This window comes from Podarcis melisellensis, assembly GCF_964234715.1.
Source record: "Podarcis melisellensis genome assembly, chromosome: 17".
In the NCBI taxonomy this organism is placed as follows: domain Eukaryota; kingdom Metazoa; phylum Chordata; class Lepidosauria; order Squamata; family Lacertidae; genus Podarcis; species Podarcis melisellensis.
The window spans coordinates 29820416-29889527 of record NC_138534.1 but is presented as its reverse complement, the minus strand read 5'-3'; the positions used below and the strand labels follow the sequence as shown (position 1 = coordinate 29889527).

At 43.2% G+C, this 69112-nt stretch overlaps 2 protein-coding genes across 3 annotated transcripts; one reads left to right on the top strand and one right to left on the bottom strand.

The window, feature by feature from the left end:
- The first annotated feature begins 8578 nt into the window (after positions 1–8578).
- LOC309360200 (uncharacterized protein) lies at positions 8579–47903 on the top strand. 2 transcript variants are annotated; one of them, XM_081894847.1, is made up of 9 exons: positions 8579–8614; positions 10044–10311; positions 13036–13165; positions 22079–22194; positions 30141–30246; positions 41610–41753; positions 42671–42752; positions 45161–45331; positions 46775–47903. In XM_081894847.1, the coding sequence occupies exons 2-7, from the start codon at positions 10228–10230 to the stop codon at positions 42748–42750; spliced, it is 660 nt and encodes a 219-aa protein (XP_081750973.1). In that variant the 5' UTR covers positions 8579–8614; positions 10044–10227; the 3' UTR covers positions 42751–42752; positions 45161–45331; positions 46775–47903. The 2 variants fall into 2 exon arrangements, with proteins under 2 accessions (XP_081750973.1, XP_081750974.1); XM_081894848.1 differs by lacking the exon at positions 13036–13165 and having other exon boundaries at positions 42623–42752.
- A 2590-nt stretch (positions 47904–50493) lies between these two features.
- ENAM (enamelin) lies at positions 50494–65087 on the bottom strand. The gene is made up of 10 exons (XM_081893856.1): positions 64882–65087; positions 60991–61079; positions 60582–60652; positions 60436–60480; positions 58908–58949; positions 58050–58397; positions 56369–56410; positions 54832–54882; positions 54236–54277; positions 50494–53879 (listed from the first exon to the last, which is right to left on the bottom strand). Exons 3-10 carry the CDS (start codon positions 60633–60635, stop codon positions 51156–51158), a joined length of 3348 nt encoding a protein of 1115 aa, XP_081749982.1. The 5' UTR covers positions 60636–60652; positions 60991–61079; positions 64882–65087; the 3' UTR covers positions 50494–51155.
- Positions 65088–69112: the final 4025 nt, after the last annotated feature.

Genomic DNA, 69112 nt, shown 5'->3' with positions numbered 1-69112 from the left:
TTACTAGGTATACACACCCTGCAGAGTTCCTACCAGTAAATTCCAGGCCACTCAGCTTCATGTTTGGAGGGTAGATTTTGCTCTCTCACTGCAACTGAGTGTCCAAGAGAGCCAGTGTGGTGTAGAGGTTAAGAGCAGTAGACTTGTAATCTGGGGAACCGGGTTCGCTTCCCCGCTCCTCCACATGCAGCTGCTGGGTGACCTTGGGCTAGTCACACTTCTTTGAAATCTCTCAACCCTACTCACCTCACAGAGTGTTTGTTGTGGGGGAGGAAGGGAAAGGAGAATGTTAGCTGCTTTGAGATTCTTTCCGGTAGTGATAAAGCAGGATATCAAATCCAAACTCCTCCTCCTCCTCCTCCTCCTCCTCCTCCTCCTCCTCCTCCTCCTCCTCCTCCTCTTCTTCTTCTTCTTGCTGTGTTTCTGCAGCCAATCAAAAGCTGCACCTTGGTTTTTGAACTGTTTCAGGAGTCAAACGGATTCCTGGAATCGATTAAGTTCGACAACCAAGGTATGACAATACTGTGAACTGAAATAAACAGAAAAGCAAAGGTTTTGCCGGATATCTTGTCATAAAGATAGAAGTCTGCTTAGAATAACTTATGATCAAGTTTTGGAGCCTGTGGCCTTCTCCAGATGTTGTTGACTTCAGCTCCCATCAACTCCAGCCTGCATGGCCAATGGATGATGGGAGTTGTAGTCTTTAAATCAGGGGCTGGGAACCTGTGTCCCAATGGTCAGGGAGAATGGGAGGTGTAGTCTAACAAAATCTGGAGGGATACAGGTTTTCCAACCCTGCTTTAACCAAAAGATTTAAATCAATCTTTGGATCTTTCTCACAAAATATTTCCCTTCAAAATACATCACCGGCAAGAGTCCTGGATGAAATTGCTTGTGCCAGGTCTTCAAGCAGCTTGACATGAGCTGATAAAGTCTTTCAGAGCTTTGGTTTATGCACAAAAACATCATCTGTGAGCTATATAAGAACACCTTCCATTTGAGGGAGGGGAAAGGGGGGGGAGCAAAACAGAAGTGCAATCATGTGCAGCAAAACACAGACGTTTCATTAAAGAAAAGGCAGGCACATTATTACAATTTAGCTGTAATTTGTCATAGAGCTTAGAGAGCTAAGTTAATATTCTTAGCACAGAGCACATTTCTTTGTCACAGTAGTGTGGAGGGGTGCTGATGTTCCTCTTTTCTTGCAAGAAGAAAAATGTTTCAGAGCTGTTTTTCTATATGTTATCATGGTTGTGTCCTAACCTTCCTCCAAGGGACTCGTTTATCTGCCCAACAGTCCTAAAAGGTAGGATGTGGACTGGACCAGGACCACTGTTTCTAGACTGGAATTTGCACCTGAATCTTCTTCAGCACAAGGTCTGCTACATCACAATTGCCATCCCAAAGGTTCTCCTGCAAATCAAGTGATGACATTGTGCTTGGATCATTCAGCTTACAGAGAGGGAAAGGGAATTTAAGGCAAATTGCAGGGTCAGTTCTAAATGGTGTGAGGTCAGGGCTTCAGGAATCCCCCACACCACCCTAATGGAGCTATCATCCTTACTTTGCATGGAAAGCAGTGTGTGTGAGGGTTCTCAGTTTGCTCATAATATTTTTTTTCCACATGAAGAGGACCCACTGTGGATGCCTGGATCAAGGCCAATCAAAATTCTGGAGCCAGCACTGGCCAATGTGAAAGTGGCCCCAGATTTGTCCCTGCTTTTGATGACAAGCCTATAAGAAGTAAGCCTTGAGATATAAGATCTATATGTTATCAATAGGAAAAGGTTTATAATTCAATTCATGAAAAAGAAATGACGCAGTCTTCAGCATAAACGGAGGTAAAAGTTACAGCAGTATTCTCCGTCCAGCTTCTGCTGCTGGCCTTGTAGAGCGTCAACGAAATATATGAACAGATAAATCTGGGGAACATTGCAGCACTTTGTTTTCTCGTGGCAGGAGATGCAAAGCAAAGTAGCAAAAAGGCCAGGGTTGGGAGGGGGCGGGAAGATCATTTTATTGGCTTATAATTCAGCAAGGTTTTTTATAGTTCAAATCTAAGTGATACCAGAGAAAGAACAGAAGCATCTCTCTCTCTCTCTCTCTCTCTCTCTCTCTCTCTCTCTCTCTCTCTCTCTCTCTCATTCATATGTGTGTGTGTATCAACAGAGTATATATACTGTAAAATAATAATGATGTTAATAATACTAATTCTGCAGAGGCATGTCTAACCTTCTGAAGTTAAAATATAATATATATGTCAGCTTTCATTCTTAAAGTTTGCTAGAGGTAACACCAATAAGTGTTTTACTAACCAAATGGTAAATTGGCAAGGAGGTAGAACACTAGAACTGGTAAAGTATAAAAGCTCTATAATCAAATGCTGAATTCAGTACATACAAGGGAATTTAATTTTGAAATCTACAAAATCTAGATTTAATGATGATGTGAATAGTGGGACACATGTTAATATCTTGCCACCAAATATCTGAATTCTGAATTCTGAATTGTAAAGATTGTATGAATTCGACTTTTTGAGATATAAGAAATTGTGTGATGTATGCATCTATATCTCTAGACAGACAACACACACACACACACACACACACACACACACACACAATATTCAACACTCATAAAATACAAAAATAGGTTTTCAACAGCAACACACTAAATAAAACATCAGTAAAAACCAACAACGCTGTTGATGTCTTCATTGTTCATCTACAAATTGAGAGAGAGAGAGCGTGCGCACTAAATGAGGGCATTCCAGCTGTCCTGCTCATCTACTGTCAGAGTCCAGTGCTGAGTAGGACATCATGTCAGAGGCTACAGTGTCACTGGTTTCTGCCTCTGACCCTGATGGTGGTGACCAGGGGACTTCAGAACCTGAGGTGGGCAGAAACCTGCTGAACTGGATCCCATAACACCAGGGTCCATAGACTCATGGGTCTAAGAACCAGACTCATGGGTCTAAGAAAGTAGGTACCTCCCAAAAACCTCACTGGTCCAGTGACATAGGAAGTAGGCCATAGAATGAAGAAGCAGGTCATATTCAGGCTAGATGCATGGCCCTTTCTCTAGTTCTCCAACAAAGAGGATGGAGCATTAGAGTGTTAGAGCCTTGAAAGACATCTGTTCAACTTCAGCGAGTTGCTCATAAGAGCTGTCCTTGGTGCTACTATGTGCCTTGTCCCATGGGCTCCTCCTGGGGAGCAGCACAACATAGCCACAAAAAGGCCCTGTCTCATATACCCACTAACCTTGCTCCAGACAGAGGAGGAACACAGAACAGAGTCACCCCCAAAAATCTCAGTGGGTGGGGAAAATCATGCAGGAGCCAGCAGGCCTTTCAATTTTGGAACCAAACCAATAACAGCTCAATAGGTGATGACCATCACTTTGAATTGGGCTCAGAAACAAATTGGAAAGCAGTAGAGGTTGAATAATATTGGAATAATATATGCTATGAATAATGGGCCCTCAACAAGGCTCTGACAGCAGCATCCTACACCAACCTCAGTTCCTGAGCGTTCTTCAAATACAGTTTTCTGAATGGCAAGTTGTAATTCCTGAGATTTCCTTTTCAATTAAAAGATACTTGACCTGTCTGTCTAAGCATTGGGCCCCTCTAGAGGAGGAATCCAGTACCAAATCTGGTCTTATTTTTACAGTGTAAAATGTATGCAGTGTTAAGGGATTGTGCCAAAATTAATCAGACCTTTTGGGAATTGCTTTACCAGATTTTGGCTGTTTACTTCATCATCACCATAAGTTGCAATGATGTCATCCTTAAGCATATAGCACAAGGACACGAATGGGTTGCAAATATTTTGCAGTACCCTGTCCTGAGCATGCACAACTATAACATCCCACCAACCTCTCTGCCTCCCTTAGCTATTCCAAGTCAACCACCTTGGTCTCAAGGAAACAAACTTGTTCCTGGAGAGCCAGGAGTTCATTGCACCTTGGACATACCCACAGAGAGATAGCTGTACATGTGACAGACAGTGCAAAACAATGAAAAGCATTTATCCTACCCCCACTAGCATTCTACCTGCATAATTGTTTCTGTAGTTTAAGTTGCTTTATTGAGAGCTTGGTTTTGCTTTAGGTCAAGGGATAGTGGTGTGCCCCAGCTTTGCTGCCCTGCTGCTGAACTTGAACATCTGCTTAACTCTTCTTCACCCTTTGTCAGATGGAGCTAAGGCATTTCATCAGCTAGGACTCCCTATAGCTCATGGAGGAAGCTCCCCTTGCTAGGTTGCTCTAAATTTATTTGCCTGGCTAGTTCCTTGCTAGGTCAGGACGAGTGGGGGAATGAGCAATGGGTGCTGATTGAATGGGGAATAGTCAATGATTTTTGAGTCACCTGGCAGTTGACTCCAAGGGGGGATAGGACTTCTTTCCTTACTGAGAAGGGGTCCTGTTTAAAAACTTTTAATACGGCTTCTATTTTGTTTACTGGCAACAATATTCTAGCTCAAATAGAGTAGGCTGAGTAGACTAGCTGTGGCCATGTGGCATTCTTGGATCAGACAGATATCTTTTGTGACACACACACACACTCCAGTAACACCCTGAACTTCATAATTATGAGCATTCTACGGGACCATGAAAATAATGTAGTGTACTCATGCACAAATATTTTCAAAAAAGCTTTTGGTTTGCACATTGCTTGAGACCCAGAGCAATTTGCAGTCATCTCGGTGATCGCAGCACAACATCCTTGTCAGCAGTTTAACAAAAGGAAGACTTCATACGGTCAGCAACACAATGCCTGCAGTTCACAGCATTTCTTGTCTGTAATGTCTGCTAATTAATTTCTTCAGTTAATTGAAAAGATTGTCAACATAAAGCCAAGAGTTCGTGTGTGAGTTGAAGATTGGTGCCAAGATCTGCCTTAAATCAATTACAAAACTCTCCACAGTATTAGAATAAAAGGAAGAGCAGAAATCGCTGTCACATAGGGTTTTTTTTTTTAATAAGACTCTTTAAATGCTGCATTTTAAAGTGTACGCTTGAAAGGTACAATGCAAGCTTATGCATATTTACTTAGATATAAGCTCCATTGAGATCAAGGAGTTTGAAGTGTGCCACAAACCCTCATGTGCTTACAAGGTAGTTCTAGAACATCAAGGGAGGGTTCACCCCTCCTTGTAGTGAAATACAGTTCAATTACAATCTTAGAGGTCGGCCAACCTCCCACCCAGACACCACAATGACTGATGGGTTCTCATTGCCTATAACTAGCCAATTGGAATGTTTTATCATTAAGGTCCCATCTGGACTATATATTTAAGGCAGTATTATGCCAGTTTAAACAGTTATGGTGTCCATCAAATAATCCTGGGTGCTACAGTTGTTTGGAGACCATTATTTCCCCCAGAGAGCCACAGTTCCTAGAGTGGTTTAGCTGTCAACCCCTCTTTCCAGGGAACTCTTGAGAATTGCAGCTCTGTGGAGAGAATAGGGGTCTCAACACCATTAACAAACTACAATCTCCAGGATTCTTCAGGGGAATCTGTAACTGTTTAAAGTGGTATGATACCGCTTTAAATGTATAGTGCGGAAAGAGCCTGCTGGTAAGTTACGATCCTGTTACGATCTCTCCTACAAAGATGTTCTTTTTGAGCAATACCAAATAAATGGTATGTGTCACTGTTAATTGCTTTACACTTCCAACATACATTGCTTGATCCCCATAAATGTTGTCAAGTCACGAAGCTATTGATCTTTAATAAGGACTTTATTAACATTTCCTATCTTTAACATCTCCTAGGGTGTAAGTACCCATACTGCAGTGTTTAATAAAGACTGTAGCATCAGTTCTCATCAGCATCCATGCAGCCAGGGAAACTCAAGCCAGAGAAGAGAAGGCATGGATGCTGCAACACCAATGAGAATTTGTATTTGGGCTCAGACTAATTATGAAGGGAGTATACTTTTTGGCAATTTTGGGGCTCAGCTTCCAATTAGCCTGGAAGCTCCTTCCTGGTAAAATTTTGTACTTCAGACCCTCAAGTCCTGATCATTGACTGAATCACCAGTTGAATCTACACTTTAAAGAGAAAGGTGGGAATCTGCACTTCTTAAAAGTATGAGCATACGTAACTCATGCTGTTATAGAATAGCACACTTTAGTTTTTAAGAGGTTTCCCCTTCACAGCAACCAGCCTAGGAGTGCACCCCCATAATGTTTTGTCCTTGGCAATAGATTCAGACCCTGGACCAGTTTGTACTAAGTTTGCCAAAAAAATAAATTTAAAAAATGGGGGGGGGGGGTTTAAAAGGAAGACTTGCATTAATTCAAGTCGATGATTTGGAAACATACAGGCCACAGTTTTTGCTTGCTTGTTCTTTGCTGGCCGCCAGATATATTTTTAAATTATGGCTGCCATGGTGGCTTGAAAGGCTTCTTAACTGAAGCTCATGCTGCCGCAGTTACTGTGTGCTGCATCCTGCAAGTTGAAAGGAGAATGGAAAGCGTTGCTAGGTAGCTGCTTGGCATGCTTAGGTTTGTCCTTGGAATGGGTCTAGCCACTTGAAATTCAATCTGGAAGTAACTCTGAATGAAGAGCTGAGCAGCCCAAATGTTTTATGGAATCTCAACAAGCTGAATCCAGACTCCAGACTGGATCTCTGTTGCGTCCCTGGCAAGAGGTGCTAGACTTAAAGGCTGAAAACTCTGTGGCATATCAAAGACAACTGGTGGCTCCAGGATCAAAACAAAAAACTCACTGACCTCCTAGACAGTTAGATATTATATGAATACCCCTAACAATTCTCCAGCAAGTTAAGGTTTTGCCAGGTTTTTCACTGGCTACTGCTCTTCTGCCTTGGATGGAATTTTTTAATTGCAGGCATTCACAGGAGACGATGCTTATATCCTTGCTGTGTGGAAGGCACTGTCTTCTAGTCAAAAGAGAAAGCCAGACCACTTCTTTAGTTGGTAAGCATAGTCAGTGGTAGAGCAAGTCGTTTGGGTGCCTGGGGTGGCACGTGTGCCCTTCACCTGGGGGCGGGGCCAACCAGGGTAGGACACTCCATGGGGCCGCTGAGGAGTCTGCCTGCCTCCTTCCACTCAGCTGCCCTACAGTTGAGGGGGAGGCAGCGGGAGGACCATTTGGGGAAGCGCAGAGCCTGCAGGCACTCAAGCCACTGTGTCACTCCCAGGAGAGATGTGTGGCTCGGGCGCACTGCAGGCCCTGCGGTGAAGAAGAAGAAGAAGAAGAAGAAGAAGAAGAAGAAGAGGAGGAGGAGGAGTTTGGATTTGACACCCCGCTTTATCACTACCCTAAGGAGTCTCAAAGCGGCTAACAATCTCCTTTCCCTTCCTCCCCCATGACAAACACTCTGTGAGGTGAGTGGGGCTGAGAGGCTTCAGAGAAGTGTGACAGGCCCAAGGTCACCCAGCAGCTGCATGTGGAGGAGCGGGGAAGCAAACCCAGTTCACCAGATTACGAGTCTACCGCACTTAACCACTGCACCACACTGGCCACACTGGTGAGTGCCACTTGGCATTTTGTCACCCCCCTCAGTGGTGACACCTGGGGTGGACTGCCCCCACCTCACCCCCTTCCTTTGCCCCTGACCATAGTTAAATAGGGACTATGTCCAAAGCAGAGCTCCATTGGTACTGAGCCACTTCAGTTTCCTTTCCTCCTCCTCCATGCTGGAATCAAATCTGCTAAGGGTCCCACAACCCCTTTGAGCTGATTTTGAGGTATAGTGGAGCTGCCGGGGAGAGTTCCATTCTGCTACTGCAAGTCTCTTATGCTAGTGGAATAGGAGCATTGGAGACTGCCCTAGGGATGTTTGTATCCCTTTCTTACATCCCTGCCTTAAAAACATACTGTATTTTTTGCTCTATAAGACGCACCTGACCACAAGACGCACCTAGTTTTTGGAGGAGGAAAACAAGAAAAAAAATATTCTGAATCTCAGAAGCCAGAACAAAAAGAGGGATTGCTGTGCAGTGAAAGCAGTTCTGGCTTCTGGGATAGCTGCGCAGCCTGCATTCGCTCCATAAGACGCACACACATTTCCCCTTACTTTTTAGGAGGGAAAAAGTGAGTCTTATAGAGCAAAAAATACAGTAGTTACTTGACAGTAATTTGCATTGAAATCAACTATCTGCACAATCCTGTGCACACCTACTCTGAAGTAAGTCCCACTGCATCTCTAAGCAACTTTAGTAGTTGAGGGCTGCAGACAGACATCCTATATCAGAGGACAGGGTAAGGAATAATCTCAGCCGGAAGGTGATGTAGGAGGTTGGGCTTTTGGTACAACATTTTTATTCTACTTCACATTATATCCTGGAAATCTAGGGTTGGCCCAACAGAAAGCAATTTATATAAAGCTTAAACTGTGACAGGAAAGACTGACATTTGCTTATAATTTCCGTGGACAGTTCATATTTTGAAAACTCTCTCCATAATAAGGAGGAAGCAGAGCATGGGTGGTGTTTGCTCACATGTTCAATGAGCAAACTGAATTGTGTGTCCAAAGTAAACATTCTTTGATCAGTGCCGCTTTCATTTGCAGGAACACATTTTTAAGGGCAAAGGGACAGAGGTCTTCTTCAAAAGCAGCAGAAATTTGCTAAAATGTGAGTGTAGGATAGAATTAGGGGGGAAAGGGGATGGGGTGCTGAAATTTTAGTTATACTGATGTTATCTTGTCTGTTAACCACACTCTGGAAAGCTGTACAGTGGTACCTCGGGTTAAGAACTTAATTCATTCTGGAGGTCCGTTCTTAACCTGAAGGTGTTCTTAACCTGAGGTACCACTTTAGCTAATGGGGCCTCCCACTGCCACTGCACTGCTGCCGCGCGATGTCTGTTCTCATCCTGAAGCAAAGTTCTTAACCCGAGGTACTATTTCTGGGTTAGTGGAGTCACCTGAAGCATCTGTAATTGCTTTATGGTAGCATTTTCCAACCTGGTGCCGTCCAGATGTTTCAGGTTACAATTCTGGTTGGGGATGCTGAGAATTTTAGTCCAAAACTTCTGAAGGGCACCAGATTGCAGAAGGCATATTATGGGATAACAAGGATTTTGTGGCTAGATCTCAAGCTCTGTAGTTAATCACTAAAATAAAATGTCACCATGGTCCCAAGGATGATATTTTTCACCCTGAGATGTTGTACACTGCCACAGTGAGTGGCTGACTGAACTGCTCATAAGCTGGCAGGTTAAAAAGTGTCAGCCCAAAGTGTGAGAGTCTTCCAGATCTCAGTCCCAGAACTTGTTCCCAATGTCCTGTATAACATACGAAATCATCCTAAGGGAAAGTTCACCTGAGTATGCTCAGAGGCCATTTCTCGTGAGCCCTATGCATAGAAAGGCTTTCAGGTGAGATGATGTGCTTAATAGGTAGAGATGGGTGAATGTGTCAGGTTTGGCTCGTTCTTCAGTTCTTTACATTTTGGCATCAATTTGTGATATATTAAAAATGTCCTCTTAAAACTTGGTCAGCATTTTAAAGTGAACTTCTACTAATAGACACCCATGTGTGCAATTTTGCCTAAGACAAACAGGTTTGCAAAGCAATTTCCCTAATATATTGCTTTTTGTATGTCATTTTTTATGAATACGGTATATGCATTCATATACTCACTTTACTGTAGCAGATGGATTTTTCGTACACGTTGCTTGGCTTGAGAACTACATTGCAAAATTCACATAAGGGCAAATGTCAAAGGATGCTTGTATTTCAGTTTGCATATTACTTGGGAAAGTGTGATTTGGGTAGGTTCACCTTTCAAAGTCAACTGCATCAAATTTCTCCTCTATCCCTACTTAGAGAGAAATCTTGAGCTCTCAACAGCAAGTTATTTATTCAATTTACAAATTAAACGATGTAATCTATTTAATTTACAAATAATTTGGCTGCATTAATTGCTGCTCACAGGTTCCTCTTAGCAATAAATAAGGAGCAGAATTATTATTTTTAAAGCCTGGGTTGTTCCCTTAGGAAGCAACCACTTATTTTGTTTCCTTGTACAGTGAGGCATTCTCTCTCCTTGCTACATACAGACAACAAAGCCCTCCTCCAAGCTCAACTGAAGGCTCTGGTTGCTCTGGAAGAAAGAGGCGAAGGCCAGGCAACAGCGGGTTATGCTGTTGTGACTCTCCCCCCCTCCCCACCCCATCGCCACTTGCCATGAGTGGAGAGCTTCTGGGCAAAGACAAACCCTGAGAACTTCCATCCAATAACAAGATGAGGAGGCTTTCCCTGGATACAGTGCATTGTAGCAACCTGAAAAGGTGTGTTTGTGTATTGCAGAGAGAACAAACAAACGAGGTGAGTGCACTGCTGCTCTTTTCGTCCCCACTTCCCTGCTCAGTTGATCTTGAGACATTTTCTAAATTATGCTTGACCTTTCCTTTCAAGGTGTAATATTATATGCGAGGCAGAGCTGTCAGTGTGGGGAGTACTTGCTTCAGAACTGCAATCTCTCTCTCTCTCCCTCTTTGTTGGAGTTCTTTCAAACGGATTCATCAGACTTGTATGTGGGAAGAAGGGGGCAAGGAAGTCCTTTGTTTTGTTTCAGGAAAAGTGCCTGGGAGCAGCAAGACTCACATGTTCCTCAGCCATTTCTCTGTCTCTCACTTCAGGCAATAGCAACCCCAGGCATATCTGTAACTTCAACTGCTTAAACTAGTTTAAAGGAGGAGAGCCCCTTCTCTCTCTCTCTCTCTCTCTCTCTCTCTCTCTCTCTCTCTCTCTCTCTCTCTCCTTGCAAATCTGCTTTCCTGCAATAATTTAAAAGCAACAACTCTTCAGCCATTTCCCCAACAGCATTGCCAGAAGTGAGAAGCAGCTCTTGTTCCACTGAAGTGGGAAGAAAGAACGCCCCCCCCCCGTCCCATTTAGTTTCTGCAGGTGTTGCTTCTGCATAAGGAGGGAGACTAGGCAGTGGAACTATTTCAATGGGTCCAGGGCAGCAAGAGAGTGTGGGGCACTAAATTGGGGGTGGCAAATTTGTATCCCCTCTTCTCCAGTGGCTAGCAACCACTGCAATCACTACCAGTGTTTGAAGAGAGGCGCATGGGTGTATGTGTGGATGCAAGGCCAACTAAGACCTTGTTTTTGGATATTAACAGCAGCTGGGTATCAGGGTACGCAGTACCACTTCCAGGGTATGGCCTGCTGCAGGTAGTGGGGGTATCTGCAAAGTATTGACTCAGAGTATTTCTCTTTTGGGTTAGCCCTTCAGGGAGCCACAGGGCAAGAGCACTCCCTAAAACTTTTGTTTCTTTTTGCCACAAACTCAGCAAAGGTGTGTCTTGAGTTAATTCAGATTGTGAATTAACATGATGACCTCAAAGTCAAAAGCACTTTAGCTATAGTTTGTTACTAGTTTGGCTGGAGAAACACAGGTTCCCTACCTACACTCCAAGCATTGAGGCTGAGTATGGGGTGTATGTTTCTCATCCCATTCTATTCACATGCTTTTGTTTCAAAACAACAACAACATGTAAACTTGCTGGCTTGGAGACAGTGATTGGATTTTTTCAAATGAGTATGCACACCTCAGGCAAGGATGCTTCTCTCAATTTCCATATCTATCTTCTGTAACTCCAGGCTCAAAATCTGTTACTGGCACATTTATTTATTTATGGGGGTGGTGGTGGGATGGGGTTCTTTCCAAATGAATGTGATGGGAGATAACTTCTGAAATGTTAAAGATCCTTAAAGAGTTCCTTTAAAAAACTCTCTTGGATAACTATTGCCTTTGCATGGAGCTTGTTCCAATTTACCTATTTAGTAAATGATACTTTCTTCCTAGCATTAGAAAATAAGTAAGTAAGACTTGAAAGAGAACCCTACTGGATCAGAACAAAGGACCATTTTGTGCAGCATCCTTACCTTATTCTCATAGTGGCCGATCATAGGCCTATGGGGAAGTCTACCAGAACAATCCCCAGAAACTGGTATATAGAGTCCTATCTGTTCCTGTACTGGAGATGGAATACAGCAGGATTTCCCAAATGTGAGTTTCCAGCTGGTTTTGGACTACAACTCCCATCATCCCTAACTAGCAGGACCAGTGGTCAAGGATGATAGGAACTGTAGTCCAAAAACAGCTGGAGACCTGAGTTTGCCATACCCTGTATACAGTCATCATGGCTACTAGCAAACTGTAGCTTCAGATGCCCTATGTTTAATTCACATAATACGAATAGGTAGTGAAAAGATATATATCCAGTCCCCTAGTATGCAAGGCCCAAAAAGTCAATGGAATTTTTTTCCTGGCAAGCAGTAGAGTCCTACAGCCAAATTATTCTGTGAACCGCCCTGAGACCCCCGGGTGTAGGGCGGTGTATAAATTCAATAAATACAATATTTTTCATTCTATAAGATGCACCAGACCACAAGACGCACCTAGTTTTTGGAGGAGGAAAAGAAGAAGAAATTCTGAATCTCAGAAGCTAGAACAGCAAGAGGGATCGCTGCGCAGTGAAAGCAGAAATCCCTCTTGCTGTTCTAGCTTATGTGATAGCTGCGCAGCCTGCATTCGCTCCATAAGACGCACACATATTTCCCCTTACTTTTTAGGAGGGAAAAAGTGAGTCTTATAGAACAAAAAATACGGTAAATAAAATAAAAATAAAAATACCAAATCTTATATATTTTCTCGGAAGGAAATTCCACTGATTTCACTGCAACTTACTTCTAACCACATCTGTTTAGGATTCCAAACTTAGTTTTCCCCAAAGCTGGGAAGACTTGAAACAGGACTATGAAGGAGCCCATTCAAAATTAGCAGTTAACAATGCAGGAAAGAAAGGAGGGTGTTTGTATAGAACCTAGCCTAGTGTACTTACTGTAGGTAAAATATACATTCCTCACTCTGCCCACACCCACCACAGACCTTTTGTCCCTGAAGGTTTGCCCAGAAGGAAATGAAGCTATCACACTGAAAAAGTGTCCCTACTCTGCTCTAGAATAGAGTGAGGATTTCTAGTTCTCTGGTGTAGCAGAATCAAGTTCTTCTTACAGTAGTTTACTGCACTGCTTCAGATTGTAGGATTTGTTTGGACTATGGGAATCTATGCCAGTCACTTCCAAAAGAACGACGGTCAGATCCTTACAGCAATTACAGATCCATCTCAAGCCAACTGGATTGCGATCCATGCCGACACCTGCAAAAGTAAGAGCATCTCTCTCTCTCTCTCTTTTTTTTTTTAAAAAAAGCATTAGCCACTGCTGTGACTCACACCTTAATCTTCTCTCTTGGCCTTTGAAGGATAAAGTGCTATTTCTGTCCACACCAATAATTGCTGAACACATTCCTGTAATCCTTCTTACAGTACAGTATTTGCATGCTTAAAAATAATGTATCCCTTCATAGTGACTTCATACAGCGCCTTTTACCCATTAAGTAGCCAAAATAAGTTTAATTAATGGCATATTTATGGTGATATTATTAGCGGCATAGTTTCTCCATGTAATAGACTGCGCTGGTTTGAGCCATTTGCTCTCCCCTTTAAAATCTGTTAGTTCTGTGAAAGGAATGGATAGAGGCCCAAGTAGAAACTCCTCAGCACTTTGTCAGACTTAAGTTCCTAGGATTCCTTGAGGAAATAATGATGGTCAAAGGGGGAATGAACCCAGCATAGGTTTGCAATGGAAATGGGACCTTGGCTTTGGCTGGATGGTTACTCAAGGCAACTGTCCATTTCATCAGACCTTACACACCAATTAGACTATGTCTAAGGCACCTTCCTATGTTTTTGCACTTTTCACAAGGGAACAAACAAACAAACAAACAAACAATATTTATTACGGCCGTAGGCCCATACCGGTAAAAACAACACATAAATAACAGCTTGTGCACGTGGAAAAAAAAACAGCCGCTAAAACATCACTATAACAATAAAATACTATAAGATAGAATGGCATACTACGCCTTAGTTAGCATGTAGTGCTCCTTGCGTCGCTTTTGGGTAAGGACAGCGACCAGGAACCTAGCCACTTTCAGGGTCGTATGAGTATCCTTATCCTGCAAGATTTGGGCAAGGTGGAATTTTGGTGGGGTACCCTCTAGTTTCTGTATGATTGATCCCAACAAATTTGCCCGTGGCACGTTGAACAGGGGGCAAGTGAACATAATGTGCTGGAGCGACTCCGGCGTCTCCTTATCACATTCGCACATGGCGGGGGCTTGGCCCTTTGAGAATCTATGTCTCAGGACGTTGGAGGACAAGGGAACAATTTGAAACAGTTGCCCAGTCAGTCATGACTTATCTTTGCTGCCATGGCATGAGGGCAGAGGGCCTTCTTGGTAGTGGCGCCTACTCTGTGGAATGCCCTCCCATCAAATGTCAAAGAAATAAATAATTATCTGATGTTTAGAAGACATCTGAAGGCAGCCCTGTTTAGAGAAGCTTTTAATGACTGAGGTTTAAATGTATTTTTAATCTTTTGTTGGAAGCCGCCCAGAGTGGCTGGGGAAACCCAGCCAGATGGGTGGGGTATGTATGTATGTATGTATGTATGTATGTATGTATGTATAAATAAATATTATCTAGACCTAGTCACCATATTCCCCACCCCCCAGATAATATGTCTTCATTCTAGTGCCACTGGTTTGTGGTAGAAACTGATGCTGGCATGGAGATACGTGGAAGAATGACATGCCACCCAGATTCCATGTGTGATATCATTATAGTAAGGCTAGCACATGCTGTGTTAAGTCTGTTGTGAACACAAACTAACTAGATCAAAATCCAAAAAAGCAAAATCTTAATGATTTACTAAGAAAAAACAATGATTTTGAACTTTTGTTCACATGACTGCAGCTGCCACATTAATTACAAACCCAATTTTAATATAAAAGAGCAGATTTCGAAATGTCCCATGGAGAGAAGCAATTTATTTTTACATCCAGTAATAGGGTGTACACACACCCTACGTGTAAAGTAGAGCACTCTGCCTTGGGATAAGGTGTAGTTTCCATCGCCTGAAGCCTACAAAGTGATTTTGAACATGGTTCCAAAAAGAGCTGATGTTGCAAGACATTTGTCATTGGAATGAAGCAATTGCTATGCAAGATTGTGTGGTCAAGATTATGGAATGAGGCAGTGAATGCGGTTTGTGGTGGACATCCATTTAAGGCATCTAGCCGACTTTGCATTGTACACATTTTTCGTGTTAGCCATGTGGATTGGAGAATGTGCAAGTCCACAGAGCCTTCAAACAGTGATGATGCTAAAAACTGCAACGCTCAAGGTTTATTACACATGCTTTAATATTGCATTATATCAGTTCATTGTCTCAGGTCAGGGCTGAACCCTGTCTTTACCATCTGTCCACAGTGCTAGGGACAGATGAAGGAATAATAGATGAAAGCAACCCTGCACAGGTTCAGTATGGGTTTCATTTCTCATGGAGTAAGCACAGGAGCCCCCCTCCCACCCCACGCCTGTTGCCAAACACACTGGGGATTTGCATACAGGCTTCCAGCTGAGAGTGCTATTTCCAGATCCAGCATCTCTTGTTCTGGAAATTAAGCACTTATTAGGACCCACTCCTTCCAACTCATCAACATATCCATTTCCTCTGCATCCAATAAACAGTGAGGCAACAATGGACAAGTATGTACTAAATCCTCAACAGCTCTCTTGTGATGTGCTAAGTTACTGCACACATGGGAAGACCAGAGGGGGGGGGGTCTGGAAAGTGTAATAAAGTGTGAGAAACATTGCACAGCCACACGGAGAATTTATACACCTAGGTACTGTATCTGCTGATTCCTCCCTTGCTGGGCAGCTTAAAGTATCTGAGACATTTTCTGATTACAAAAGGTGCAACTTTTAATGGGAAGGTGGGACAGCGAGGGAAGTGGCAATGTGGCAACATAGTCATTATGAAATGACATTTCCATATGGTTGTCTCATCACACACTTGGTTTATTACATCTGATGCCATCTATCTTTGTTTTATTCATTTATACCATACTTTTTAAGAACAAATCTTTCCAACCCATAAATAGGTATTAGTTTTAGCTTCTGATACTTTTTTTAAACTTTCCAGCTTCTTACAAAACAAATAATCCCTCCACCCTGAAGCAATGGCTAGTGGTGGCTTTGAGTCCAGCTGCAATCAGTAGTTTTGCTGAAGCAGGAGGGCACTGAATGTACTCCTTTCCAGGCCTGACGTTTGCCCCATCAGCAAACCAATCACAATTATAAATCGTATGGAGGGAAAGAATTGCAAAACAAGACATTACACACTCTTTCTAGTGTCAGGCTTTGGTGAATCGGATCCCTCCCCTGGTGGCAGTAACTAAGCGGATCAAACAAAAGGAGTGTTCTTACCAGATATATTCTTTAATAATCACAGCGAGAGACAAAGGAATGCACATCTCTCTAAAAAATGGCGTCTCTCCCAATAAAGGTTTACCCCCCCCGTCCCCATTAATATATGTCACTCCTACATCAGGTAATCTGATTTTATTGCTGTTGCGCTTTCTGTTCTATCACTTTCCAAGTCCATCTAGTTTTGGGCGAAAGGGGGGGGGTCAGGAATGCTGTCCCAGGGGCGCAGGACCTGGGGCATAACATTATGTTTGAAGACTGGGAAAGGTTATGGAACACCGGAATGAAATTCACGGCATGTAGTGCCTTGAAAGAAAATATTATGAAAATGATATACCGGTGGTACATGACCCCAGTCAAGCTTGCAAAGATATATCACCTGTCTGATAACAAATGTTGGAAATGTAAGGAGGAGGAAGGGACATTCTTGCACCTCTGGTGGACCTGCCCGAAGGTGAAGGCCTTCTGGGAGATGATACATAATGAACTAAAAAAGGTGCTTAGATCTACCTTACCTAAGAAACCGGAGGCTTTCCTCTTGGGCATGGTGGACCAGAGAGTGATTAAGAAAGATAGAATTTTCTTTATGTATGCTACTACAGCAGCAAGGATACTGATCGCAAAGTACTGGAAGACACAAGATTTACCCACGCTGGAAGAATGGCAGACGCAGTTGATGGACTATATGGAACTGGCCGAAATGACTGGCAGAATCCGAGACTTGGGAGAAGAAACAACGGAGGAAGTCTGGGAAAAATTTAAGGACTATTTGAAAAAGCATTATAAGCTGTATGAATGTTAAAAAAATGCTCTTTTTATGAAATTATAACTTCAGCATTTGTAAATTATTGATATGGAAAATAAGGTATAAGAAGCTAGAGGTGGTGTAGTGAAACAACTTTATTGTGATGAAATTAAGACCTTTAGGACTTGGGCTACAACGTTTATGAGACTAGATAACACGATAAAATGAAAGATACATTATTGTTTTGAAACAAGTTAACAAATTGCTGATGTTTTGAATTTACAGAGAATGCAGGGTCCGGAAGATAGGGGGAAGTTCACTAGATTGATTGAAATTTGTATTTGGATGTTTGATTTTGTATTTTATAAAACTAATAAAAATTATGTTAAAAAAAAAAAAGGAATGCTGTCCCAGGACACTGAATCTAACCAGCTGTCTCTCTCTTGGCGCTTCCTCTTCTAGCTGTTCCTCACCCAGTATTTCCGAGCTTTTCCCCTCTGGGCTGTGCCCTTCTGCAAACCACTGTTCTAAATCAATACTGTCCTCCTGCCCTTGGGAAGCTTCAGAAAAGGGGGGTGGGGCTCAAACCATTCCTCCTCAGCCCAGTCCCTGACATCTAGTCATGAAGCAGTAACATTGCCTTTTGAAATCGTTCAACTTTGCAACCAATTTTTAGATTAACACTTGGCTCCTCTTCTTGAACTCTCCACAAAGATGAGAGGAGAATATTGGCCAGTTTTTAACATACAATCCTATACCTGTCTATGCTACTAAGTTAAGTGCAATCTTATACAGCTTCACTCAAAAGTACTGGTAATTGTGCATAGGACTGAAGCCCAAGGTTCAAAGCACTCTCAGCCAAAAAGTTTGTTCTGTTGCCTTGGGCAAACCACTACAGTCTCTTTCAGGCATTGTGTTGTTGTTGTTGTTGTTGTTTAGTCATGTCCGACTCTTCGTGACCCCATGGACCAGAGCACGCCAGATGCTCCTGTCTTCCACTGCCTCCCGCAGTTTGGTCAAACTCATGTTAGTAGCTTCAAGAACACTGTCCAACCATCTCGTCCTCTGTCATCCCCTTCTCCTTCACAGCATCAGCTCTTTCACAGCATCAGGGTCTTTCCTAGGGAGCCTTCTCTTCTCATGAGGTATTGAAGCCTCAGCTTTACGATGTGTCCTTCCAGTGAGCACTCCGGGCTGATTTCCTTAAGAATGGATAGGTCTGATCTTCTTGCAGTCCATGGGACTCTCAAGAGTCTCCTCCAGCACCATAATTCAAAAGCATCAATTCTTCTGCGATCAGCCTTCATTATGGTCCAGCTCTCACTTCCATACATTACTATTGGAGTGTGCTGGTCCAGGGGCGAGGTTACCGTGGGGCGAGGTCCAGGACCTGAGTCGAGGGTCGGCAGACAGTCCTCCACGGGTGAAGCGGGGTCCACAGTGAGGAGCCGGGCAAGGACAGGAACTCTGGAGGAACCGGACTGGGTGTTGGCTGAAAAAGCTCTTCAACGACGTTGCTTCCGCAACCTGGGACCGGGCTGACTGGCCTTTATATTCTCTGAGGCCAGGGGCAGTCCCAGCCCCCAGGAGACCTGCCTCTCCTGGCCTTAAGGTGAGCACTCCTCCTGGGAGAAACCAGTTCCCTCCGCCTCTCTGCCCTGAGCCTCTGCAGTTCAGGAGAGGCTGAAGGGTTACTGGGCCCAGGGGGAGACTCACCTGTAGGCACTGAGTCCTCAACCACCTCTGGAGCCAGAGTGGATTCACCTGGTGCCTGATCCTGAGGATCTGGCACAGGTGCAGGTGCTTCAGAATCAAGGCCCTGCCCCAGTTCAGCCGGCCCTGGAGGCGGGGACTGCTGTGCAGGCTGGGATTCCTCCGGTTCAGCCTCTGAATCAGATTCCCAGGCCATCACATGGGGAAACCATAGCTTTAATTATATGGACCTTTGTTGGCATTCAGGCATTGTACTCATATGTCAAAATAACATGTAAGTATTGATGAGCATGCTAAGATCTGTCTGCTGTTGCCACCACCCTCCCTAAGTTGGAGGATGAACTTCCAAAATGGAGAGGTTATGGTACTTGTGGAAGGTCCCTTCACAACTGGAACTGTCCGCAAATACCAGAAGGTCATAGAGTTGTAGAATTGAAAGGGATCTTGAGGTTCATTTAGTCCATCCCCATGCAACACAGGGATCTTTTGCCCAATGTGGAGGTTGATTGCACAATCCTGAGATTAAGAGTCTTATGCTCTACTGACTGAGGAAATTCATCTTCCAGCTGACACAGGACAACAGGAACGATGCTTGGCATACTTGGCCCCACTCTCCCAACTCACATGTTGCATTTACACATGAGTAGAATGCCCAATGCAGTATTTATTTATTTCATTCCACCTTTTGCCCATAGACCTTCATAGTGGCTCATGACATAAGCTAAAATAATTCACACTGTATGCTCAGTAATAATTAAAAATGAACCTTTTTTTAAAAAAAAATCTTGTGAACCACTTTGAACTGCAGATCTTTATTGATAATTTATTAATCAATATGAATTTATGACAATAGTAATGATACTGTTGCTTGATGTCTAGAAAAGCTCTACACTACCTTCGGAACTGAAAAAATTAGCAGTTTTATTGATGCTGAAATGCAACTAAAAATGTGTGACTTGAAAGCCAAAAACAAAACCCCAAAAGATGTCCCTTCTTTAGGACAAAGTGTAAACCAACCTGCTGCCTCCCAGATGTTGTTTGAATATAACTCCCAGCATCTCTGACCATTGGCCAAGTCGGCTGGTGCTGATGAGATTAGTAGCCCCAAACATATTGAGGTCTGGTGTAGACACACTTCTAATTCAATTTACTTGACTTTTTGTTACAAAAAACAAAGCAATTGTTCTTCAATCTGGAGAGAGGGGGTTGTTTAGCCTTGCTTAGATTCTTGTCTCTCCAGAAAGCCCTGCAAGCCGTCTTCTACCCAGGGTGAATATCACATCAGCATTTCTTGATGCACATCTCCAGACAGAATTTAGTAATAAAATGAGCGATAAGACTCCTGTAGCTGAGAAAGGGAAGACAACATCTGTCTTTCAAGCACATTCTTGTTGCACCAGAATTCTCTCAAGCAAATAACAGGTGAAGCTTCAGTGACTCAGAACCTCCTTTGAAAACTAGTGCTGGAGTGGGGAAAAAAAACCACTTTCTTTTTTTGCCGCTGAGTTGGAATCTGCCTTGACAAAAATGCCAGCACCCACCCAGCACTCGTGGGAAAATGTGGCATGATCTCTTAGCGTAATCAAATGAAACTTTAACACACGTCATGATTAAAGTCTGTAATTTTATTAGGACAAGTTACTTGATGTTTACTGTTGTAACAATTGTTTTCTCAAAATTTATCTTCTGTACCATCAAAATAAATAAAAACAGTATTTTTTTTTTAGAAAAGCCTATTTTTTCTTTCTCATACAATGCTATTTCAAAAACTTTGATGATAGTGGTGGTCTGGGGGGCATTTTGCTTTCCTCCTGGTTGTTTTTTGCAGTAGGGTGATGGTGGGAGCATCCAACTTGAATAAATAAGGGTCAAACTGGAGCTGGAACCATGTGGTTAGCAATGGCATGAATGGCTTTTGAAAAGTAAATTGGAGTGGCGGCGGGCACTACCTTGGCATGGGTGGTGCCTCAATCTTTTGCCCTCTCCCTTGTGGTCCCAAGGGCATCCCGATCCAAGCTTGGCCTTGAGAAGGCTTACTATGAAAGACTACAGTTGCAAGTAGATATACGTGTTCAGAAGAAGAGCAGTAAGCTGGAGCAACCACCCATAGTTTACCCATATCTGTGTGATTGTAATACATGGCCTAAAATCTGCTCTCGCTGGAGCTGCAGGAGCTTATCTCCAAAGGTGTCACTGGTTCCTTCCCTCCTGATAAAAATAGCAAGTGGGGTGGGGAATTTTCATGGACTATGGCAGGGGGAAGGGGTTAAATTTACCCTCCCCCACCCCTGTGTCCCCAGTGCTGACTGAGCTGCTATTTACATTCTTTAAAAATGTACACATTCACCACATTAAACATCTAGCCTGGCCTTAATCTAATATCACTCAATTCATTCAAGGGTTTTTTTAGTGCAGGAGTGGGAAACTCATATTGGCCTAAGGGCCACATTCCCACATGAGCAAACTTTCAGGGGCCATATGCTAGGGATAAGTGGCAAAAGTGAGTGGACCTCTAAGCTGGGAAGATGCACTGTCACAGTTAAGCACTTAAGAGAGGAGTTGAGCAGAACCTGTGATGGGTGTGGCTTGGGAAAAATTAATGGCCTTAGGAGAGCCTCAAAGGTCAGAAAGACCCAGGGACTCCTCTCCCTGCTTTTAGTGCAAATATGGTAAGCTTAGGTTTTTGAGATTTGAGGACATCCACCTCCCATACAGGGACGTGGGTGGCACTGTGGTCTAAACCACAGAGCCTAGGGCTTGCCGATCAGAAGGTCGGCGGTTCAAATCCCCGCAACGGGGTGAGCTCCCATTGCTCAGTCCCAGCTCCTGCCAACCTAACAGTTTGAAAGCACGTCAAAGTGCAAGTAGATAAATAGGTGCCACTCCGGCGGGAAGGTAAACGGCGTTTCTGTGCGCTGCTCTGGTTCGCCACAAGCGACTTAGTCATGCTGGCCACATGACCTGGAAGCTGTCTGCGGACAAATGCCGGCTCCCTCGGCCAGTAAAGTGAGATGAGCGCCGCAACTCCAGAGTCGTCCGTGACTGGACTTAATGGTCAGGGGTCCCTTTACCTTTACTTCCCATATATGGTAGTAGTTCTGGTTATTTTAGATTCAACAGGGTTCTGCAGCCAATCACAGCTACCTGAGCTATCAGCATACCTGTATAACACATATTTGGCATATCCACACAATGTTACACCTGACATGTAATTAAAAATAAATAAATTTCTGGGACGTACTCTTAAAAACGGTCAATATTTTATTTGCCTTCTTTCTCTGAACAGTGCCAGTGCCAGAGGTTCAAAGATGCTGGAGTAGGTTCCTTATGTTTCAGCCAGACCAGAAGGGGAACGTGCATCGAATGCGCCTCCTGCAAACCAACAGTCCTTTTGGCCAGAAGGTACAACCAGCAGCCGCTGGGTGAACTTTCCTGCTCTTTTGCTTAGATAGGGCCTGCCCAGCAATAAGCAAGGGGAGAAAGGAAAGTCGTCCAGACAATCATTAGGAATCTCACACACTTGATAGAGATGTCACTGCAAAAGAGGTACCCAGAAAACATACGTCACGGCTATAAATGCATCCTTTCTGAACAACATTGGCTTCAATTGGCTGCTCAGGTTTTTGGCTCCAGGCTTAACTGAGTAGCAACTGCAAATCTTTTTTTCTTGCATTCATTTTTCAGTTGTGGGTGTCCCTCTTCTAGAATGCTCTCCCAGGGGAGACATGCTTGGCAACCTCCATGCCCTTTCAGTACCAGGCAAAAACCATCTTATTTTCCCTAACATTTCCCTTGTAATGATTTGTTCAACTGATGGTAGGTTATTGTTTTTATCCTACTGTTTCACTTGTTGTTGTTGTTGTGCATTGATTTGTCTTGAATGGTTTATATATATGTTTATTATTTTGTCAGCCTTCCTGGGAAAGTTTTGTATTTAAGGGCAGGGTATAATAGTAGAAAATGAAACGGAAAAGCTGTTTTTAATAAAGGGGGGTGGAAGAAGAAAACATTGGGTGATATTCAATTAGGTTTTACTCAGAGTAGACTTATTGAAATGAATGGATCTAACTTAGTATTTTGCTTGATTATAGTATTATTATCTTGGAATGGCAATGCGAAGGGATCAAAATGTAAGCTAAGAGTTCATTTCTTCTTAGAGTGTTAAAGCCGCAAGTTGGTGCAATTGCAAGAGTCACTCATGGTGGTTGAGCTAATTGACAGCTAATTAAGAGCTCCTGGGGGGAGCCAAAGAAGTTTCCTTCAGCCTGAGTTTCTTGAGTATAAAAGAATGTCCAGTGTGTTCTAGTTGCAGTAATACATTCATTTATTTTTAGCAGAGCAGAGCAGATTAGGCTTCTGTCTGACTGCTAACCAGACGACTCTGTACGTTCTTATTTATAGCAATCTTACTGCTAGAGTTTTGTTCAGCCTACCCACTTATAAAGTTTGCCAGCTTCTTCACTTTCTGGATTCAGCCTATTTTATCCAAGCCACTTCTATGAACAATAAAAACATCTTGAAGGTCCCAGGCCACAGAGAGGTTAGGTTGGCCTCAACTAGAGCCAGGGCTTTTTCGGCTGTGGCTCCGATCTGGTGGAACGCTCTGTCACAAGAGACTAGGGCCCTGCGGGACTTGACATCTTTCCGCAGGGCCTGCAAGACAGAGCTGTTCCACCAGGCCTTTGGCCAAGGCACAGCCTGACTCCCTCCTTTGGCAATCTTCACAGAATCTCTAGCCCAATGGTTGCCATCAATTTGATTTGAATTAATTTTATAATGAATGATTTTAGAATGTTGTACTATTTTATTGTTGCTAGCCGCCCTGAGCCCGGCTTCGGCTAGGGAGGGCGGGATATAAATAAATTTATTATTATAATTATCCCTAGGGGTTCACAGTTTTACCTGGTCTTTTCTACTTGGATACTGCTCTTCCTTGGAAAGTTCTAGCAGAAATAGCCATTAGGTAAGGGTTATAGCTCAGTGGCGCAGTGGGTCCCTGGTTACATCTGAGCATTTTCCTGGGAACCCTGGAGATCTGCTGAGCTAGATGAGCCGTGTCTCATTCTGTACAAGGCAAACTTCCCATCTGTAAAATGTTGCAGTCTATGTTTTCCTGCCTCTGGCACCAGCAGCGCTGGCTTCAGCAGATACTGAAGCAAAGCCAGGACATGGACATGATGTTAGAAGAATGAATAAGCTCAACTAAACAGTTAGCGGGGGGCTCATCATGGGGTTTGTTTGTTTTTTTGCCCCCCTGCTCTTTGCAATTTTTGCTCTCAGAGCAACTAATGTGGGGCTCCCAGTGGTCTCCTATCCAGGCACTGATCAGGTCCACAGCTGCTCAGCTTCAATGACGCCACAGCCCTGCAACATGCTTTACAATGTTCTCTGACCATTCACTCAGCTCCAATAAAGGTCTATTGGCTGCAGAGAAGCTCAGTCTAGAAAAAACAACCTAGTTTAAAGCAGTGTGTTTTAAACCCAGGGGGCATCACCGTGCTGGCTTCGCTCCCCAGTAGACAATAGCCTTAAGAAAGAAGAGGCACTGGGTCTTTTTGCCAGGACAGGGAACATATTTTTTATTAAGAGAGTTAAAAACCAAGAATGAATGTTTGTAGCCAGATGAAATAATAATCAGTGTCGGCGATTGCCAGTTGACCTACTCTGCATAGTTCCACTGCTATTAATAATTGACTATAAACAATAAAATCTCTCCCCTTATTAAAATGAGACAACTGCAGAATAGCCTGTTATTGCATAACGTCTTAATTGTACTTAAGACATGAGAGCCTCAAAGGGAACATCATTTTATCAGTGTCCCTTTAAAATATCTGGACTGGAATATTATGACACATACACACAAAATAATCTTTGTCCATTGTTAAAGGACTAGGAACTGCTTTTAAAAGCTGACTTAGCTGATCCATTGCAAATGTGTTGCCTGATAATAAAATCACATATTTAAATTACAATTCTTTTAGAAACAGGCCAACAATTTTACATCAGTGATTTGTTTGTAGAATCTACTGGTTTATCAGAGGTTTCCACCCAAGGTGAGCATGATAAGAAATATTTTTATTTGTTTGTTAAATTTGCTATTAAAAAATAAAGAAGGAAAAATGACAACAAAAACTTCAGCTCACATGAAATAACCATCAGCACATCCATCTTAAATTAAAACATATAAATTTATATAACCCATCCAGATGTCCGAAGAGTAAGGGCAGTGAGGTCCTCAGACCACTATGTAATAGACAGTGGGTGTTTATCCTTCTTAGCTCTTAGTATAAGTCTGCATCACAAATATTTTAAAATAATAAATAAATCTGATGTGAACTTTAAAGTGTGAAGCAGAGCCTCAGAACCATGAGAGGGTCTTGACTCATCTCAGTTTCATTTTTGGATGCGACCAGATAAATGGGGCGATTATCTTGAATATTTCAAGGTGGATGCAGTTCACTTACTAGCTGTAAGTGAGGCAGGAGTTGCTGAAGGAACAAGAAAATGTGGCATGATAAAGTGGGGTCTCTAGCTCATGCACAGTAAGGCAAAAGTATGTGATTTAGGATCCAAGCAAACTTCCAAGCGTTCCACATTGCCATAGCTGCTGTCCCTTCTGTTCCCCACCCGCTTCCATAAGTTGACATGGTGGGTATCTGTGTCTTCTCATGGGGAAAGATTTGACAGTTGCACATGCATAACCTACAGCAGAGATGTTCAACCAGTCGATGTTGTTTGTTGGTGTTTTGAGAATGAGGTGAGCAGTGTATGCTATTCGCCCTTAAAAATATATCGTCCTCCCCCCAAAAAGCTCAACAACTCTGCTCTCTCCCCAAGAAAAGCTGAACAACTCTGGTCAATCCACCAGCCAGCGTGGTGTAGTGGTGGACTTGTAATCTGGTGAACCGGGTTCGCGTCTCTGCTCCTCCACATGCAGCTGCTGGGTGACCTTGGGCTAGTCACACTTCTCTGAAGTCTCTCAGCCCCACTCACCTCACAGAGTGTTTGTTGTGGGGGAAGAAGGGAAAGGAGAATGTTAGCCGCTTTGAGACTCCTTCGGGTAGTCATAAAGGGAGATATCAAATCCAAACTCTTCTTCTCTTCTTCTTCTTCAATGACAATGGGTAGATCACTGCCAGTTTTTTTATACTGGGAGTAAATCACATTCTCTTGGGAGCTGGACAGGCCTGACCTACAGCATTTATCATGGGAGTAGAGGGGCATTAATGAACTAGATAGTCAAATGGAACGAACAGTTCCAAGGAGGTATCCAGTGGAAGAACTCGGCTCATAAATCAAAATTAATATGCATAGATTTTGAAAACATACAGCAAAAAGATAAACCTACACAAGATGCGACATGCCTGCCACTTGCTTGCAGATTATAGTGTCTCCTAATGGGAAATATTTCTAATTAGTGCAGTTTCATTTACTGTAGATATATTTCAGTGGAAAGAAGGCACAAATTGCAAAACACCATTTTCTTGTTGAGGTACATTTTTTTTACCATTGTTAAACAGAATGCTTTGCCTATGGAACATTTACTCTTCACTGCTTTGCAGCTAATAAGGAAACGAGCTTGATATTCATGACAATAAATTGAAATCCTTATTCCCCTAGTGTGTCTTTAATAGTGTTTTGGAAACCTATCTGGTTTTTAATTAGAGTCTGAGGAATTTATAATTGCTTTGCTGTCTGTGAAGCCAAGAAGTTGTTTCTTTCTAGAGATACAGAAAAGCTCCAGGGCCAATCAGCCTACAGAGCCACCCTGCAATTGAAAACAAAGATATCGGAAATAACATAGTTGAACTTTGCCACAGGTTCATAATTCCATAAACCTGCCACAAATCAAGGTCATGCAGAAGAGCAACAGCATTTCAAAGCTGTTGGATCAATTGTATATTTATAAGATGTTCCAGCCTCAAGGGGTTTCAACAGGATTCCGTCTGCTGTGAAAGAACAAAGTCCAAAAATCGGTACATGGAGAGTTTGTTTACTAGGGAAAGGACCATTCTTATTTCTCTCATGCAGAAATTGTGAATTTCACTTTGCGATAGTGAACAGTCGCTTGCATTGCAACAGAGAATAAGCCAAGCCACACATGAACTACAATGACATGAGACATCTCCTTCAAATAGCATTAGATTAGAAAGGGTATATGTTATGATCCCGGTCTGCTTGTCATGGCTACTATAGAGCTCAACAGCCAGTTTGGGAGCCAGGAAATTGTGTGCATTCTTCTTCTCGTTTGTGTTCTGTTGTCACCTAAACAACCTTAGGAAGATGTAAGCCTTCCTGACTTAACTAATGGCTCAACATTTTACCATATTTCATTCAAACCAAATGCGTGTAATAGGGAGAATGGAATCCTTATCTTTGAATAAGCTTCCCTTGTTCGCTTTGCACAAGCTTCCCTTCTCGCCATCTCTACGGACTTGCAAGATTAGCTCCTGCCATAAGAGGTGGGCGCTCACCTTTTCCCAAAGGCTTTCGTTGTTTCAGAGCTGGATTCTTCATTCCAGGGGAATTCAGATTCAAGCTTCTACTTGGAATTCTGTGGTCGCAGTCCTATTCCTGCTTTTTGTTCTCTGATCATGTCCTTGAAAAAGATGGAGAATTGTTGTCCGCCTCCTAGAGACTTTTAGACTCTATTAAACTGTTATTTAGGCAGGCATGTGGTACTCATACCTCCTTCACTCTCCCGCAACAGGGTGGAGTTTAGTTTATTTAATAAAAAAAGTATTGTTTTCTTTTATGTTTTGAATGAAGAGAACATACAGCTTGAATGCTTGTATCTATTGGACTAAATGCCTTGATAACACTTCCACTTCCTGCTTTTTAAAGAAAGTTTTCTTGGGGAATTTAAACAGGGATTTGTCCAAGGAGGGGGAAAACCTTGCTGGATATCCCACAGGAGAGCATTTGCAATGGAAACCAAGAAAAAGATGATATTTATTAGATTTCTTACCCCACCCTTCACCGTAAGGTTCCAGGGTGGGTTACAATATTATTATTTTTATTTAAAAAATACACTGTAAAATAGACAATGTTCTATGAAAATAAACATATATCTCTATATAGAAGAAGGTTTATAAGTCAATAAATGATATGCTTGCATTTCACAAGTGGTATTTCTGCAACAGATAGAATGTCTTTTGGGAGAACCTAATTGCAATGAAAGTATGAAAATGGTACATTTTTTTATTACAGCCAGCCTGATATTTTTGGTCAAACTAATAGCGAAATGGAAAGAAAACCCATCTTCAAACTGTGACTGAGCAGGAGAATTTTCTAAGAATTTCAGGGACTGAGGTGGGGGATTAGCTTACTTCACAGACAAGGTGGTCAAGGACAGTATTCCCCCTCCTTAAAATAATAATAAAAATGTGAAAAAACCTTGCTGGTTGCTCATCACAGCCATCAAGACTCATCAACCTCACTGCCTTCTGGAGTTTCTTCTAGCAATGGTTTCTCTTCCTTTGCCAGTCTGGTCCTTGTGTAGTGGTGTTTCCATGGAGATTCTTGGCCCTCTGAAGGTACAGTAAGTCAGCCCTTATCCCTGAACATTCCTTAGAAATTTGTTCGCTACTCACAGAACTAGCTGTTCACAGAACCCAGTTGCAGGAATGTGTGCGATGCAAAACGTCTTGCAAGTATGAGAAGAACCTCCAGTTATCGTTACGCATCGTTAAAAACTTGGAACTGTAAGCCTACTATATATTGGCAGCCAGGACAAAACACATGTGGCTGAAGGCATAAAAGTTTTTGCCTTCATTCCACAGATTAAGAATGGGAAGATTTGCGGCTGGCGGTTGAAAGTGGAGCAAAAGAACAGGAAAGCCGTTGATTAATGATAAGGAATATTTATTCTATATATTGGAGACTTTAAACTCTCTCAGGGGCAATTTCTGAAGAATAGTTACAGCACATCATCCAGATGATATATTATAAGTATTTTTCAGCAGTGACCCCCCCCCCCAGGGAGAGAGTGTTATAAATGTGCATAGCAACCAATCTATAGAATCAATATTTTATATGAGAAAGCAGTGATTCTCTCTCCCTTGTTCCTATGTGCCTACTGCTATAGAAACAACACTTTTATTTTGGTTTTTATCCTCTCAGCTTAACCAACCTTGGAGGGTTGTTGTGAAGATTAAATATGGGGGGGCGCAAGAAAATAATGCAAGATTCCTGCATTGCACCGGGTTGGACTAGATGACCCTCAATGACCCTTCCAATTCTAAAATTTTTGGAATTCTTGGAAGAAAGGTGGGATGAAAAATTAAGACGTATAAGTAACCATATTTTTATATTGTGAAACATGATGAGTCTTTAGAGAACAAAGAGCTGTTAATTGGCAAGTAATATAAATAATTATTTTTTGAAGTCAGTTACAGTTGACTGGCTGGTGATTTTTAATATATTTGGTTAACCTATTTAATAAAAGGAAGCAAAGAGGCAGGAAATGTTGCTTGCTTAAAATTTGATTCTAGTGCTCCCTCCTGTGGCAAGGGGAATGCATGCGCTGTACTCTTAAAATAGATGTGTGCAAAGCATAATTGGTGCAACAGTCAAAGCTGCTGCCAATCACTGCACACAGAAGAAATTGGCAGATATTGTTTTCATTCTCAAGCTTACACAGCGATGATGCTATAAATCTCCAAAATAAGGAGCTTAATTGTTAGTTATATGTGTACTATAGCAAAAACTGGGTTCATCAATCCTGAGCATGTAGCCAATGGAGAATGCAGATATTTGCATTGCGATGAGCGTCTTGCTCTGCATGGAAAATAATGTCATCAATACACAATGGATTGCTCAGTACTAATCTCCACTTTTGCTAATATTTGGGGGTTGAGGAAGGTAGACAATCCGTGCGGCACACATAGCTGTGTCTTCTGACAGAGGAGAACAAATAGGGGGCTCAGGAAGAGTGGTTGGATGGCTGCTGCCGCCGCCCCATAAACACCTGTCATTTGAGGCGATTGCCTCACTATGTCTAATGTTATGGCTGGTCCTGCATGGAAATTTAGGGAGAAAAATACAGTGGTACCTCGGTTTAAGTACTTAATTTGTTCCGGAGGTCCGTTCTTAACCTGAAACTATTCTTAACCTGAAGCACCACTTTAGCTAATGGGGCCTCCTGCATCTGCTGTGCCGCCGGAGCACGATTTCTGTTCTCATCCTGAAGCAAAGTTCTTAACCTGAAGCACTATTTCTTGGTTAGCAGAGTCTGTAACCTGAAGCGTATGGAACCTGAAGCGTATGGAACCCGAGGTACCACTGTATTTAAGATAGAGAAATCATTTATCTCCTTGGTTTTGAATAAGTTTGTCTTTTTGTTTCAGTTGTTAAAGCAAATTCCTGTCACAGATGGTGACCAGTTAACATTCCAGACTTACTGTAATGCTTTGTCCTGGCTATCTAAAAGCAGCTTGGAGACCAAAGTAAAAGGTAAGACATAATTCCAGGATTTATATTAGTCCTCTCTGTTTATTCAATTGCTCTTAAGCACAACATTTCGTTAGTTTCAGTGTTAAATCTTGCAGTAGACACTATCTGCTGACACATTCGACAGAGGCCTCGCACGGCACAGTGTTATCCTTGTAGAGTATGCTGGCATCTGATCTTGAGCTCTTATTTGCTGTCACAACAAATGTTAAGATACTGTCCCTAGCTGGGTAAGATAACAGCTGGAATATACTTAAGAAGCAGATATGCCTTTAGACTTTTCCCTTTCCTTCTTACCGCTGTTAAACATATAATAAGGTTAGGCTACTGAGATATCCATTCATGTCATATCTAAGGAGGGAGGAGAAATCCATTTCAATTCACATTTTAAGGGGAACCTGCCACATTCACACTTTCTGAAAGAGTGCATGAACCAAAATGGAGCCATCCTTTGAACTTTGCATATCTCTGAATTTTGTACACAAAGTAATGCGCACAAATATGCATTTACTGGGGAAAGTTTGCATAAAAATGCAGAAATAGATGAAAATAACACAAAATGCATTCTATTATGTACTTTGAAAAAAATATGTATATTAGGCAGAACTACATCAAACCTGTGTACATAAGGAAAAAAATTCACCCTAAAATGCTGGTGAATTTTCAAGAGTTTTAAAAACAAATCACAATCAAATGTGGAAATATGGAGAACTGAACAAGACTGGGAAAATAAGAAACTGAGAGAAGCTTAAATTGACAGATTTATCCAACAGTCATGATGAATCTATATGATACCCAATCAAGGGTTAGTGTTCTTGAGGAAATAATAACTGAGGAAATGATTAAGACTGATATTTCACTCACAAAACTAGTTCTTAAAAAAAATTAAAAGCCATCTATTGTATTATCTGCATTGATTAGGAATGTAATTGCAGAACGTGCTATTAATGTATAAAACTCTGTCTGATGTGTGTTATCTCACAAGTCCTTACTGTTATCAGAACACCAGTAAAGAAGAAGGTTGAAAACAATCTAAGCATTTCAAGAGATTCCTTCCTTCCTTCCTTCCTTCCTTCCTTCCTTCCTTCCTTCCTTCCTTCCTTCCTGGAAGCATCTTCCAGAATTGTGGCTTTAGTCATGACACCATCACAACTCAAATAAATGTGTTTGTCATCCATCAAAGGCTGCTAGCTATCATGGCTATGGTCCATCTCTACAAGAAGCAGGAAGTCTCAGTTGCTGTTGTGCTCAGATCCTTCTTACTGGCTTCCTATAGACATCTAGCTGGCTACTGTGAGAGCTGGATGCTAGGCTTGATGGGCCATTGGCCCAATCCAGTAGGCTCTTCTTATGTTCTAAGTGCTTAAAGAATCTTCTACAGGGTTATCTTCTGGCCCAAACAAAAGAAGGCAGATCAGAGACCATGCAGAATAGACCAAGCACTATATTATGACCAAAAGAAGAAGAAGAAGAAGAAAGAATCATATACACAGCAAGGCAGAGCCTCGGAAGAAAGAGCAAAGGAAAAAGACCTATCTATTCAACAATAGATACACCTATCTATATCAACCTATCTATATCAACAACCTCAGATATGCAGATGACACAACCTTGATGGCAGAAAGTGAGTAGGAATTAAAGAACCTTTTAATGAGGGTGAAAGAGGAGAGCGCAAAATATGGTCTGAAGCTCAACATCAAAAAAACTAAGATCATGACCACTGGTCCCATCACCTCCTGGCAAACAGAAGGGGGAGAAATGGAGGCAGTGAGAGATTTTACTTTCTTGGGCTCCATGATCACTGCAGATGGTGACAGCAGCCACGAAATTAAAAGACGCCTGCTTCTTGGGAGAAAAGCAATGACAAACCTAGACAGCATCTTAAAAAGCAGAGACATCACCTTGCCAACAAAGGTCCGTATAGTTAAAACTATGGTTTTCCCAGTAGTGATGTATGGAAGTGAGAGGTGGACCATAAAGAAGGCTGATCTCCGAAGAATTTATGCTTTCGAATTCTGGTGCTGGAGGAGACTCTTGACAGTCCCATGGACTGCAAGAAGATCAAACCTCTCCATTCTTAAGGAAATCAGCCCTGAGTGCTCACTGGAAGGACAGATTGTGAAACTGAGGCTCCAATACTTTGGCCACCTCATGAGAAGAGAAGACTCCCTGGAAATGACCCTGAGGTTGGGAAAGACTGAGGGCACAAGGAGAAGGGGACGACAGAGGACGAGATGGTTGGACGGTGTTCTCGAAGCTAACAGCATGAGTTTGACCAAACTGTGGGAGGCAGTGGAAGACAGGAGTGCCTGGCGTTCTCTGGTCCATGGGATCAACGAAGAGTCGGACACGACTAAATAACTAAACAACAACAACATTCAACAATGAAGATTTGTATAAGTGGTTGCACGCATATTGGTTGTAGCCCAATTCCCACCTCCTTGTGGACAGGTTTATGGCCTGGGACATCAAATCAGCAAATGCCCTCTGCTGCAAATGAGAATGAATGTATGGCTATTTCAGTACTGCAGTCTGCAACCTATTGGCTGACTAAGAGTCTGAGTAAGATATGGGCTTTGCGTTTGTAAATCAGCTGAACTCCAGTCAAGTCCAGGGAGGTTTGCTGGCTTGTGTGGGATGATTATACAGAAGCAGTCGTGTGTGGTAGTTTTGTCGTGTTGTCGGGGGATATTCTTCTATCCAGTATTTTGTTCTCCAGGGATCACTATCAATTTTCTCTGTAGTTTAGTATTCATGAAAAGTTGTGTCTTGTGTCTCTTGGAATGGAAAATGCCATTTACTTTTTGATGGCATCTACATGATTTCAGACACAGGTCCCATTTATTTCAATGGGACTTGCTTCCAGATGAGTGAGTAGAGATTGAAGCCACAGGATTTTCTAGTTTACTTGCTTTTTGCATACTAATTCATTACTGGCTTGTAGTTCAGGGTTTACTCACTTTCTCATGTGTAATGCATTAGGTTGTTTTAGTCCATTCTGCTGTAGATTTAGATCAGGACTTTTATCAGAATGATTTTATACATTGACTATCTTTCCTAGGCATGGGGCTGGATCCTAAAATGGTAATCTTAGTTCATGAAATTATCATCCTCTCTTCTCCCCTGCTGCCCTGTAAGGTGGCTATCTGTTCTACTTTACAGAGGTCCTCTTCAAGTTGGTTAATGATAAATTCTATTGGATTAGCCTTCTTGGGAAATCCAAGAAACAGGTTGAATAACATTATACTCAGGCATCACATTGCTGTAGGTATAAATCTGTTGCCCACGTTCAGCTGCTCTGCATTCAAAATGAAATTATTGATTCATTACCCAGGCTTGGAAGGAGTGAAGAAGTGCTGAAAGGTTTTGCTTTTGAAATACCTGATGGGATTAGCTGTCTCAATTGAAAAACCCAGGAATACCAGTTTTGAAGTGCAGAGTTCATTTGATTAATTAAAGCAATTACAGCACACAGTGCATTTCCTGCAGATTAATGGCCAGATGGGGGAAACTGATATTCTGGAATTTTGCTTTGTTTTGGGCTATTACCTCCAGCTGGCTGCTGGACAATCCTTTGCTGGAACGACTATTATTGCTATTAAATCATTTTGTTTAAAAACAACCAAACAGGAATAACTGCTCCTTTCTTCTCAAAACTCCAGCCCCAGGCACACACCCAATGCTTTACAGAAATGATATAGCTCTAAGGGGCTTGGTCTTCTCTGTGAAACAAAAGACTGTAATCCAGTTCTTATCTCACAGCATTTTCTAAAATTATTTCGCCTACAGTCATGGGAGAAAGGAGCTTTGATTGAAAAATATGGACGTGAATTTCTTAGGAGTAACTTCAGTTGTTTTGTGATTTCTATAGGTTATGACATGTAAAGCCCTAAGTGGCTTAGAACTGGGATATCTGAAGGATCATGTCTTTCCTTATAAGCCTACCCATCAAACTTCATTTGAGAGCCAGTGTGGTCCAATGACTACTTAGTGTGTTGGACTAGATGCTGGAAGACCAAATCCCCACTCAGCTACAAAGCTCATTGGGTGACCATGAGCCCACAATTGCTTCTCCACCTAACCTACCTTACAGAGTTGTTGTGAGTAGAAATGGGTGGCTCTGTTATTAAAAAAAAAAAAGATTCAGCAGATATACATCTTAGAAAAAGAGGAAAAACAAACAAACAAAACATACAGATGTTATGGACATGGTAGGTATATGAGAGAAAAATAGCATAAGTATAGATTTTACAGTACTCAGTATATAAATACTGTATTTTTCGCTCCATAAGATTGACCATAAGATGCACCTAGTTTTTAGAGTAGGAAAGAGGGAAAGCCCTGGTTTTTAAAGGATCAGCTCAAAGTTGTGCAGCTTCTTTTGCAAAGGGGAAAAGCCCCTCTTTTTTTTGAGGATCACCTCAAAGCTGTTGAGCTTACTTTGCAAACGGAAAAAATTCCTGTTTTTATGGGGTTCAGCTAACAGTTCTGCAGCTTCTTTAGGAAAGGAAAGTGAGCCATTTCTACAATTTCCAAACAGATTATCTAATCAGCCAGTCACATGTCACTGGGGAAAGAAACAGCCTCCATCTGCAGAACATTCAACAATGGAGGCCTGGGCAAGGGGATGGGGCCGGAAACGGAGCCAGCGATCGACTACACATTCGCCCCATAAGACGCACAGACATTTCCCCTTACTTTTTAGGTAGGAAAAAGTTTGTCTTATGGAGCAAAAAATACGGTAATTTGCAGGCATCCATCTGTCTTGGGAGACCGTGGAGGAGTGTGCCTTTTGGGGTGAGTTCAAGCTGTTGGACAGTTGCAGCGCCTGCTGTGGCTGTAGAGACTGATATGGGAGAGATGTTTTGTTGCAGCTGGGGCAGATTAAGGTGTCCAGTTGTTCTGCTGCAGATGCATCACGGCATTCCTTCTCTTTGTTCTCCTCCCAGCGGTCCTTTCTGCTCTGGCCACTACTTTGTTTACACAACTTTACTGCCTGTCTCCAGGCACTGTTGTCATCTGCAAGGGATTCCCACATGGCAAGGTTGATGTTGCCAGCAATGCCACTGGGACTAGATGACCCTTGGGGTCCTTTCCAACTCTATGACTTGATGAGATGAGACGTTCTAGCCATACAAAAACAATCAAGGAGAAAAGCAGGGCCAACCAGGAGTGTGGCCTGGGAAGAGTCATGACTGCAGATACAAAGGACATTTGACTCCTAAGCCTGAGGTTTTCCACTCCTGCCCAAGTAAATATGCCTAGTACAGTGGTACCTCGGGTTACAGACGCTTCAGGTTACAGACTCTGCTAACCCAGAAATAGTTGTTGTTGTTGTTTAGTCGGGTCCGACTCTTCATGACCCCATGGACCAGAGCACACCAGGCACTCCTGTCTTCCACTGCCTCCCGCAGTTTGGTCAAACTCATGCTGGTAGCTTCAAGAACACTGTCCAACCATCTTGTCCTCTGCTGTCCCCTTCTCCTTGTGCCCTCAATCTTTCACAACATCAGGTTCTTTTCCAGGGAGTCTTCTCTTCTCATGAGGTGGCCAAAGCATTGGAGCCTCTGCTTCAGGATCTGTCCTTCCAGTGACCAATAGTACCTCGGGTTAAGAACTTTGCTTCAGGATGAGAACAGAAATCACATGGCAGTGGTGCTGCAGCAGCAGGAGGCCCCATTAGCTAAAGTGGTACCTCAGGTTAAGAACAGTTTCAGGTTAAGAACGGACCTCCGGAACGAATTAAGTTCTTAATCCGAGGTACCACTATACTAGTTCCTCCTATACCATATATTCACTCACTTTTGGTGCATTTCTCCTCATATATTGACATATAATAAGAAGACACCTGGATCTTCCTACCTAGGTCAGCATCAAAGACTTGTGAGTGGTTCACTTCATTCTAGAACATATCCGTAGGGCTTTAAACTTTCACGTAGTGAAGCAGTGAGTCTGAAGATATTAAATGATATATTAAGGACCTCACATCATCATCATTGACAGGAAAACATATTAATGAAGGAATGGTAGGGACTAGAATTCAGGATTTCTACTTCTTTCTTTTTAGCAAGGGTCGTTGCTGTGCGGCTTGCATGCTTTAGGGACCCATGACTGTGTTTGAAGCTGTTTGCTGCAGCTATTGAACCAGACGTGGGTGATAGATCAGACTAGGATGTTCTTGGTTATCAAATTGTTAACAGCCACACTAGATGCTTGATGGGGAAATGTTAAGGAGTATGGTGTTTGCCTCCTAGGTGGATCATAAGGAAAGGGTTAAATGAGTGTGAAGTGATTGGCCAGAGAGAAACTGATAGGAGGAGTTAGAGTTAGAGTTGGAGAAGGAAGAGGGAGAATAAGTCTGTGGGTTGGTTGAGTTGTGTTGTGAGAGAGTGAGAGGAACTGTTAGGTGGAGTCAGATAGATAGTTGGGATAATCGGTTTGAAGTTGTTAGGAACATATAGGTCAGTAAATAAACTAAGATTAAGAAACTGCCAAGAAAAATTAACTGAAACCATAAACTTGTTCATGCCTATAAAATAAACTTGATTATTTGTTAATGTTAACAACTGTCTAAGACTCCGTGTGTACCCGAGAGAAATGGGTTAGTGGCAGTGAAGAAAGCAATCACAGTGGTGGCACAGGGATCAAACGTCCAGGGACTCTGTGTGATCGCCACAAGGAGCAGCGAGGATCCACCTCAGTAGTAACACTTTTGTAGTTTTGGGGTGCTAGATTCTGTGACTGTTTTCTTTTCTCTTGGAATAAGATGAAGCTTGCTTGGATTCTTGCAAATCTGTGACAATGAAACAGCAACAAAAACAGATAGCTACAGAGCCCCCCAAGGGCCATGACAGATACTAATGCATCTTTCCTGCAGGCTGAAGAATTATTCAGATGTGTAGCTAGCAGCTGACGTCCGAATAAAAATTCATCAGCCCGACTGTACTAACTCTGGTCACAGAATAATGGCACCAAAAATAGATTCATCAGTCACTGTTAGGCATTGCTTGATTCTATAGGGTGGCTATTTGAGAATCCCTGATAAGGTTCATTGGCAAGGCCCAGGATTTCTGAGTAGAGCAGAGCATTAGTCCGCAGTATTTGCGACACAGCCTGGTATCTCTGACCAGCGTTGAAATGTGGGCTTGCATCATGAGACTTAAACCATGAAATTGACTCTTATATTCCAAATTAATAGGAATTTTGGATTACTGCCAGGCTTGCAAGGAGATTCACACTTCAGTAATCTAGATATCCTCTGCTGAAGGCTGTTTTTCAATGAAGAAAACTGAGCTGTGGGGGAGAGAAATAGAAAAGAGAAGCTTGGGAGTATGGCAACAGTTTAGCGACGCTGGAAGATTCGGGCAGCTGAATAAAGCAATTAATAGAAAGGAAAGAATACTCATGAGTAAACAGAGAGCTGATCACACCGCATTTTATTTTCTCTTACTTTCCATTGAAATCAGTGGAGCTTACTTACATCATGGCTCACTTGACCCAATGATCTCAATAGGAATGAAGTACAGTTTCCTTAGTTTGGATCCACCACTGTGTGTTAAAATTACTTGCAAACCATTTAAAAATAAAATTTAAAAAAATTAATGCCTTTCTATCATGCTAGGGACTTTGTTATCATTTTCAGAACACTGAAATGTTGAAGCAGGGTTACTTCTTATTGAGCAATTGGGTTGAATATTGCCTGTATGTTTTCCCTTATGTCTCCAGAAAATAAACAACAACTGAAAAGGTTTAAGCTCAGTCAGGCCAGAGTTACGTGCTTGATTTCTTTGAAGGGAACAAACTCAAAACACAAATGTACTTTCCTTCCTTCTTAGAACGTTGATCTTAGAAGGGGAATGGAAGAACATCCCAGAGGCCAAGCTTTCATCTTTCATGGCTTATCTCCTATTACTAGCTAGCCCTGTTTTAATAACAACAACAACAACAACAATTTATTATTTCTACCCCGTCCATCTGGCTAGGTTTCCCCAGCCACTCTGGGCAGCTTTCAACAGAACATTAAAAACAGAATAAAACTTCAAACATTAAAAACTTCCCTGCCTTCAGATGTCTTCTAAAAGTCAGATAGTTGTTTATTTCCTTACCATCTGATGGGAGGGTGTTCCACAGGGCGGATGCCACCACCGAACAGGCCATCTGCCTGGTTCCCTGTAACCTTACTTCTTGCAGTGAGGGAACTGCCAGAAGGCCCTCAGCGCTGGACCTTAGTGTCCAGGCTGAACGATGGGGGTGGAGACACTCCTTCAGGTACGGTATACTGGATCGAGGCCATTTAGGGTTTAAAAATCAGCTTGTGACCTTGCCAACATCAGCAATGCCATGCCTAGGGTGTGTTTTTTTCAGAACTCAGTTCTGGCACCTCTCAGTGGGTGGGTGCCATTGCCATTCTAAGAGAATGAAGGTGGTGTTCATTGTGAGTTCTGGCACCTCCTTTTCTAGTAAAATAGCACTGGTCGTGCCCACAGAAAAGGTGCCAGGTTTGAGCTCAAGAATAATCATACACAGTGCTTGTATCTTTTGAGATCCTGCCCCTTAGCTCAATTAACTTGCTCCAACATGGGAAACTTGAGAAAACCCCCTTTGCAGATTGGCTTTGCTTAAGAACAAATCAATGGTTATTAGAAACATCAGTTATTGACAAGATTTTGGGGCACATCTGGCTTTTAAACCAGCCAATACCTTTTTGTTTGTTTTTACCACATGAGTGGTAAGCCCTTTTGTTCAAATCAATAAATTACCGTCATTCCACTCTAATTCCCGTGATGCATGCAAACAATGCAATTATCCCAAATGAAGAGGATACAGCATCTGTGATTTCACCGAACTCATAAAAATGATAATGATGCACATCAAAAGATTTATTGATTTCCCAAGTGCATGCTTTTCTTTTTTTCCTTAACAAAATTGGTGGGGCAGAGGGTGCTCCGGATTGTAAGTGTCATTGGTACACAGGAGTTTAGTTTTATAAAAGTGGCATTCTGATATTGTCACCAGAGAACAATATTGTGAATGCTAAGCTTGTATTTGCCTTGAGGCCAAAGTCAATTCTTGAACCTTTTTTGGCTAAATCTCCTTTCTTCTGCCTGCGTGGTATTGGATAAATATACTTAAGAGAAGATTGTTTTCCTTGCTTCCTCAGACCAAAGTCCCATTAAATCCATGATTGAAGCCACTACCACAGAGGAGGGAGGAGATGCAGAGAGTGGCTGTGGGCTAGTCCCAGGGCCAGCCCACCCATGAGGCAAGGTGAAGTGACCACTTGGGCAGCAGGATCCATATGGGCAGTGGAGCCAGTCTCCAAGAAATTATTCACCCACTGCCACTGCTGCACCTCCTTGTCCTGCTCCCAAAGCCGTGTCTACAGTGGCCTCTTTGTGAATAGGCAACTCCTGCTAAAACTGGTTACTTGCAGAAGAGAAGCAGTTTCTGTGGCGGTGCTGTTTGGTTGCTTCAGATTCCATAGTGTTGAGGCATCTAATTATAAGCCTGCATTTTTATCAAAGCTTATATATTTCAATCAAGGCTTGTATTTTAAAATGAGCTTAAAAAAGGATTTTCAAATGTTTCATGCCAGGCAGAAAACCTTGGCTATCCTCCTAGATAAGTGGCCCCCTGATTTATAGCAGGAAAAACAATTCTCAAAGTCGTTAAAAAAAAAGAGGAAATTACAGACTGAGAGCAAGGACACTGATCCTGCATGTTACAGAAGATAAAAAAGGCTGAGAAAACACAATTAGGAATGGGCAAATAGTAAAATGATACCATGGGCCTCTCATTAGAGCAGTGAAAAAGGCAACTGGCTGGAAGAATGAGAGCATTTTTGGGAAATCTTTAAAAGCTGTTTTCTACTGAGTTCCTTTTTACTTTACAAAGGTTTTATTCTTTTAAAAGGCTACCTATGATAATGTATGAAATATATTAGCTTAAATATATTGGCTTAAATGTAATTATGCAAAGGATTTAAGAAATGCTAGATTCATAGAGTCATATTGCAATAGGAGACCAGAGGGGCAAATGAGCCTAGCCCCCCTTGCCAGACAGGAGACGCCATCGAACACTCCTGATATATAGTTGTCAGGCATTTGTTTAAAAGACCCTCAAATGAAGGAGATCTTTCAATGATGATTAACTCAAGATCCTTGAAGATAAAAATGTAAGATTAACCATTTGTTTTAGAAGGCAATAGGGCAAGGAGGGCAAGAGGTGAGCTGGTAATTAAGATTCCATGTAAGATATATTATTACTTATTTGTCATTTATAGATGTAACAATATATAGCTCTTTGTGTTCCATATAAGGACAGGAGGATATGGGTGTATCTATTGTGATTGGTTCTAGCAAACAACCAATAGGAATTTCAACCAGGCTGATTGGACAGAGGCAGCCACAGGAGGAGCAAAGGGGGCTGGATTAAGGGAATATAAGTGCTGGCCAGAATGGCAGGAGGCAGGCCAGAGCTTGGTAACCATATACCACTGTGCCTCTCATTTATTTGTCTGACAAATAAATTAATATTTTAATCTCTCTATTGCTGCGTTGAATATTTCATTCCAGCTAAGCGTTAACCACAAGCAGAGGTGCTACAGTGTGATGTGGAAAGGTCTTCAGAACTTGATTGTTGATGCCAGGTTGCTGGCTAACATCATTGTGCCCCATCTATGACTTCCTGCACCATCTAAAACATGGGTAGGCAAATTAAGACCCAGGGGACGGATCTGGCCCAATCGCCTTCTAAATCCAGCCTGCGGACGGTCCGGGAATCAGCATGTTTTTACATGAGTAGAATGTGTCCTTTTATTTAAAATGCATCTCTGAGTTATTTGTGGGGCCTGCCTGGTGTTTTTACATGAGTAGAATGTGTGCTTTTATTTAAAATGCATCTCTGGGTTATTTGCGGGGCATAGGAATTCGTTCATTTCCTCCCACCCCAAAATATAGTCTGACCCCCACCCCAAGGTCTGAGGGACAGTGGACCGCCCCCCTGCTGAAAAAGTTCCCTGACTCCTGATCTGAAATGTTCAGAGATCTACATGGGCTTTTTAATCTGACCCAAGATTGCAGTCCTGTACCCATAAGATTTTAGCCTCCACTGCTCCCTAGCAACTTGTTAGATGGAATCCATGGCACAAAATCATCCTGTTCACTCTGTGATCCATGACGGGTTGGAATTCCCTGTGTGAATAATCTTGAAAGGTGGAAGTATCACTAATTTGGGGGGACGACGATGACAGGATTTTTTACTTCTCCAAAATGGCCAGTAATTCTAACTAAAAATAAAAACGAGAAAAATATTTGGAGCAGCTTTAGAAAATAACATCCAGTTTGTTTTTCATCTCCCTTGCTTAGGACTATACCAAACATTATTCTCTGGCATTGTTGGCAAGGAAGAACTCAGGCGTTTGCTGCAGGACTTGTATCCTATGCAAAGTTGCAGTGCCATTGATGAACTTTCCGCTACTTTCCTCAAGGAACTGGATAAAGACAATCAAGGTAGTTTGCTGACTTTTTGAGAATATTGATTGAAGAAATGTGCATTCCAGGGTCCATGATGTGTAGGATGCCATGTTAACAGGAAACTTAAACTGACTGAAAGAAGATCAAAAACAATGTATTTTTTTCATAAAGGATGTGACACAGCACCATCTTGTGGATTCTTCGTTATGTGGCAAACAGAAATGAGGGGGAGTTTGCAAAGATATGTGGTTTCCAGGATTATTTTGCTTTTACATGACTCAACTGAAGTCAAGCTGTTCCTGTTAATTCCAATGAGACAATTAAGAATGTACTCACTTTCTCCCAACTGAAACCAATGGGGCTTAAAAGTGCTTAACTATGGCTTGATCGTGTTTATTATTTTAAAACCAAAGCATCATATACCGTAACTGCTGGTTCTTTACATACATAAATTTGCAGTAAGTATTTATGCATGTAAATACATAAATTACTCTGCGATCCAGAGGCTATTCTCTACGCAGAACCCCAGTGTGCAAACAGCTTTCCTGCATCCACAAGGACTTCCCTATTCATGACAATTCCAGATAAAAATATGTAACCATCCTCATTGCACTCATGTGCAGCTATTGCCCCTAACAATTCAGTGAATAGAGAGTCCTGCTCTTCCTAGGAGTCGTTTCTCCAGCTCTGAATATCTGAAGAGCTTTGGATCGGAGCACATTTTAAAACCAACCTTCCCTAGTAGTAGAATATCCATGATGCCTTGGGAACTTCCAGACTGGGCTACAGTTATGTGCTCTGTGTGAGGCTTGCACTGATGAGTATTTAGTAACTTCAGTTACAGGATGGCACCCATTATCTTGCAGATAAATAGCATTAATGCAAGAAGAACATTTTCTCCTTAGGGTATATCTCTGAAGATATGTTTGTTGCCTGGGTTCTATCCTTTTCAGAAGAAATAGTCAAATCTACGCTAGATTTTCCAATAATACCTCCAAATCTGACACAAATTGAGATCCTACTTCTTATCTGAGTGTAAGTAGACATTATGATTTATTTTTAAGGTTTCCCTTTTTTAAAAAAAGTTGTCACTTTTCACTAATAATAATAATTTGTGGGAGAAAAGAAAGTGGTTACCAATCTATATTAAAGAATATGCACATGACATATTATACGTAACACGTAACAAGATTATATCTGTTGGACTTTTAATATCTCTGCATCCAACCAGCAATATGAGTACAGTCAACATCTCTTTCCAGAATGCTAATAAGTCCACATATTTGCAAAGCTCGTATCTGTTAAATACAGAGAACTGCAAAATGCCAAGGCTTAGCAGCCTTCTGAATGGCATTCTTATTGGTCTGGCTTTTGAAAAATCAAATTAATTCAGAAGGATGTGCGTGAGAGAGAGTGCAATTCTAAATTGGATGCTTTTGATCATTGTCAATTTTGTATAAATTCTAAATCGCCTGCTTTTGATTTGTGTATCTATTTGAAGCACACTTAATCTGACCCGAGGGCTTGAGATGCAGTAGTCTAGAAATGGCAGATAGGGCTGTTTGCATGGAGAGCATATGGAACATGTCTCAAATCTTGTGGAAATCCCAGTACTATGTCCATGTAGACACTTGACCTATTCCTATGGAGTCATAGCTTTTAAAGAGAACTCAGCGGATTCTGAAATAGCATTTTGGATACCATCTTGTCTTGTGATCCAAAGCAAGATGTTACCAACCGTTTTGCCAAAAGCAGCCAACAGTTACTTGCATGGAAGGACAAAGTGCTTAGAAAGCTGCAGTGAGCCCACACATCTGGACCTGCCCAGACACACACCTGTTTCTCCCTTTGTCCCTGTCATCTACTGTGTCAGGTTCCAGGAGCTGAGGAAGCCAGTAACTACCGTACATGCAGAGGCACCAGTGCAATTTCATGAATGAATGGGAGGAGCTGCACATGGTTTGGGCGGGGTCAGAAGCACAGCCCTATTACAGTGGTACCTCAGGTTACAAACACTTTGGGTTACAAACATTTTGGGTTACAGATTCTACTAACCCAGAAGTAGTACCTCAGGCAGGGCTGTCTTAAGCATATGTGGCGCCAGGGTACAAAGATCCTCCCGGTGCCCCCCCCCCAGCCCAGCACAACAAACCAGCCCGAAGCATTAGTATCGATGACTGTGCGAAGCTGGGCGCCTTGTGGTGTGAGCAGCACGCGCTGAGCAGGCCTCTCCTTGGCCCTACGCCAATCCCAGGCATGCAGGAGGGTGGAGCCGGCCGGCTGGCCAGCCGCCTCAGAGCTTCGCTGGCTTGCTTGCCCCTGAATTCGTGGCGCAGAGCCGCCAGCACCAGCAGAGTCTGCTGCGGTGCTCCGACGGGCAGGCTCTTCCCCAGACTCCAACTCTTGGGCCCCAGACTCTTGGCCTGTTGCCCCTGAGAGCCCGGCACCCGAGTGCTCTGCACTCCTGGCGCCAATGGTTAAGACGGCCCTGACCTCAGGTTAAGAACTTTACCTCAGGATGAGAACAGAAATCGCACACTGGCGGCGTGGCAGCAGCAGGAGGCCCATTTGCTTAAGTGGTACCTCAGGTTAAGAACGGTTTCAGGTTAAGAACAGACCTCTAGAATGAATTAAGTTTGTAACCAGAGGTACCATTGTACATCATTCTACATGCTCTGTCTTTTCACAGAGTGTACAAGCCTATACAAGGTTGTTAGATGCAAACCTGATAACTTCCCAGAAGTTTTTATAATATGGCTACTGCTTAGTTCTTATTTCGGCATGCCTTTCATTTTTTCAGAGTCTTCTGTTGCAACCTTTACTCTTATTTCATCTTTTAGCAGTAGAGTATTTCTACAGTTGTCTAATATATAATATATAATATATAATATATAATATATAATATATAATATATTATAATATATAATATATAATATATAATATATAATATATAATATATAATATATACAGTGGTACCTCTGGATGTGAACGGGATCCGTTCCGGAGCCCCGTTCGCATCCTGAAGCGAACGTAACTTGCATCTGCACGTGCGCGGGCCACGATTCACTGCTTCCACGCATGCGCATGACATCATTTTGAATGTCTGTGCATGCATGAGCGGCGAAACCCGGAAGTAACACGCTCCATTACTTCTGGGTCGCCACAGAGCGCAACCTGAAAATGCTCAGTTTGAAGCTACTTCAAACCGAGGTATGACTGTATTTAATCCAGTAATTGTACTGTAACAACATCCAAGGAATTAAGCTCTAGAACAGATGGAATCAGAATGCTTTAATGGGTTTCCGCTTAGCAAGGTCATTTAAAATATAACTTTATGTTGTTAACCAATCAGAATAAAGTTCTAACCATAAGCTGAGTCCATCGAAGACCATGTGGCTCACCTATGGAATGCAGTTCTCTAATAATCCACTTTGTTTTTACAGTTCACTGCAGATATCCAGGATAAAGAAGGACTGAGTGATCTGCAACTTGTTAAGGTGGCCACAGAGATAGCCACAAGAAAAAGAAACTGGAGGCTTCTTGCTAGTAAGCTTGGCGTTACAGAGAAGGACAACTTCCATTTGGGGAATGAGCATGGGAAAACAAAGGACCAAGTAAGTCAGATTTGGTGTATGGGTGCGGAATCTTTTGCAAGTGTCAAAACCAAATTGAGTCAGGAGTTGGGGAACATGCAGGACTTATAATAAAAATGCAACAGCCATATTGAAAGACAAAGAGTGGCATACCTGTTAGGTCGGTGGAGAAAGCCACGTATTGAAGTGATAAGGAAGTTGCCTGTTCCAGTGGCAGGATACTTGGGCGCTAAGCATAATCCAGAGGGGCATAGCTGGCAGCAATACAGCCCATGTTATTTCAAGAGAGTGTGGCATTCAGATGAGGTCTTCTAGAAGAGATGGAGAACCTGTGGCCCTCCAGATATTCTTAGACCCTATCAGCCCAGACCAGCATTGTCAGGGACAACAAGAGTTGGAGAGCAGTAACATCTGGAGGACCATGGGTTCCATGGACCTCCTGTCCTGATGAAGGAGTCGATGACTTCTGAAGCTGTACACCCCTTAACAGAGAGTGGAGTTGACTCAAAGAGGCCGTGTGCTAGCTTGGAAATGTGTGCATCTCTGACATTCAGCATCCTCCTTGTGTGCCTCTTGGTATTTCCAGTGCTCCCGCACGAGGAAGCTTGGATGTTTGGGGAGCTAACTCATGAGGAGGGGCTCATGCTGCATGCTTAGTTGTCAGAGTCCCCAACCACAAGGCTGAAGTCCTTTCCTGAGTCATCTTCCCTAGAAGAGCAGAACAGCTGGCTTGCCTTTGCATGGTTACTGTGACAAGATTGGAAGCAACTGGGATTTCAAGTCCCTAGCTCTGGTCTTATGAACTTCCTATAGGAAGCTCACAGGGGGATCTGAGCACAGAATCTTCCAAATGTTTCTGTGAAAGACTGCTTCGTTTTGTAATGTAATGAACACAGGGAAACTGCCTCAGACAGAGTCAGCCCATTGGTCCACCTAACTCAGTACAGATGTGGGAAACCTGGGCCTTCCAGACATAGTTAAACTGCAACTCCCATCATCCCTTGTCATTGGGCATGGACTACCAGATACTAGGACTGCTACTAGGGCTGATGGGAGTTTGTAGTCCAGGAACATCTGGCAGGCCAAAGGGTCTGAACACATTCTATACTAGCTGGTGGAGTTTCTCCAGGGTTTCCAACAGGAGATATTCTCAACTCTGCTGGGAGATGCCAAGGATTAAAATTAGGAGCTTCTGCATACAAAGAAAGTGCCACTGAGCAGCAAGGGTCCCTCACAAGCCCATCAGTTTGTAGCTTACGGGAAGTGCCCCTCATTTTCTTGCAAACCAGCAGGCTTGAGGCTAATGAAGTGAAATGAAGAGATACAGTACCGATATATGAGATGGTATATGGTAGATATATGGTAAAACCAACCATGTGACTGTCGTAAGATTTTACTGCTTTTCTATAGCTGTTGAGAAAGGTTCAGGGTAATATTTTGTTCCCCTCTTGTTTTTATGTGCAGATCCTGAAAATGTTACTGAGCTGGCACAGAGCATGTCAAGGAGCTCCTCTTCCCATACTTCAAGCAGCCCTGCGAGAAAGTGGCAATGTAGACATTTGTAACGAAGTGTTCCATTTGAGCTTTTAATATATATATATTTGCTAGGAGAGGATAGTTGTTTTAAGACAGGGTGGGTTAGCTTTCCCAGCCTAAGGGTGATGTTCTCTTTTGTGCAATGCTATTGTTATATATTTGTGTAAACCCCTCCTTTCCCCCTGATATGGACTCAAGACGGCTTACCGTAGTGCAATGGTTTTCAACCAGTGTGCCGTGGCACCCTGGGGTGCCTTGAATGGTGGTCAAGGGTGCCATGGGCAACACTGGCCTCTGTCCCTCTTTCTTTCTTTCCTTCCCTCCCTCCTCTGATGCCCTCTCGTGTCTCTGCTGCCCAAAGAGCTGCACAGCTGTTTGTTGCAGCAGCCCTGGCTACAAGCTCCGCAGGCGAATGGTGCCTCTGGGGCTGGCCAGGCGTCTGGTTGCCAGGAGCTGAGGAGTAGGCAAGCAAGCAGGGGACGGAGCCCAGCCAGCCCATCAGCCCTTGCTGTTGGGAATGGACGGACAAGTCCTAGGCCCTTATGGGGCAGTGTGAGGAGGCACCTCTCTTTGGGGCAGGAGTGGGGGCAGCTCAGAGACCAGGGGTGGCAGCAGCACGACTCTCAAGATAGGGGAGATGAGAGGAGGCTGAAGGAACACTCCACAAGGAAAGGTGTTTGAAAAAGGGAAAGAGGCTGCCAGCTCTGGAAGCCCTGAGCCCCACAGGGGTGCCACAGAAAGAATGCAGTTCGTCAAGGGAGCGTCTCCACCCCCATTGTTCTACCCGGACACTGAGGTCCAGCTCCGAGGGCCTTCTGGCAGTTCCCTCACTGCGAGAAGCCAAGTTACAGGGAACCAGGCAGAGGGCCTTCTGGGTAGTGGCATCTGCCCTGTGGAATGCCCTCCCACCAGATGTCAAGGAAATAAACAACTATCTGACTTTTAGAAGACATCTGAAGGCAGCCCTGTTTAGAGAAGCTTTTAATGTTTGATGCATTGCTGTATTTTAATATTGTGTTGGAAGCCGCCCAGTGGCTGGGGAAACCCAGCCAGTTGGGCGGGGTATAAATAAATAAATAAATAAATAAATAAATATTATTGAGCCATGGACTCAAAAAGGTTGAAAACCTCTGCCATAGTGGGGGGATGACAAGAGGCAAAAAGTAGGTGGAGCAATAGATGTGACTCATACTTTTGTAGAGTTCCATTCTAGAAAGGCAAAAGTCAGAGTTGTCTACACACACCACTTTCCATCCTCAGTTTCACAAGTTGGTCATCTAGCCCTGAGTCAGGCCATTTGGCCATTCAGGCCAGTGTCGTCCATATTGGAAATGTCAGGGATTGACCTCCTGCACGCAAAGCAGATGGTCTGCCCCTAAGCTCCTGCCTCCAAGAATCAGATGGAGAGGTGTCAAGGGTTGCATCCAGCCCACAGGCCTTGCTTGAGCTAGAGGTGGCTGGAACCTAGGCATTTAATGAGTTGCAAAAGGGAAAACAGCACTGGCAACTTTCACAGTTGTGTAGTAGATGGAACTTGAGCAGGTGCAGCTTTTCATGCAAGTTACACCTGCTGAAATCATCTCTTTCACTCAAGGATTAAAGCTGCAGAAGCCTGACCCTCTTTTTCACTTCATCAACCTACATCTTCATTACCCTGGAGTGGGTGTCCAAGTACAGTGGTACCTCAGGTTACATACGCTTCAGGTTACATACGCTTCAGGTTACAGACTCTGCTAATCCAGAAATATTACCTCGGGTTAAGAACTTTGCTTCAGGATGAGAACAGAAATCATGCTCCGGTGGTGCGGCAGAAGTGGGAGGCCCCATTAGCTAAAGTCAGGTTAAGAACAGTTTCAGGTTAAGAGCTGACCTCTGGAACGAATTAAGTACTTAACCTGAGGTACCACTGTACTTCAAATGGCCCGCTGCCACAGAAAGGATTGCAGAAAGTTGATGCACGTTGCCATTCAAATGGTATCAGTGCATCTCCTCATGTGATCAATTATGCAGGGCTGGGCTGACCTCCCCCCCCCCTTCAAGTTGGCACCCCTGGGAATAAGTCTCATTAAACCCATTGAGACACGCATAGAAGCTGGCAGCAGCCACCTAGTTTTCAGACACAAAACCCACCTTTAGTCCAAACATCCATTTGGGGACATGTGTCAGGAGCCCAGGCTGCCATCTTGATAACACAGCGCACAAGTCGTAATTAGCTTGAAGATTTATTGCAATGCAAACAATTAGCCTCGGACATCTAACCAAACATCCACAGCTTATGAATCAGTTGACCCTTCTGAAGAATGCCTCCTGGTTCTGCAGAATATCCTGAACCTATGACACTTACGTTTCTGGGTTTGCTTCCTGCCCCATATGTCACATAGGTTTGCGACCTTTCCCATATGTCAACTCTTTGGGCTCAGATGATTAATTCCTCCTGCTTTGCAAGTCTGCTAGTGCTTCTTGAGCGAGCTGACTTCTCACCCTCCCACTCTCTGCTAACTCCTTATCAACATTCCATTCTGTGTTGGGGGAGGAGGGCTGCTCCCAGGTGTCTGACTGCTTACTAACACATGCTGTGTTTCTCTACTTGCGGCAGGTGTGTTCATGACAACATGCATCAAAAGGACAATGCCTTAATGCAAGACATCCAAGGCAGAATAGGCTAGCCCGGTCCACCTTTAGGTTTAACTAAGTCCATTGAAATCAGCTCTGCGTGTGCATTGTTGTTACCGTGTGCAAGACTGCAGCCCATCCTGTTTGTGTACACATAGCTCAGGGGCAAAGCACACACATGGTGTGTCCAATATCCCAGGTTCAGTCCCCAACATCTGCAGATACAGCTGAGAAATACACCTGCCTAGGACTCTGGAGAGATGCTACCAGTCACTGTAGCAGACAGTAGCAAGGTAGATGGGCCAGCTCCCTGACTATGTATTAGGCAGTTTCCTGTGCATTTAGTGTCCCGTGTGCTTAAATAACATTTTAATTGACTTCTGAAGGACAGAGAGGACCATTATCCCCATGTAACCTGACATCCTGGTACTTCTATTGTTGGATTAAATCAGCACCTCTTACATTTAATTGGCTTTAAGGTAGTACTAAACCACTTTGCTGTCTCCGGGACTATATTACATCATATCACTGGTGAAGCAACGGAGACTGCTGTTTTCCTTGGAAGCTGGTTAATTATGCTATTTTAAGAGCACCATTAAACCCTGCCAGTTTTGAATTCTGAACTTCTTTAAACTTGTGACAGTTTAATTGGCATCTTCTGCGATGAGAGACGGAGCAAAATGGAACTAGGAAAACGCGCCACACAGACATGAAGGGAGGAAAAGTGTCCATAATAAATGCACTTTAATGTCAAGTAAATGTTCAGAAAAGAAGGGGAAGATTACATTTGTTTCAAACAAGTAATTTGTAGCCCAGTAAGGAAAAGCCGTGCTGATGTTTCCATAACGTTGATGGTGTTGCCGTTTTGAAAAACATTGTGCAAAGTGAAACCAGCAGGGAAGGAAAAGGCTTAGTGCATATACATAAGGCCCTATTCAGAGAGCCAGCAGGATTGCACACACTCAACATGGGCATATTGTGACATCTCATTCCCACATGTTGAGGGAAGGTCTGAAGAGGAGAAGCCTGCCAAAAGTACATAGTCCATCTCTCTCTCTCCATTTGAATTCTGCATGCTTCCAAGAGAATATTTAGGGAAATAACTTCCCCACCCCCACCTATCCCTATGGCCGTAATTTGTTTTAAATTGTTTTTAATATTGCATTTTAAAGTATTGTAACCCGCCCTGGGACCTGATGGTGAAGGCAGATAATAAATCAAAATATTTTAATAAGAATTTCACCATCCTCTGCAAACAGGTTATAGTAAGGTTACCAGACATCCCAGGGACAGTCCTTTGATTTACAAATCAGTCCCCTGACAAAATCCATCCCTGGAATGGGGAAGTTAAAAAGTGTCCCTTGATTTATTGGGGGGGGGGAATCTGGTAAGCTTAGGTTTTGGAGAGTTTCGGGAGCCCATTTTGGTTGAGTCCTACAGAAAACCAGAAGAAAGGTTGAAGGTTAGAATGTTGAAGGGGAAATGCCAGCTGAGGTTTGAAAAACAAAACACCAAATGACCTACATTATGCACATGCACAAACTATCTACACAATTCAGCTGTTATTTCCCCCTCTTTGTAATTATGCAATTATGTACGTTCCATTTTCCTGCATCTGTGCTCTGAATGAGCATGCCGTTGTCATTTTTTAGAGATACTGTTTTCCAAACTTGAAAAAAGGAGGTTCTTTAGCATTTCATTTGTTTGGGAACAGTAAACAGTCCGGTGTCCTTTCCTTTGCTTGCTCAGCCAATTCTTCTCCCGGGGATCTGAATTTCAATGGTGCTTCTTCTATATCATGAGATGGATCAGTACTAGAGATTGGCTGTGGTACAGGTGGCACCATGATGTTTGGCTTCCTGGTGGGCAATGGGTTATCTGGATAAAACTGATCATGCTGCTGATCACCAGATGGAGCTCCCGTGCTGGATAAATACTGCTTTAACCAGCTTCCAAAGCATGGAGTCCTCTTGAACCCAAGTGCTGCGCGTTCTCCTTTCCTAACATCTTCACCATCATGAGCTGCACTTCTGATCCCTTGAGGTGGCGGTGGTACATTTTCAGGAACAAACTTCATAGAAGCTGCCCTTTCAGATTCTCTTTTGGACTGATTTTCCCCCACGATCCAAGCAAGGACATTGTGTCCATCACCTCGGATGCTGCTTCCATAACAAGGTGTGTTCCTTGGTACAGGTAGACCAGTTTCATAGTTGGCTTCAGGTTCATCCTGTTTTCTTAGGTGCGATTTGGAGCAGGGTGGACCAGTCTGTAGGCCTGCTATTTCCTCTCCAAATGCACCCAAGTTTTCTCTCTGTGATTTTGTTTTCCCAGTCTTTAGAGAAATATCCCTGTGATTAGACTGAATGCCGGCTGGGTAAGGGGCATCCCTGGCATGTTTTGCATGGTTGCTCTCTGGATATGTCGAGCTTCCTTTTTGCTCCCATGAAGCGAACTGGAAATGAGGAGCACTTTGCAGTGGTGCCAGTAAGTTTTCTCTTGGCACTGGGGAGTCACCTGCACAGCACAGGTGGCTGTCAGTCGTGTGTGAGGTGACAGTTCTGGGTTGTCTTGGGTAATCACCTGGGTATCTCTGTGTGTCAGAATGATGTCTTCTTTCTGCAATATCAATGCTGGAGATTGGTCCTCTCCCATGCATGGCTCCCTCTGTGCCTTCAGCATTCGCTGGGTTTTTCCTGAAGTCTGTGGGGTAGGTATCAAAGTAGTGTGAAGTTTCTTTTGGAGCAGATGGGCCCACCATTTGGGGGACCCAAACATCTCTTTCGGGATACTGTGGTCTGCTTTGGAGGAGAGTGCCGCTTTGTAATGGAGAATGTGGTGCTTGGTTCTCCAGATTCCTTTCTCTGGGTCCGAATGCATTGTTCACGCGATATGGGGTGTTTTCTGTTTGTCTCAAGTGTTCTGCACCATGAACTGGAGAATGTTCTTCTGGAGACCACCGGTTCATTTCCTCATATGGCAAATTACTTCTTTGGTTGGCTGGATTCTCCATAGAATATTTTGGATATGCATGGTGTTGAGTTGGATTGTATGGAGGGTTTCTGTACTCTCTGTCAAGGTCAAGCACCTGTTTTTCTTGGGTCCATGGGTTTTGCCTGGGATATGGTTCACGCTCCTGCAGAACGTTTCTGTGATAGGTGTTTCTTTGCATCTGATTTGAAGGCAAATCTGGAGAATATGGTGGACTTTCTCTTTGGTTTGCTGGGCTCATTGTGGGTGAATGTTCTCTATCCTCCCATCTTCTGGGATAAAAAGAATGGGATTGTTGGGCATTGAGATCGCTTTCAGAGTAAGCGGAATGTCCCGTTCGTTGAAAAGAACCAGATGAATACATCGAGTTATACCTGGGAGGAGCATCTCGAAAGACCTGTGGATCTTCTTGGTTGTTCCACCTCCGGTTTTGTGAAGATTGAAATTGTTCTCTTTCACGATCTGGATGAATAAAGGGCTTCTCCTTCCACTCATACCGCCGGGCTTCTGTTTCAAATGGAGTTCTGCTTGTGGCTAGGAATGCTTCCTGATGGGAAAATGCGTTTGTTCGGTGCATTCCAGAAGGCTGATGCCGTTCAGTGTATTCTCTTTCATTATAGACATCCTCAGCTCGTCCTGCTGTATTAAACTGCGGGTCCAGGGAACGGCCTTCAGATGGAGAATGATTTAGACCATTACCCCTGTAGACTGGAACTTTATTCCACTGGCCTTGTGGATCAGAACTAGGAAAAGGCACTCTTTCTCTTTGACCTGATGGGTTCCTCTCAAGATAATGGGGTTGCCCTTGTTGCTCATATAAGTTAGGTCTATTGTTTACTGAGGGAGGGTTGCTGTTTGTATTCTGGAGATTGCCTCTGTGATTAGAGTACTCTCCATAAGTCAAGGAGTTTTTTGGGTTTTCAGTTTGGGTAGAGGGGTTTCCTCTAGAAATCAAAGCATTGTGCCTTGTATCTCCCATATCTGGTTGGAGCTTATAGACATGTGCACCATACCCTGGAGGTTGTTGGCCCCCTGAAGGAAAGCTTTGAATGGCATTGACATCTGGAGATGGAGGCCTTTGACTTGAGGGATCAATGCCATTCCATGTTGCTCCGTTCCTTGCCGACACATGAGCCGTGGGTGATGGTGTTGGGATCCCGTTTCCACTGAGCAAGTTCCTCTCAAGGCCTGGCGAATTAGCCCCATTGCCGGCTGAACTGAGCCCAGAAGCAGTGCCATTCGCTGTCTGGCTTGGTTGATTAGAGATGGTTGAATTTGTTTCCAAGACCGTTGAGTTGGTTGCAGGATCAGCTGTTGGGCTCTCTTTAGGGGTTTCCTTTTCTTTTGCCTCTTCAAAGTCTTGCTCAAGCATTTCTTCAGAATACGGAGCTCTGCCTCCCATCCCAAGGTAGCCATATCCATAATAGGGGGTCTACAAATAGAATTAAGAGAGTAAAATAGTTTGATACCACCCAATGCAATAAAATTACTAGCAATTGTGAATGAAATGTTATTGTTAATAGAATTATAAAAGTTATTTTAACTGTGGGTTGAAGGCCTTGACCTCAGAGCTGCATTCATCACTCAGCAGTCCTGAGCACTAGAATCAGGAAACATTAAAGCCATGTGGTCTGTGCATCCTGACCTTTCTGAAGGTCAAGGGGAGGGAGGGCTCCCAAGTGAACATTATAGCAGGAGAATGTAGAAGGATGCCTCAGAAGTCCTCTTTCCTGCAGCTTCATATACAGTTTAGCTCACACCATCCCAATTATATCAAATTGTATTTACCCCTTCTTCATTGCTGGCAGGTGGCTGTCCAAATGGCAAACGCTGGAGAAAAAGAAAAGTGAGTAAGTTTGGATAGACTTTGCGGGGAGGGCATAGAAATTAGATTGCTTAGCTATTCTAAAACATAAAGACCAGTATCTAAGCACACACGATGTGTTGAAATTTGCAAGGTTCTCCCTCGCTTCTCAGACACGAGCTATCTGATGAATAATGAGGGACAGATTCATACCCACCCACCACACTACAAAAAGTGCTTAACTTCTTCCCCCTTTGTTCTACTGAATTTGTTTCTTTATATTTCTAATGGAAGAATCAACAGCATTTCGGATTCACTGTATGGATCTATATTAGTTTCACAGGGCTTGTTTATTTAGTTTTATAACTTTTTCAGAACCACAACAACACAATTAAAACATCCATAATTTTAAGAATATAACACAATCCCTAGCAGCCCATGGAGATACTAATAGAATTCAGACAAAGACATTGTCAATCAATCATTCCTGATTAAACAAGCCACTTTAGTTATGGGATAGAGCTAAGTGGTCCCCAAAATTGTCCCCACTACCCCGAAGCCTTTAAATGGAATATCTTACTCCCTGATATGGACCAAATGGTTGTTGTTGGAAGCCTCCATGACCAAACATCTACAATGCAGAAGAAAAACAGCCACGTTAGCATAATTGTAATTTAACGAGGAAGTGGCACCAATTCCATTCATCATCCATCCTTTTATTTGTAGACCGCCTTTCCATAGTTAAATCAGTGCTCAAGGCGGCTCACAACATGACAAGATTTATGTAATTACCAACACAACAAAAGTCATACACAATAAATAAAACACATCGAAAGTACACTATGAAATTGAAAACAATTTCCACATAAATCATAAAATCTAGGTAAAAATGTTAAAAAGGTAAAGGGACCTCTGGAGGGTTAAGTCCACTCAAAGGCAAGTGTGGGGTTGCGGCGCTCATCTCGCTTTCAGGCCGAGGGAGCCGGCGTTTGTCCACAGACAGCTTTCCAGGTCATGTGGCCAGCATGACTAAACCACTTCTGGCACATTAATATTAATCACAATTTAAAATGACATAGATAAAAAATAAAAGCATTTTTTTTAAAAAAAAAAACAAAAACAGGGCCCTCTCTGCTGAGGAGCAGCAGCAACACTCCTTTATGGAGCCTGTCAGGTCCCACCCCAAGCCAGGTGGAGAGTAGCAGGGCAGGGCCCTTCAGGCTCCCAGCAGGTCAGCACCAATTCCCACTTCCGCTTCTAGCTCTAAGTGCTTTTCAGAGATCAGAGCATCTGAACAGCATCAGAGTGACCAAGAAGATAAGAGAGAATGGGGAGGGATCTAGGAGACGCAATGATACAAAAAAATGCAGCCCCCTGAAACTGCTTAAGTTTTTCATGGATTCTTCCTTCCACCACCCCCATCACATGACAGATCATTTTGGCACCTGTTGACTCTACCATAAGAACCACAGATCTGGTGTTTCCCATTGTTTTCATGGCACAAAAACATGGAACTGCATAATTTTTACATGGAATCTCCCCAAAATCACCCATCCACAGGCGTGGTTTCTGATTTATTGGTGGTTCGCTTGTCTTCCTATGTAAACAAAAATCACAAAGATCTGTGAGGAAGCGTGCATTGGACCAATGCTGTCGTGGTGCTGGCAAAAAATCCATTGAAGAAATCTTAGTAGATTAACCATGTGAGTTTTCAGTGATCAGCTCAATCTGCATACAGTATTGACTCGACAACACTGCTGAGGGGGTAGGCATTCCTTCAGATAAGGTACATACGTGTCACAATGGGGATCATTTTCAAAAGTATGATTATTGGCAGTTAATAATATTAATGAATCCATCAATATACTGCTTAATGCCAAAATGAGTTTCTAAGCACTTCCTCCCATGTTTGAGAGGATAAAGCTTTGGCTGCCCTGAGAAAGCATCTTCCACCTGTGAATTTAGAAGAATTTAACTTAGAAGCATTTTTATTTTAAGGAGAGATCTGCTGGCCTATTAATCAGAATTCCTTTTTAATCAAAACAAAAAAAAAATATTCAACAACAAAAATGATTGTCAAATTTCTCTACGTGTGTTAAACAAGGAACATCGTTCACCTGAGAGAAGTGCCAAGGATATTGTTGCTGTGGTGGGAGTACCTGGAGGGAGAAAGAAAAGGTGTCATTATGACAAAATCTAACACTCCCTGCAAAAAAAAAAAAAAAAGTCACTATGTAATGATTACAATAAAAAAGAGTACAGTGGTACCTCGGGTTAAGTACTTAGTTCTTAACCTGAAACTGTTCTTAACCTGAAGCACCACTTTAGCTAATGGGGCCTCCTGCTGCTGCCGCTGCGCCGCCGGAGCCCGATTTCTGTTCTCATCCTGAAGCGAAGTTCTTAACCTGAAGCACTATTTCTGGGTTAGCGGAGTCTGTAACCTGAAGCGTATGTAACCCGAGGTACCACTGTAGTGTGATTCCACCTACCTTTCCAGCTGTCATTGTTTTGCTAAAATGACCACTGAGAGTAGCTTCTGTTCTGTTGGTTTGCCTGACACCACATAACACATCCCCCCCTTTAACGTGGAAAATGTCCAAAACTAAGGTTGTGTTCACACCATACATTTAAGACATGCGCCCTTCCCGAAAGAAACACGAGAACTGTAGTTTACCCCCACACTGCACCCTTAACAAACTACATTTCCTGGGATGCTTTGTGGGGGGAAATGTGCTTTAAATGTATGGTGTGTACAGTCCAGTGCTGGCACATGTGCAGTAAGTCACATGCTCTCATTTTTCTTCCCCTTATACCCCTCCTTTCTGATGCGTATGCCCTATAATCATAGCCTAAAAATGAAAACTAGGGTCGCCACCTGTGTCTTTTCCCTGTGTCTTTGGGGGGCCACTTACACATGGGCAAAAGAGGGCACAATTTAGACATAATTTTGTAATTTGCATAGAGAGAAAGTGAATCTCCCCATAGCGGGAAAACTGTGACCAAGTGACATTGGTGCCAGCTCAGTCTGCCATCCAAATACTAATTTCAAGGCCACAGCTCTCCCATCTTGGGGTTCTTTATTTTTAACCCATATACGGGCAGAGCAGTCCTTCAAATAGAGAATGCCTTCAAATATAGAACGCTCCCCCCCCCCCGTAAAGTAGGCCAAGGGGCAGTGGCGTAGCGTGGGTTGTCAGCACCCGGGGCAAGGCAAGTAATTTGCGCCCCCTAACCCATGGATTTGCGCCCCCTAACCCTAACCCCCGGAGGGTGCGGCCGGCCCCCCCTGCACCCCCCACGCTACGCCACTGCCAAGGGGTCACCCTAACATTTTGTGACAAGTAGAAAATTTGCAGCTTCTTTCCCTGACCTGCAAATGCAGTGATGGGAGTAAGGGTTGAAGGCAAGGATTGACCCAAGACATATTGTCGCCTGAGGCAAAGGTCAATATGGCACCTCCTCTCAGCCCTGGTCCATGTACAGGAGCTGACTGGACTGGCAGCCGGCTCTTACTTCAATGGGACAGCATAATCTGCCACCCACCTGAGCAAAACAAATTATATTAGGAGCTTCAGGAAAGGTTGTGTGGAACTCACAGCTCTGTCCTCCAACAGAGGGAAGTGGTGTGTGTGTGTGTGTGTGTGGCTTCCACTGCTGCCCTACAACATCTGCTGCCTGAAGCAGATCCCTCATTCTGGCTAATGATAGGGCCGTCCCTGCTGATCCCTTGCACTGGCAGATGGTGAGATGCTGGGGACAATGGAGCAATTTCCCCCCAGATCAAACTTGCTTGTTTACCTGAGGCCGTTGCTGCTTCCCCCTTTGGGGTTGATGAACCAGCACTTGTTGGTGAGTCTGAGAAGGGTAGGTAATTTGTGGCTGCTTTGGTGGCGGCTGTAATCGTGGTTGTGGCTGCGGACGCCTCGGAAGTTGTGGTTTTAACTGCGGCCTTGGCTGCGGCCCGATGTTTGGCTGCCTGGCCACTGGAGTTTGGTGAGGCTTGTGTGGAGGCAGCCTGGCGACTTGATGCACTGGTGTCTGCTGAGGCCAGAGGAGAAATCTCTGCTGGGACAACATAGGCTGCTGGGGGAACATCTGCGGGAAACCCGAGCGGTAGCCATATAAAGAAGCTGCCAGATGAGCCAGCTGAAATGTGATTAAAAGAGAAATAAAAGCAGCACATGGTGAGATAGCATTTCTAATTGGAGTGTTGGTCTAAGACCAGCGAAACCCAGGTTCAGATACCTTCTCTATCATGAAGCTCGCTGGATGGCCTTGGGTCTCTCTCAACCCTACCTTACAGGGTTGTTGTGAGCATAAATTGAAGGAAAGCCATGAAGGAGATCCTTAGTGACAAGGCAGGATATACATGTTTTTAAATATATGTTGGAAGCTGCCCAGAGTGGCTGGGGCAACCCAGTCAGATGGGTGCGGTACAAATAATAAAGAAATAATAATAAAAATGTAATAAAATCATAGAATAATAGAGTTGAAAGGGATCATCTATTCCAACTCTCTGCAATGCAGAAATCTTTTGCCCAATGTTGGGCTTGAACCCATAACCCTAAGGTTAAGAGCCTCATGGTCTACTGACTGAGCTATCCTCTGAAGTATAGAAAGTGTATTTTTCAAGAACCAAGAAAAGAGTGAACTTACTTGTGGGGAATTCATGTAGCCATACGGACCAAACTGCATCATCTGTGAAGAAATATACCTGTCAGACTGTGTTTCATTTGAATCTGGCTCTCTGTGAACAACAGTATTTAAACAGAACCGATTTTCAATTAAATCAACTTGATTCTAGTCCCATTGGCTTCACTAGCACTGTGGAAGCGTAAATTATCAAAATGCTGGAAGTGATAAATTATTTTCCAAGCCTGCTGAACCTCACTTGTTTTCAGAGCTGCCTAGACCATGGGTAGGCAAAATAAGGCCCGGGGGCAGGATCAGGCCCAAACACCTTCAAAATCCAGCCCGCGGATGGTCCAGGAATCAGCATGTTTTTACATGAGTAGAATGTGTTTTATTTAAAATGTATCTCTGGGTTATTTGTGGGCATAGGAATTCGTTCACCCCCCCCAAAAAAAAAATAGCTCGGCCCCCACAAAGTCTGAGGGACAGTGGACCGGCCTCCTGCTGAAAAAGCTTGCTGACCTCTGAGCCCTAGACAATAAGCTGAGAACTACAGCTGTACACAAACAAACTTGAAATGGGCAAATTTGAACCCAGGCATGGAGGAATTCTGCCTAGGGTGGACAGGGGTAAAGGAAGGCAGGGCTCAACCCCCCCCCCCACCATCTGACAAGCTACACCTGCTGAGTTTCAGTCTTCTACACAACAAGGTGCAAGAGTCATGTCCTGTTCTGTTTTCACCTGGCCACTCTAATGCTGCCAGATGTTGAGTTCATCAAGGGAAAATGTTTGCATAAGAGAGTGTGTGAGACTGTTGCTTCTCTTTGGGGATGGGGTGTATATACAGTGGTACCTCGGGTTACATACGCTTCAGGTTACATACGCTTCAGGTTACAGACTCCGCTAACCCAGAAATAGTGCTTCAGGTTAAGAACTTTGCTTCAGGATGAGAACAGAAATTGTGCTCCAGCAGCACGGTGGCAGTGGGAGGCCCCATTAGCTAAAGTGGTGCTTCAGGTTAAGAACAGTTTCAGGTTAAGTACGGACCTCCAGAACTAATTAAGTACTTAACCCAAGGTACCATTGTACAATGCTTTGGAACAGAGGTGAGTTGGACTCTCCAGAATTTCAGGCAGGGGTTTTTCCTAGCCATACTTAGGACTCAACTATACAGCTGGAAATATAATGTTTTAAGTGCATTATACAAATGTAACCTTAGGTGGCGCTGGTGAGCTAATGGCAAATTCCATATATATTTTACGTTTTTTTAAAAAAGCAGCATATTTTCTAATATGTGTGTAGATTCAGCCCTGGATATGCCAATGATTGAATCTCAGACTTTCTCTGCCTCTATGGTCCTTCCCCTTTATTCACCTCTGACTTTAGCCATCTCTGAGTCAGGGTGCTCCATTACTATGAAACAGTGTTTACTAGCTGAAACAGACTAAACCACCTGCGAGGGGCTTGGATTATTGGGGGACAGAGTAGCCCCTGGAAATACAGAGCTGGATAAATCTGGTTGAATGAGAAAAATGGAAGGGAATTTACTTACTTCTTCACTCTTACTTCCAAATCCCGCCTTACGGGGTTTGCGCAGCTACGGTAGAAAGAAAGAACAAAGTGGTGCTGAGTGATCACACAGAGGAAAATTTAAAAAAAAGGGGAGGCTAGCAAAATGGCTGGATCTGAAATGCTCACCGACATGGCAAAAGCTGTGCCCATGAGGCAAAGATACAGGACGGTTAGCTTCATCCTTCACCTTTTCCGGCCTATAAAAAAACATACACACAATCAACAGTCCATCACATATATTGGGCCATTCATATTAGCACACTGCCTTGATTATAACATGCAATAATTTTAAGTGTGGGCATCTTCAGGTGTTCTTTACTGTAAATCAGCAGCCTAGTCTTCATTCTGGTTACATGACTAGGGGTGGAGGAGACATTTGTGTGGCCTGCACGTTAATACGAACCTACCTAAAAGGCAGATGGTAAGACACCAGGTTGCGGAAGACTGACATAGCCTAGTTCTAAGATACGTACAATAGTTGAAAGTGAAGCAGGGACAGATTTTGGCATACCTCAGCAAACAGATCCTGGCATACCTGATGTTGACTATGTCTTGAAAACGTCGTCTCCTTTACCATGGAGCCTCAGAACTGCACTGCGTAAGAAGACACCCCACAAAAGACACCTGAGAGAAACGCAGGGCAGTTATTTTTTATAATTGCCAAGGACGGGGGGGGGGGGGGGAGCTGTGAACCTCCAGGTGAGGATGGACTCCAACTCCTGTCACCCCTAATTATTACATACACCTCAACGGGGCATCTCAGAATTACAGAAGCCATCCCAGCCTCTGACTGGATCCTGGGATGTCCTGTTTTGGCTCTCACATGAGCACGGCCATCAAAAAAACGCTCGTTAGCTGGGGCTGCAACAACATCTGGAGGGCCAGATGTTCCCCAGCACTGCAATATAAAAGGTAAAGGGACCCCGACCATTAGGTCCAGTCGTGACTGACTCTGGGGTTGCGGCTCTCATCTTGCTTTACTGGCCGAGGGAGCTGGCATACAGCTTCCGGGTCATATGGCCAGCATGACTAAGCCGCTTCTGGTGAACCAGAGCAGTGCATGGAAATGCCGTTTACCTTCCCGCTGGAGTGGTACCTATTTATGTACTTGCACTTTGACATGCTTTCAAACTGCTAGGTTGGCAGGAGCAGGGACTGAGCAATGGGAACTCACCCTATCACAGGGATTTGAACCACCGACCTTCTGATCGGCAAGTCCTAGGCTCTGTGGTTTAACCCACAGCACCACCACCACTGCAATAGGGTTCTGCTAAATAATGCTTTAGGGAGCAGCTGTATCTTTCCAGCCTGTCTGCTGTGGGGCTGCTTGATCCTGTGAATTTCCCTCCCTGTTAGTGGAAAGTGCCTCACTGGGGTAGCAGAAAGGTCCATCACCATTACTCCTCTGGCTTGCAGCTGGCATGGGTATTTTCCTCCTGCTGAAAGCAACAGGAGGGTGGGGATCAAGAAAGTTATACCGGGAAGGAAGGGGGGGGGAGAAGACACCCAACTCTTCCCCCACTGACTGTCCTGGACCTGGCAGGCTGTAGGAAGTTCTGTCTCCTTCCCCATGTGTGTGGAACTCCTCCTGAATTAACTTCGTTGTATGTCCCACATACTGTATAAGACATTCTCTCTTTCTCATGCATGTGTGTGCATGCATGCACACATTCTAGAGTGCGGGCTGAGTTGCCCCACACAATTATTATTTTTTAATTTAACTGTTTTCACATAACAAATTATTCCAACAAATCATCTTCATTATATTTCCCCCATTTCTTCCGTCCTTGTGCTATTAAGACTCTGGCCGGAGTTGCCCCATACAATTTTAAGCTGTTCTGAACTCAGAGACAGCGCTGCTGTTATATATGTATAGCATAATAACCCATTTCAGCCATGGTTGTTCATTTACTAGTTATACAATAATTTACGAATTTCCTTTCTGTCCCCAAGGTGGTATACTGTTTAAAAACGTGCAGCATAATAGTATAAAGCAACAATACAGATAATAAAAAAAATCCCCAGTAATTACAGAACTTAGCCATGACTTCAATAGGAAGCAGGGTTGAGGGTGGTGGCCCAAGTCCCATAAAGTGGACTGCCAGAAAGCTCAATCTCCACAGCGGCCAGTCTGTCGCCACACACTTCTCTTTCCTTGGAGTTGACATCTGGAGGACCAACTGAAACTCTCTCACCCAGGCGCCTTCAGTGGCCAATACCCAGTTCATAATTCCATAACTTGTTTAATTTCTTGTCTTTTTACCCTTTCTGAAATGGCATTTACAGCCAATTGATGATTGCCTCCTTAAAATAATGGTTATTATCCATCTGGCTGGGTTGCCCCAGCAGCTCTGGGCACTCTGAGTCTATTGATGACATGGGTTTGAGTATGTGTCATCTGATCCATGTGTTTTCATTGATTTGATTCCATTCAGGTAAATACACTTGTTACCTGGATGTAGTAGGTATATAAGACTATACAGTGTTTGATAAATATATTCCCAGAAGAGGCACAGGAAGATATGATGCCTCTGCTATTTCACACCCAGGGTCGGATTTAGGTTTGATGAGGCCCTAAGCTACTGAAGGTAATGGGGCCCTTTATATGTCCAGCTGTCCTTTGTCAACAACAAATTGTCGCTGTTTTTTGTGTTGCATATATGCTATATGGTAATTTATGGACCTACAGTGGTACCTTGGTTTGCAACCGTTTTGGATTACAACCACGTCAAATGTGTGTCCCATTTTTTGGATTACAACCCATTTTTTTAATTACACCCCCCCCCTTTTTGAGGCCCAATTGGTGAAAGCACTTCTTGGGTTACAACCTGTTTTGGTTTACAACTGGACCTCTGGAACGGACTATGGTTGTAAACCAAGGTACCACTGTAATAGGTATCTAAAGCCATTTGCACATAACAAAATATGTATTTTATCAGTGGCGTAGCGTGGGGGGTGCAGGGGGGGGCCGGCCGCACTGGGCGCAACATTTGGGGGTTAGGGTTAGGGGGCGCAAATCCACGGGTTAGGGGGCGCAAATTACTTGCCTTGCCCCGGGTGCTGACAACCCACGCTACGCCACTGTATTTTATCAAAGTAATTGTTGAACTGAAATACAATTAAGAAGAAGTATATTCATAGTGAGATACAATTAAGAAGAAGTATATTTTGTTGGGGGGCAAGACAGTGGGGCCCTAAACTATAGCTTGTTTAGCTTATATGTAAATCCGGCACTGTTCACACCCCACACCCTGCCCCAAGGAGAAAATAAGTCCATAGCCATAGCTGGAGTAGAAGTTTCACCTCTCTGGTCTGCAAGCCTAAGAGATCTTGCATAAGTAGAACATTGCAAAATCTATAGATCACACAGAAGAGATGAACACCTGCCCCTAGGGAAGTTTATGCATATTTACCCCCAGAAGAAGTTCCACATCAGATCTGCTACTCCATCATTTAGGTTCAAAATGGAACACATTACAGTGGTACCTCTGGTTACGAACTTAATTTGTTCCAGAGGTCCATTCTTAACCAGAAACCGTTCTTAACCTGAGGTACCACTTTAGCTAATGGGGCCTCCCGCGGCTGGCAGCTGGCAGCGGCCGATTTCTGTTCTCACCCTGAGGTAAAGTTCTTAACCCGAGGTACTACTTCTGGGTTAGCGGAGCCTGTAACCTGAAGTGTTTGTAGCCCAAGGTGTTTGTAACCCGAGGTACCACTGTATCACATAGATAGAAGTAACGAGCTTTATTAATATTTTAAAACAGAATTGGGTTTCAAATCTCAAAACACAGTGAAAAAATCTAAATATTTGGTATCATACACAATAGACATTGGGAAGATCAGGCAATATTCATTACAACAAAATCCCAAGAAACATCACATCACCAACCATCCTTGTTTTCAAACAGTTTAAATAAAAAAAGGGCAAATTACTGGCATTTACAAAGTTGATACAGCAAATGAAGCATGGCAAAAGCCATACCTAAGAATTTTCGCTTTTAGATAGCCCCAATTGCATGTTGGATTGGGTCCCCACTGCCTTTTTTAACAATGATTTACAGTGCAAACCTATACCTGTCTACACAGAAGTATGCCCCACTGAGTTTGATTGGATTTATTCCTAAATTAGTAGGTCCCATGGATGAATGTTTAAATCTCTCCTGTGGGAATCAGTGGGACTTGTCACATAACTCTGATTGGACTGTGCTGTTGTTACTATTATGATGATTTTAAATCTAAAGCAGTATCTATTTTGCTGCACAGTATTTGCAAAGTAATGAAAAAAATGACACATCAATCAATACATAACGCGGTCACTGATTGCTTGTTGTTCCTTTTTCAATTAATCAACCATTATGCTCCTTAGAAAAGTAAAACCCAAATTTCAAAAATCAAAATGAAGGGGAGTCATATGAAATAGAATTACCTCTTAAATGTGGGGAAGCATTCTTGGGATCCTGAGATGGGATGAGGGGGGAAAACAACTTAAGACTGAAAATCGAAGCAATTTGCTCTCCATTCTAAAATCACCTGCAGGGCAACATTTAAATGTTGTTTTTGCAAGGTTGGAGCCAATCAGGGCTCGTGAGACATTTGACGTCACTCTAGGCTTCAGCCAGGCAGTTGATACTGTATGTAAGGTCTTGCATATGTTATTACAGGAGCTGCCAAATCTCAAAGTCTCTTATTATGTTTAATAACAAGTCATGGGGAGGAAAAGCTTACAGTGCAATCCTATACATGTCTTCTCAGCAGTAAGTCCTTTTGGGTTCAGTGGAGCTTATTCCTGGATAGGGATGGACAAAGCTGTCCTTTCTGCATATTTTTGCAAGCAATTTCCCCTTTTATAATACATTTTTGTGTGTTGTTTTCTAATATACGTATTTTATGCACACATTATCCTTGTGTGTACATTTTGGTGTGTACACATTACTTGACCAGAGAACTGCATTGCAAGCTTCACAGAAGTACAAATTTCATAGGATGGCTAAAATCTGGGTGACGGGTGCATTTTGGTTCATGTGTTGCCTTGAGAAATGCAAATTAGGTGCAATGCAAACAAAATTTAATTTCTCCTCCATCCCTACTCCCAGGTAAATAGATATAGAAGTGTAGCCTTGGAACAGCAACTTCAAGAAACCACATGACCATATTCAAATAATAGTTAAACTTGCACCGAAAGAGGGTTCACGAATTGCGTTGGAAAAAAGAAGCTTTGAGAAAGCACTGTTTTACAGAAATTAAATAATTTACGTATCAAGCTAGTAAGGCATAGTAAATTATATGCACTGCTATATGTGCATCCATCTATATAAGCAGATGTAGCCCAATGGCCTTATTTGCTCATCACTGTAAACCGTAGTTATACTAAACTATGGTTTAAATGAAAACCTTTAGCATGGTGGCGTAAGCTGCTGAAATTGTGGGCACTATCTTCTTCCCCCATTCCTGCTGCTACCACATTGCTGAGAAACAAACCATAGTCTGGCTGGGTGGTAAGTCCAAACCCAGGTTCATGGTTTATTTTTCCTGAATGAAAAACAAGTGATTTTCATCAGTGCCATATGCAATTACAGATGGATGCTGAATGTACTCTTTGGAATAGTCCCTGTTCACAATGGGTAAATAATGCATTCAGCCCTACGGTATTTAATTGATTGGTTCATTGGATTAAAAACACTTTAATCTGCTAAAAACATACCTCTGATGAATTGGTCAGCAGGTTTTTGTTTTTTTAATGCAATTATTTTTAAAGCTCACACTTTCAAAAACTGCAGGCACAGCCAGTCAGGGCCGGCGCAAGACATTTTGGCACCTGAGGCGAAGCACAAAATGGCATCCCTCCTCTCTCGCCAGGGAAGAAGGAGTGAGTGGAGATCTAGATCAGGAGCAAGCGGAGAATGAAGATCTACATCGGAATCTGCTGCCCCTGTGGATCCTGTCATCCAGAGGTGCCAGGGCGATTGGGGGGGGGGGTTCAATGTCACACGTGTGATGTCCCAATGTCCCAGTGTTTTTTGTGTGTGATGTCAGGACATGGGGGGAGGAGAGCTGGGGGGAACCAGCACAATTCAAAGTGTTGGTGCTGACCTTTAAAGCCCTAAATGGCCTCGGTCCTGTATACCTGAAGGAGCGTCTCCACCTCCATCGTTCTGCCCGGACACTGAGGTCCAGCACCGGGGGCCTTCTGGCAGTTCCCTCGCTGTGAGAAGCCAAGTTACAGGGAACCAGGCAGAGGGCCTTCTCAGTAGTGGCACCTGCCCTGTGGAACGCCCTCCCACCATATGTCAAAGAGAAAAATAACTGCCAAACTTTTAGAAGACATCTAAAGGCAGCCCTGTTTAGGGAAGCTTTTAATGTTTAATAGATTATTGTATTTTAGTGTTTTGTTGGAAGCCGCCCAGAGTGGTTGGGGAAACCCAGCCAGATGGGCGGGGCATAAATAAATTATTATTATTATTATTATTATTATTCAGTGGCCAGTGACACCACCTCCTGCTGTCAAACCTCTTTTCCCTCTGCTGCAGCAGGAGGAGAAGGAGCTGGCCGCTGGAGCCCTGTCATGGTTGGCTGTGGCTATGCCTCCATGCTTTTTGTGCATTAGGGCCCCCTGGGCCCTACCCCAAAAATATAGGGGGGACAAAGGGGAGCTGGTGTCCCCAAGAGATGGTCTCCTACTGCCATCTGAGGCAGTCACCTCACCTTGCCTCATGAGTGGGCTGGCCCTGCAACCAGTGTTATCCTGCAAGAGTTAATGCCCTCTTATATTTCAACCTGGAAGCAATTGCTCTTCTAAGAAGATGCCTGCTGCGAACTGGTGCGCATCACCTTAAAAACAAAGAAATGCTTTTCTTTGTAGAACTGTTGGTTTTGTCTCACATGCAAGACTTCATGCAGACTTAATTGATTCATCAGCTTAAACCTGTAATCAAACACAATGCAAAACCTATACAGAAGTAATCCTCAATGGGGTGAAATAGATTTATTCCCGGGTATAATGGGTTATACCCTAAGATTTCTGGTTCCGATGGTGATGTGCAGCCATACCCCATGTGCTCTGTGCATGCACCTGACAATATTCTGTCGCATGCTGTACACTATTGCATTCCAGCAGTGCTCAATACTGTCAAATATAATAAACTAATGTATCGTGTGGCACCTTAAAGCACTGAGATTTACTACGGCATTTTTGCAAACTATAGCCATCTAATCTATAAAGGTGCATTCCATAAGCAATTACCGTATTTTTCCGTGTATAAGACTAGGTTTTTCTTTTTATAATATGTTTAAAATTGGGGGTTGTCTTATATACGGATACAATCTCTCCCCCCATTTTCTTAATTTTGAGTCCCCCAAAACAGGGGGCTTGTTTATATACGGAAAAATACGGTTTTTGGTTTTTCAGTGCTAAGGCATGACTCCTTGTTGCCTTTGCTTCAACAGACTAAAATATGTCTCTGGGGATTGCCAGATACCGTTATTACACTTCATGTTAGTTTTCCAATACTATTTAAAAAAAAAAACCAGCTGTCAATAACAAATACTAGTATGACTATGGGTGGATCTACTCTATACATTTAAAGCAGACGTAATGCCCAGTTAAAGCACATGGCTGCCCCAAAGAATTCTGGGAAGTGTAGTTTTTCCAGCAGTGTTGGGAGCTGTAGCACTATGAGGGGGCAACTACAGCTGCCAGGATTCTTTGAGTGTGTGTGGGGGGGGATCATAGAATTGTAGAATTGGAAGGCACCCTGATGATCATCTAGTCCAACCCCCTGCAATACAGGAATATGCAGCTGTCCCATATGGGTATCAAATCTGCAGCCTTTGCAATCATTTGCTTTAAATCTACACTGGATGTGCTTTAAACACATAGTGTGGATCTGCCCTGGGTGTCAAACAGAAGCACCCAGCAAATAATCAGAGACTACAATGCAAACATTTGTCATCAAAATTTGCAAATGACCATTTTGAGGTGATTTTATGCGTGCAAATCTCTCCCCCCCACCACCAGCTCTTTCTCAAAGTTAATTTAGTTAACTCTTTCTCAAAGGTCCGTATAGTTAAAGCCATGGTTTTCCCAGTACTGATGTATGGAAGTGAGAGCTGGACCATAAAGAAGGCTGATCGCCGAAGAATTGATGCTTTTGAATTATGGTACTGGATGAGACTCTTGAGAGTCCCATGGACTGCAAGAAGATCCAACCTATCCATTCTGAAGGAAATCAGCCCTGAGTGCTCACTGGAAGGACAGATCGTGAAGCTGAGACTCCAATACTTTGGCCACCTCATGAGAAGAGAAGACTCCCTGGGAAAGAACCTGATGTTGGGAAAGATGGAGGGCACAAGGAGAAGGGGACGGCAGAGGACGAAATGGTTGGATAGTGTTCTTGAAGCTACCAGCATGACTTTGACCAAACTGCGCGAGGCAGTGGAAGACAGGAGTGCCTGGCGTGCTCTGGTCCATGGGGTCACGAAGAGTCGGACACAACTAAACAACAACAACAACAACTTAGTTAAGAACTCTTACCCATCCACATCACCCAGCATACAGAGCCTTCTTATGCTGATCTTTTGGAAAAAAGCGACAGAATGTAAAATTATGATTGCACTGTCTGCCATGGCAGTGTCTGCCATGATGCTAGTGTATCATTCTG

Bases quoted from the DNA above. Each gene is read 5' to 3' on its own strand.
- LOC309360200 (XM_081894847.1), top strand. From the start codon at position 10,228: ATGAGGAGGCTTTCCCTGGATACAGTGCATTGTAGCAACCTGAAAAGG. The intron at 13,166-22,078 runs GTAAGAGCATCT...TTCTCTGAACAG, and splicing joins CCATGCCGACACCTGCAAAA to TGCCAGTGCCAGAGGTTCAA. The intron at 30,247-41,609 runs GTAAGACATAAT...TCCCTTGCTTAG, and splicing joins CTTGGAGACCAAAGTAAAAG to GACTATACCAAACATTATTC.
- ENAM (XM_081893856.1), bottom strand. From the start codon at position 60,635: ATGAAGCTAACCGTCCTGTATCTTTGCCTCATGGGCACAGCTTTTGCC. The intron at 58,950-60,435 runs GTAAGTAAATTC...ATTTCTTCACAG, and splicing joins TTGGAAGTAAGAGTGAAGAA to ATGATGCAGTTTGGTCCGTA. The intron at 53,880-54,235 runs GTAAATACAATT...TTCTATTTGTAG, and splicing joins CTGCCAGCAATGAAGAAGGG to ACCCCCTATTATGGATATGG.